Raw genomic sequence first — 71,489 nt, 5'->3', positions numbered from 1 at the left:
TCAGCTCCACTTTCCTTCCTCACACCTGTACCCTTTAACTCCCTTGCCTATCAAAAGTCTCTGGAGGCATTGTGACTGGCATAACAAGTGGACGACATGCCACTGAAGTTGCCTGAGATATTTCCCACAACATTTAAGAAGTATTTAGGTGAACAATTGAAACGCCATAGCATACAAGGTTATGGGCCAAATGCTGGAAAATGGGATTAGAGTAGATGGGTGACCAGCACGGACATGATGGGCAGAAGGGCCTCTTTCCGTGCTGTAAAACTCGATGACTTCTCTGAGACTCAAAGAACAGTGTCTGCAGTGACTGTGATCTGCCAGCACATGGTGGTGTTGTATCATTTTTATCATAGGAGAGTGAAAAAGGTTTGAGGAGATAGGCTTTGACCCTTTTTTAAATCATTAATTGACCCTTTCTTAATTAATTCATTCACCCACCACCCCCCGCCCCAGACATAAAAGATCACCCATTGCAGCAGTCCCTGCTGAGCATTCCTGTACTACAAAGTTCTGTACAATCCAAAGTTATTTCTGTACATTCAAGATGGAAATAGGGAGATACAGGGCCAACATATTCCAGTAAAAATAAAGGGTGGGACCAACAAAGCCAGGAAACCCTGGGTGTCGAATGATATACAGGATTTGATAAAGAGAAAAAGGGAGGCTTATGGCAGATACCGAGGGCTCAAAACAGCAGAAGCCCTAGAGGAGTAAAGAATGTGTAGGGGGGAAATTTAAAAAGGAAATTAGGAGAGCAACAACGGGGCCTGAAAAAACATTGGCAGGTAAAATAAAGGAAAATCCAGTTATTTTACAAGTACATTGAGAGTAAGAGGATAACTAGGGAAACAGTAGGGCCCATTAAGGACCATACTGGTAATTAAAAAAAATACACTTGGAGAGGCAGGGATTAATCAAGGACAGTCAGCATGGTTTTGTTAAGGGGAGGTCATGTCTGACCAATTTGATTGAATTTTTCGAAGAGGTGACCAGGTGTGTAGATGAGGGCAATACATTTGATGTAGTCTATTTGGACTTCAGCAAGGCTTTTGATAAGGTCCTGCATGGGAGGCTGATAATGAAGGTAAGAGCCCATGAATTGGCTGAGTGGCAGGAAGCAGAGGGCGATGGTCGAGGGGTGTTTTTGTGACTGATTGCTTGTGTCCAGTGGGTTCCACAGGGATCAATGTTGGGTCCCTTGCAGTTTGTGGTATATATAAACGATTTAGACTTGAATGTAGGAGGGTTGATCAGTAAGTTCGCGGATGACATGAAAATTGGTGAGGTGGTAAATAGTGAGGAGGATAGCCTTAGATTACAGGAGGATACAGACGGGCTGGTCAGATGGGCTGATCAGTGGCAAATGGAATTTAATCCGGATAAGTGTGAGGTGATGCACTTGGGCAGGACAAACAAGGCACGGGAATACATAATGAATGGTAAGACCCTGGGAAGTACTGAGGATCAGAGGGACCTTAGTGTGCATGTCCACCGGTCCCTTGAGGTAGTGGGACTGGTAGATAAGGTGGTTAAGAAGGCATATGGGATACTTGCCTTTATTAGCTGAGGAATAGAATATAAGAGCAGGGAGGTTATGCTGGAACTGTATAAAATGCTGGTTAGGCCACAGCTAGAGTATTGCGTGCAGTTCTGGAATCTGCATTATAGGAAGGATGTGATTGCACTGGAGAGAGAGCAGAGGAGATTTACCAGGATGTTGCCTGGGCTGGAGAGTTTTAATTATGAGGAGAGATTGGATAGACTGGGGTTATTTTCCTTGGAGCAGAGGAGATTGAGAGAGGACATGATTGAGGTGTATAGAATTATGAGGGGCATAGATAGGGTAGACAGGAAGGAACTTTTCCTCTTGGTGGAGGGATCAATAACCAGGGGGCATAGATTTAAAGTAAGGGGCAGGAGGTTTAGAGGGGATGTGAGGAAGAATTTTTTCACCTAGAGGGTGATGGGAATCTGGAACTCACTGCTTGAAAGGGTGGTAGAGGCAGAAACCCTCATAACACTTAAGAAGTATTTGGATGTGCACCGTGGCATACAAGGCTATGGACCTAGTGCTGGAAAATGGGATTAGAATAGATAGGTTCTTGTTTGACTGGCGGACTCGATGGGCCGAAGGGCCTTTTTCTGTGCTGTGGACCTCTATGACTCACTGTTGTAAAATCTTAACACAGGAGCAGAAAGGGACGGGGTGGGGGGGGGGGGAGGAGGTGGAATCTTCAAACACTTGAAATTAATTAAAATGTTCTTGCTTAGGAGCAGCAGAATTTTGGTCTATAGACAACAATTGTATCTTTTAACTAAAATAAAACCCCGCACAAACGGAACAACAAATACAAGGGCAGTTACAGAAACTGATGGCAGGGAAAACACAATCCCACTTTTTCCAACCCTTGCCTGGCCCAAACCACCTTTAAATATCACATGACAGCCTCCTCGATCATGTGACCCGGCTGGCTGCTCAGACTGTACCACCTTAGGAGGCGAGGAGGGGAGACAAGACTCAATTCAACATGAATTCAGAGAATTAACAAGAGGCTCTCTCTTGGACTGAAGTGAATGGATATTAAAGTGTTGCTGCTCTGTTAGGTTGGAGAGGGCTGTGTTTTTGTCTGGTTGTTTATTTGGGTCTGTGGGTGCTGGATCACCCCACCCCCCCTCTCCTATTTCTCAGTGGTTGGGGCCTGAGGTGGATACATTTCCCAATCAGCTGGAGTTTGTCACAATTCTTTCCAGGAAGAGGAGAGAGGGGCTGGAGTTGGAGCTAATGGCTTCCTTACTCTGTTGTGGACCCAAGCTGGCAGCTTGTGGAATTGTCCTCAGTATCTGGGGAGTGATCATGCTGGTGAGTCCCCTGCATCCCCAGTCTAGGCCCTGCCCTGGCCTCCTACCCTGTTCCCCTACCTCACTATTCCTCCCCTACCCTGTTCCCCTACCCCACTATCCTCCCCTACCCTGTTCCCCTACCCCACTATCCTCCCCTACCCTGTTCCCCTACCTCACTATCCTCCCCTACCCTGTTCCCCTACCCCACTATCCTCCCCTACCCTGTTCCCCTACCCCACTATCCTCCCCTACCTTGTTCTCCTACCTCACTATCCTCCCCTACCCTGTTCCCCTGCCCCACTATCCTCCCCTACCCTGTTCCCCTGCCCCACTATCCTCCCCTACCTTGTTCCCCTACCTCACTATCCTCCCCTACCCTGTTCCTCTACCCCACTATCCTCCCCTACCCTGTTCCCCTGCCTCACTATCCTCCCCTACCCTGTTCCCCTGCCCCACTATCCTCCCCTACCCTGTTCCCCTGCCCCCTTACTCTGCTCTGCCCCACTATCCTACCTTACCTTGCATTGTCTGCCCCCCTTTCTCTACCCTGCCCCCTTACCCTACTCTGCCCTGCCTGCTGCTTGCCTGTCTGCACCACCCCCTCCCCCGCCTGCCTGTTTCCCTACCCTACCCCCTGCCCGCCTGCCCCTCCTGGGCCTGATTCCTTGCTTTCTCCCCCCCACCAGCGGGTGACGAACCGATGATTTGAGCTCAAAATGCTCGACTTGGGCATGGGGCTGGTCATGGGAAAGGCCGCACGGGTTTAAAACAAAAGCCACAGTGGGGGCCCCAGCGAGATCGCCGAGGCCTGGGAGCTGGTGCTCGTTGTGGGGGGGGGGTGGGGATTGGTGGACCGATTTGTTTTTATTTATTTGGAGGCCTGTTTATGACCCTTTGAGTTTACATTCCTGAGCCTGCCCATCGTCAGGGCAGATTGTGCGTCTCACACGGAGCTTTCTGTGCCTACAGCTGGCCGCGTGTGCGATGCTGAAGTGTTGTTCAAGTGACCTGCGGTTCTTTGATGTTAAATAGTTGGACTGATTGAGACACCAAGTGTATGTCAGTGATTGTGAAGCGCTTTGGGAGCCTCTGAACTGGTGAAAGGCGATATATAAATGCAGGATTCCTTTCTTTCGCCCATCCTCTGCTGAAGGAATTCTTTTCTAATCGTGCCCTGTGGTGTTTCTCCCCCCTTCCCACCCCCTGGATGGGCAAAGCTGTTTGACTGTGGGAGGGCATCACTGTTGAGCTCAATCCTGCCCTTGCTTTCTGCCCAGACACGTTTGGGGGTGAGAGGGTGGGGGTGTTGCTGGGTGATGAGCAGGGCTGACTGATCGGCCCCTGTGCCACTTGCTTGCCTTCAACCGTTGCTTACCAGACTTGGCCGGCCAGGACCTGTTTTGGGTGGGTTTTCCGGATGAAGCTGGTGAGCTGTTCTGCAGTGAATCTCGAAGTGCTGATGTGTTCAACTGGCAGTCTCTGTGTATTTCCCCCCTCCACCGCTTTGACCAGTTTGGGGTTACCTATCCGAATGTGTATGGGAGGAGCCCTTTGATGTCAAATTTTTGTCTGATGTATTTTTTTAAATTTGTGATGTGGGCGTCGCTGGCTGGGCCCAGCATTTATTGCCCATCTCTAATTACCCCTTGAGAAGGCGGTGGTGAGCTGTCTTCTTGAGCCGCTGCAGTCCCATGTGGTGTAGGTACACCCACAGCGCTGTTAGGGAGGGAGTTCCAGGATTTTGACCCAGCGACAGTGAAGGAACGGCCGATATATTTCCATGTCAGGATGGTGAGCGGCTTGGATGGGAACTTCCAGGTGGTGGTGTTCCCCATGTGTCTGCTGCCCTTGTCCTTCTAGATGGTAGTGGTCGTGGGTTTGGAAGGTGTGATTTACACTCTTGTCCCTTCCCTGACCCCCACCACCCCCCCTCCAGAGAGAGAGTTTCCCTTCGTAATGTTAGTTTCTGTTCCTCACTCTCGATGTTTCCCGAGCTGTGCTTTCTGCACTGACGGCCGGGAGATGGTCACTTCCGGGCTTGGCGACTGCTTGTAAGGAGGCCGGAGGAGGAGGGGGCAGCAGGAACGGAGAGCTCCGATCGGCCGTGAAGAGGGCCCAGAGGGACGCCGAGGTTGGTGCACCCTCTTGACGCCGTCTGTCCGCTTCCCAGTGCGGAGAGGGCTGTGCCAGAGCGGGGCTCCCGGTGACGCTTAACCCTGGGCTCACCGCCACTGGCCCAAAGCATCGTCTGGCCAGGTGACAGGCGCTGAGTGTCCCCCCCTCCCCTTTCGAAAGGGACTGGGATGGTGTGTGGGATCAAAGTTGAACTCTGTCGGCTCTTCCTGTTTAATCTGGGTGACCCCTCTGCTCTCCTCCCCACCCCTAGACACTAAAAATCCCGCCGTTTGTTTGTAGGGTGGATGTGGAGAGTTTCCTCTTGCGGGAGAACCTAGAACTAGGGGGTCGCTGTTTAAAAATAAGGGAAGACAGAGACGAGGAGACGGTTTTATCTCTTGAGGGCCGTGAGTCTTTGGGACACTCTCTCCCTCAAAAGGCAGTGGATATTTTTAAGGCAGAGCTAGATAGAGTCTGGGCTACCGGGGGAGGGGCGGGTAGGCAGGAATGTGGAGTGGATGTTATACTTGGGTCAGCCATGATCTCATTGGATAGTGGAGCAGGAGCTCGAGGGGCCGAGTGGCCTACTCCCGCTCCTAATTCGCTTACTGTAAATTCGCCGCGTACGCTGATCAGCTTCATTCCGACAGCAGGGTCACCATTGTGGCTCCCAGCCTTCAACTGGTGCTCTCTTCCTGAGGGGCAGCCTCCTCGTCCGCCCACCCATCCTCGAGTTGAATCTTCATCGAGGAAGTTAAAATCAGGGCACCTCGCAAACCCTCCGCTGGCTCTGGGATGTCCTGGGGTCGTGAAAGGCGCTATAGGAATGCACGTTTGCCTGTCCCTCTGATTGGTGATGGATTGCTATGACACGGGGAGGGTTAGCTCCTGGAGTCAAGTGGCTGTGTCGGCTGGGTCCTCGCCCTGCGCCTGTTCCACCAAGTGAGGCATCGCGTCGAGGGGTAGTGTGAACGTGTTGTGTGCTGAAGGCTAAGCCCCCTTTCTTTGTGTCAGTTCTTTAACCGTCTGTGGCTGGGCAGGGTTTGGGGTTGGGGGGTGGGGTGGGTGGTGGGGGGGAGGCGGGGTTGTGAATTGCTGGGGAACGAACCCTTTAAGCCTGACCCTGAGCTGCCAGCGCGACTTGTATGTAGCCAGAGAGTGACGAGCAGGGAGGTTTCTGGCTAAGGTTAATCCCGAGGTGCCCTCCCTTGGTTCGTATCAGGAGCTGAAGGGCAGGGGCAACGGAGGCTTCAGGGGGGCAAGTGACTCCACCCTCTGGTGACTCTTACCCCTCCTCCGAGTGCTGCCAGCCCCCCCTCTTACCTGACCCCAGTGACCCTGACCGTTAGCGTGGACACTTGAGCCACTGGAGTGAGCCATTGCGGCAAGTCCTGGACACGCTTGGCGAATGCAGCCCAGGGTCAGTCACGTCAGAGTTTTCTATTGGCTCCAGGGATGCGGGCGTCGCTGGCTAGGCCAGCGTTTATTGCCCGTCCCTAATTGCCCTTGAACTGAGTGAGCTCGCTCGGCCATTTCAGAGGGGGGCAGTTAAGAGTCAACCACATTTTTGCTGTCTGGGTCTGGAGTCACGCGTAGGCTAGACCGGGTAAAGACGGCAGATTTCCTTCCCTAAAGGGGACATTAGTGAATTAGATGGGGTTTTTTTATGACAATCGTTGATGGTTTCATGGTCACCGTTACTGATTAAAATTAAGATTTTCCAAATTTTAAAAAATTATTATTAATTGAATTCCAAATCCCGCCATTGGCTGTGGTGGGATTTGAACCCAGAGCAGCATCTTGGGCCTTTGGATCACTAACCCAGTGATGTTAACCCTTTGCCACCATCTTTTCCCCCCTCTCCTCAACCCTCGTCATCCCCGTGTCCGCTCCTGTGATGTACCTCTATCCCGCACCAAGTGGACAGCAAGTTGACTCATTTTCCCGACTGGATGACCTTTGACCGACTGTTTACTGTGGCGGGGGGGGGAGATGGGGCCGGTTTTGCGGCGGTGCCCCCAGGGGTTGACCCTGTTAACACGTCTGCTTTCGCCGTCCATATTCCAGGCCCTCCTGGGGATCTTCTTTAACATCCACTCCGCCGTCCTGATTGAAGATGTGCCCTTCACCGAGGCGGACTTTAAAGAGTAAGTTTGTGCCGCGGGAGGGTGGGCGGCCTTGAGGGGGGCAGTTGGAGGGGCTGGAGGGTTGGGGCTTGACTGAGGGGCACGCGTGCTGCCCGCGTGGTCGCATAACCGGCCGGTCTTGGGGGCGCGATTGTGAGTCACGATTAAATAGCAGAGGGAGGCAGGGGGGAGATGGCGGGGGTGGGGGAGATGGCGGGGGTGGGGGAGATGGCGGGGGTGGGGGAGATGGCGGGGGTGGGGGAGATGGCGGGGGTGGGGGAGATGGCGGGGGTGCGTAGTGGTAATATGGCGGGTGTAGTAATCCCGAAACCCAAGCTCATACCATGGGTTCAAACCCCACCGTGGAGTTTGGATTCAGTTCGTGAGAAATGTGGACCTGAAGGTGAGCCTCAGTCATGGTGCCCATCGGTGCCCATCCTAACCCATCTGGTTCACTCGATGCCCCCTTTTAGGGAAGGGAAATCTGCCACCCTTACCCAGTCTGGCCTACGCATGACTCCAGACCCCACAGCCATGTGGTTGACTCTTAACTGCCCCCCAGCTGAAATGGTCCAGCAAGCCCACTCAGTTCCAGGGGTAATTAGGGATGGGCAACAAGTGCTGGCCTTGCCAGTGATGCCCACATCCCATGAAAGAATTTAAAGAAAAAAAGCCAAGGGCGGGAATACACTGTTTGGGGGGAGGGGGGGGAAAACTCGGTGTTCGTTGGATCTACGCGACCAGTAACGTTAAGGCGCTATACAAATGTAACGGCCCAGGGTGCTTCCCGGGAGCGATAACGATCCATCGGGACAGGTGAGCTTGGTCAGAGAGTTAGGTTTTAAGGAAGAGCCTGTAAAAGGAGGAGAGATTTGAGGGTGGAATTCCAGAGCTTAGGCACCTGAAGGCAAGGGGGCGGAATAGTGGAGCGATTGGGATCGACGGAGTGGGTGGGGTAGTGTGGGCTCGGAGGGGGTGGGGGGGTCAGTGCTGAACGGAGAGCAGAGATCTCTGGGATTGCAGGGGCTGGAGCAGGTTTCAGGGATGGGGAGGGAGGTGTGGGTGGGGGGGGTGGGTGCAGTGTGAGGGGCTATGGAGCGATTTGAAAACAAAGGTGTGAATTTTGAGACTGAGGCCTTGCTTAACCGGACGCCAGTGTAGGTCAGAGCGCCCTGGGGCGATGGGCGACGCGGGGCGGGTAGGACACACAAGAGGTTTGGATGACTTTAAGTTTGCGGAGGGTAAAATGCAGGAATGTTGTTGTTGTAAACCTCCAGCTGTCGTCACCATGTCCAATCCTGGGCACCGCAGCTCAGGGTATATTCGTCTTTGGAGGTACAAAGCAAATTCACCCGAGTGATACGAGGGTCTTGATGCTTAAATTATGAGGACAGGTTGTGCAGATTAGGCTTGTTATTCCCTCGAGGGTGGAGGATTTGAGGGGTGGTCTACTCGAGGGGTTTGAGACGGTAAAGGTGTTCAGGTCGAGAGAGAGAGATAGACTTGGGTGGGGGGGTGGTGGTGAAAAAGGCATATCGGACACTTGCCTTTATCAATCGAGGCACCGATTACAAATGTAGGGAGGTCATGTTGGAGTTGTATAGAACCTCGGTGAGGCCACAGCTGGAGTACTGTGTGCAGTTCTGGTCGCCACATTATAGGAAGGATGTGATTGCACTGGAGGGGGTGCAGAGGAGATTCACCAGGATGTTGCCTGGGATGAAACATTTAAGTTGTGAAGAGAGGTTGGATAGACTTGGGTTGTTTTCGTTGGAGCAGAGAAGACTGAGGGGCGACCTGATCGAGGTGTACAAGATTATGAGGGGGATGGACAGGGTGGATAGGGAGCAGCTGTTCCCCTTAGTTGAAGGGTCAGTCACAAGGGGGCATAAGTTCAAGGTGAGGGGCAGGAGGTTTAGGGGGGGATGTGAGGAAAAACTTTTTTACCCAGAGGGTGGTGAGGGTCTGGAATGCGCTGCCTGGGAGGGTGGTGGAGGCGGGTTAGCCTCACATCCTTTTAAAAAGTACCTGGATGAGCACTTGGCACGTCATAACATTCAAGGCTATGGGCCAAGTGCTGGTAAATGGGATTAGGTAGATAGGTCAGGTGTTTCTCACGTGTCGGTACAGACTCGATGGGCCGAAGGGCCTCTTCTGCACTGTGATTCTGAGAGCAGCCAGGAGAATGGAAGCAAACCGGGTAAATGGAGCCGGGGTACAGATTGTCCCCGGTCCGAATGAAAGGGGTGATGAAAGGGCTTGACGGGCAAAATGGCCCCCTCCAGTTCCTGCCGAGGTACCTGCTTCAGGGAAGGAGGCCGTGAGGGAGCCCGGGTGACCTTGCCGAATGGCGGGTGGTGGTCTCGGAAGGGCTGAATGGCCTCCCTCCTGTGCCTTGTGTTCTGGGGAGGGTGGCGAGCGGGAAGGGAAGGGGATCTAGGAAAAAAAAGGGGGAGGGAGCTGGTGCGGGAGGAGATGTTAAAGTGGCAGCTCTATCTGTGCTTAACCAGTTTGCTGTTTGTGCACCTCCCCCCCAACAGTACAAAGCCCCCTGAGAGAATCCACCGGCTCTACGAGCAAGTCAGCTACAACTGCTTCATAGCGGCTGGAATCTACATCGTCCTGGGCGGATTCTCCTTCTGTCAGATCCGTCTTAACAAACGCAAGGAGTACCTGGTGCGCTAGAGCCGCCTGTCTTATTTATTTAACCTCCTGCCGCCCTCCCCTTTTAAACAACTGCTGTCACCTCCCGCTCTTAAACCTTTTTTTATTTCCCCCGCACCCCCCCACCCAGTCTCCCCACCCCACCCCACACCCGGTGAAAATTGTACTTGAAATTTTAAACCACGTGTCGAGACGGTGTCGGGGGAGAGACTTGGACGTTGTTAAATAAATATCACGGTGTGTTTGTTCGTGATCTCTGGTGTGCAGAATGGGGGATTGAATCGGAACGTTGGGAGCCTCTTGTCGAGAGATTTCCCCCCCCCCCCCCCCCCCACCCCCACCTCGAACCCCCCCCACCCCACCCCACCACCCGCCATTTTGATGTCTCCCGGTAACTCCCGCCAAATCCTGTTCGTCCTAAAATGGCCGCTGGTGGGCCTTACCCACCCGGTGGTGTTTCAAAGCCCAAAAAGCCGGCTGCTTTGGGTGGGTGGGTGGGGGGTGATGTGATGTGGGGGTGGGTGAAAGGTGTGGAACGTGACGTTGAAACTCCTAAAAGGAGTAGAACCTTTCCCCTTCCCAAAGGCCTCATTGTGACAGCATTGGCCCAATTTTGCTACAGGAATGTCGCGAAGCTCTTTCACTCTAGAATTGGGGGCGGGGGGGGTGGTGGATGGTGGGGGCAGGTGGGAGTCAGATTCTCTTTTTTTCCCCCCCTCCCAAGAAAGTTGGGGATGGGCACCACCGTCAGACGCATAATCACATCTATGCGGCCTCCTCCAAACGTTATACGCTCGTTGCCGTGGAAGCGGGCCTACTCGGAGTTGGACCAAAGCTGGTAGGCCCAATTGGCCCTGAGTGGGTGCGGAGGAATTCCCTCTTATTTTCCACCCATTCCCACCCCCCCACCCCGCTCCCTGGCCACCCCCCTCCCCCATCTTTTACCCCGAGGACCGAAACTAGCTTTTGTGGGGTGAGGAGGGGCACAGAAAGCAGAGGCGGACTGTGGTTTGAGTTTGTAGTGCAGCCATGTTCTCCCCCTTATCCCCCCGGCCACCCCCCGGCCACCCCCACCCGCCGTTTTGATTTCGGGTGATTCCCATTTCCTTTGCAGCCCAATCCCTTCCCGACCAATTCCTCACAGCCTCAGAATTCCGCCTGTATTGACGCCGGACCCTGAGTCACGAGGGTAGGATCTGTCTTTGAGAAACTGTGTGTAGGTGTCCGTGGTCCTGTCTGGAAGTGTAAATTGATGAGTAAATCCTGTCTTGATGTTAATGGTGTGGAAAAACACTGCCTGTTGCTGTACAACTGTAAATGATCCATCGTATGAAATCCAGGGAAATGCAATAAAATGGATGAAATTCCGAGTTCTCTTTAGCCCAGCGATTTTATTTATTTATTTCTTGCCTGCCCTGACTCTTCAAATTAAATTGGGATGCCCTGTGGATGTGATGTGTTCATTACTTTTCACAGAATAGTACTCGGGGAGTCGTACAGCGCCGAACGAGGCCATTCAGCCCACTGTACCCATGCTGGCCCTTTTGAAAGAGCAATCAAGTCAGTCCGACACCGCCCTCCTCTCCCCCCCCGTTCTTCCCCCGTAAGCCTGCAAATGTTTCCTTTTCCCAACTATATATCCGATTCTAATCTCGAGCTACTGCTAAAGCTGCTCCTGCCACACATTCGGGTGGCGCGTTCCAGACCCTGACAGCTCGCTGGGTTTAAAAAGAATTCCCCCCCTGCTTGCCCCCGTGGTTTATTTTTCACCGTTTATCCTTCTCGCTCGCCCATGGGGGACAAGAGCTCAGCTCTTTTTTTTTTTCTCCATGTTTAAACTTAGACTCTAATGAGCTCTGGAACCGAGTGGCCCTGGAGGAACCCAAACTGAACACGGGTCAGCAGGCTATTGGTGCCTCAGTGCTGCTCGATAGCACCATCGAGGACACCTTCCACTACTTTGCTGGTGCGTCTGTCATTACCTGTAGCAGGGGCCCTGTCACAGTAGCGTTCATGTCACAGGCAATGTCAGACTTTGTGTAATGTGCTAATCCATCTGCAGTGTTACGTTCAACTTGATAACAGCACAGAGAGGGGAAGCTTTACTCTGTATCTAACCCTGTGCTGTACTTGTCCTGGGAGTGTTTGATGGGGACAGTGTAGAGGGAGCTTTACTCTGTATCTAACCCCGTGCTGTACCTGTCCTGGGAGTGTTTGATGGGGACAGTGTAGAGGGAGCTTTACCCTGTATCTAACCCCGTGCTGTACCTGTCCTGGGAGTGTTGGATGGGGACAGTGTAGAGGGAGCTTTACTCTGTATCTAACCCCATGCTGTACCTGTCCTGGGAGAGTTTGATGGGGACAGTGTAGAGGGAGCTTTACTCTGTATCTAACCCTGTTCTGTACCTGTCCTGGGAGTGTTTGAGGGGGACAGTGTAGAGGGAGCTTTACTCTGTATCTAACCCCGTGCTGTATCTGTCCTGGGAGTGTTTGATGGGGACAGTGTAGAGGGAGCTTTACTCTGTATCTAACCCTGTGCTGTCCCTGTCCTGGGAGTGTTTGACAGGGACAGTGTAGAGGGAGAGGAAGCTTTACTCTGTATCTAACCCCGTGCTGTCCCTGTCCTGAGAGTGTTTGACAGGGACAGTGTAGAGGGAGCTTTACTCTGTATCTAACCCCGTGCTGTACCTGCCGTAAGCAAAGCCAAGGTGGTGCACAATGAGCATGTTCCCCAGACTAACACTCTCACCTTCTGGACCATCAAAAACTCAGAAATACACACTCGAACCTCCCACTCCGACAACTCAAAGCTCTGAGGCAAATTGAAGCAGTGAAATGTGTATTTTTTTAAGTGCACCTCATTAGATTTATTTGATACCTGCACATCGCGAAATTGCATTTAGTATTCCATTTTATTTTGGATTATTGCTACTTCACCAATTTATACCGTGTTCGAGGTGTTGCTGTTTGCCAGTCGTCTCAAACAATGTGTTATGAATCCTCTTTAAAATCCTTCTGTCTCTTTGATATGATTGTCAAGAAATTAGCTTCTTTGACCCCCCGTCATAGTGATCACTCTGGTCCCCTCTCTGTACTCCAGCGAAATGGCTTTGTTTGAGTTAAAATGCCTCCGATATTCAGCGTTTAATCGACACCTTTCCCTTTCACATAAATGCTGATTGTCGTCTGGGGAGTTTATTTTCCAAAACAATAGACCTGAATGTTGCCGTTTCCTCGGGTAAGGCTGAATAGGGTTGGCTCACACAGGGGTAAAAATATTGTTCATGTTAGTGCCCCTCGTTCTTAATGATGCACCACAGGCTCTGGGGGGGGGATTAGGGAATGTGCTGAGTCAAGAATCTCAGAAACAGCATCTCGCCCTCGGTTGCTCCATCGTTTTACAAACCTGCCAGACTTTTCGCATTAAGTTGTCCGTCGCCCTCACGATGTTAGGGATCGAACTTCACCGCGCCAGTCCCTTTGTAAAATATCCAAAACAAAAATACCTGGAAAAACTCAGCAGGTCTACAGCATCTGTGGAGAGGAGCACAGTTAACGTTTCAAGTCCGTATGACTCTTCAACAGATCTAAAATATCCAAAACTCTAAAACTCCTCTAGCTCTGGATTCTTGAGCATCCCCAGCTTCCCTCGCTGTGTGATTGGCGATCGTGCCTTCAGCTGCCTGAACTGAGAGTCCTTCCCTTAACCCCCTCCACCTCCAAGACAACCCTTAAAACCTCTCTCTCTTTGACCAACTTTTGCACACACCTCCCCGGTTATTGTCCTATGCGGCGCTGTGTCAAATTTCACTTAATAAGGTACCTATGAGACGCCTCGGGATAGTTTTGTTACATTAAAGGCGCTACAGGAATGCAAATCGTTGTTGTATTTAATTATTTCACGGGACGTGGGCTTCGCTGGCCGGGCCCAGCATTTTTATTGCCCGTCCCTAATTGCCCCTCGAGAAGGTGGGGGTGAGCCGCCTTCTTGAACCACTGCAGTCCCTGTGGTATAGGTACACCCACAGTGCTGTCAGGGAGGGAGTTCCAGGATTTTAACCCAGCGACAGTGAAGGGACGGCCGATATATTTCCAAGTCAGGATGGTGAGTGGCTCGGGTGGGGAATTGGAGGGGATGTTCCCATATGGCTGCTGCCCCTGTCCCTTCTATATGGTGTTGTAAGAGTTTGTTCAGAGTCTGACTAAGAGGTGTGGAGGTTTATATGGCTGAACATTGAGTATTTATTGGTTGCACTTCACTATATACATCTCCAGTGTATAGCCTTAGCTAGGTACTATCTCTAAGCTGGCTTCTGTTAGACTCTACTGTAAGCAGTCCACTATCATGTGACTCTCTACAACATACTGTGGATCATACTGTTCCAGTCCCACATTAAACCTTGCTATGCCAAACCCAGAAGGAAAAAACAGTTCAGACCAGTACTCGTATTTCCCGGTGTTTACTGGTGTTCCATTATAAAGTATACAAGACCAGTTCGGACCAGTACTCGCATTTCCCAGTTGTTAATTTTTCTTTCCTTTCTGGAAAAGGACCCTTATACTACAGGTGGCAGAGGTCGTGGGTTTGGGCGGTGCTGTCGAAGGGGCCTTGGCGAGTTGCTGCAGGGCATTTTGTAGATGGCGCACACACTCACACACACACTGCTGCCGCTGTGCGTCGGTGGTGGGGGGAGTGAATGTCGGAAGCTGGTGGATGGAGCGCCAATCAAGGGGGGGCTGCTTTGTCCTGGATGGTTGTCGAGTGTTGGAACCGCACTCTTCCAGGCTCAGAATGCTACCCACTGAGCCAGGGATGCCCCTAAGTGGGGAGGGAATATAGGAGCACAACAGTGGGTGCAGCGTGGGAAAAGGGAACTAGAGTGGGAAGAGGTCAGTGTGGCGTGTGTAAATCCCAGTAAAAACCAGGTGGGCTGAATGGCCTGTTTCTGTGCTGTAGATTCAGTGTTGTGTTTCTATCTTGGTTTAAAGGTGCCTTGCTCCCTGAACCAAAACCCTTGCTTTGCAAGAAAGAAGGAAGTTGTTTCTCCCTTGTCAAAATTGACCTGAGTTTTGTTTATTCCAGTTCTATAATGGGTGAGCTTATGTATGTCACACAGATCCACCTTTCCTTCTGCTGCCTTCCTTGTTTGAGGTTATGACATCTGACGACAATGGGGTGTAGAGGCAGGGGTGCCATCTTGCGCTAAAATAACATTTTGTGTCATAAAACGTAACCGAGCACAGAGGATGGCTCTCTCCATCAGAGTCGGCACTTCCAGCCCGTTATCTCTCCTGCCTCTGCACCCCATTGCACCCAGAGTAACCCCAACAGCTTTGGCCTTCATTCCTTGGCTTCTCACTGTTGGACAGATATGATATCATGGTTCCACCCCCCCTCCCCCCCACCGATCCCAATACATTAGGCCCTCTAGCCCTCACCTCCCCGATACCCCATCCCGCTGACTCTCCATGCCCATAAATGCCAACTCATGCCAGTCCATGCCCCTCCAATGGACTCTCTTACCCTCCTGGTGACAGACCTATACCAGAGGATGGCGAGGCTGAGCTACACGTCCTCCCACTTGCCCGCCTTGGCCGGCACGTCAACGCTAGTGTCAGCTGCAGCTCACCGTTCATGCCACTCCCACCTCTCAGCCAAGGAGGTCAGGAGGTCAAGTCCCAGCTTCAGTCACTTGAGCATGTACAGCTAGGCCACCTCCATCCCCGGAGCAGCACTGCAGGGGCTCTGCACTGCCAAGAGGCACCAACTTTTCAAATGAGGCATGAAGCAAAGGTGCCCACATTAGATCCAATAGATCCCATGGCATGATTGGAAGAAGGGCAGGGGAGATCACGTTGATGTCCTGGCCATTACTTACCCGGCAAACAACACCTAAAGTGGATGATCTGCTCAACATTGGCACTTGTGGGTCCGAACTTCAGTGCACCATCCAGTCCCCTAGTGCGGTGCTGAGGGAGTGCTGATTTTCTGACGATTTGTTGAATGAGGGCCCTCTTGGGTGGATGCAATTACCATCGCTGAACCCCCACTATCAATATACTGGGGGTTACCATTGACCAGAAACTGAACTGGACCAGCCATATAAATACTGTGGCTACAAGAGCAGATCAGAGGCTGGGAATCCTGCGGAGAGTAACTCACCTCCTGACTCCTCAAAGCCTGTCCACCATCTACAAGGTACAAGTCAGGAGTGTGATGGAACACTCTCCGCTTGCCTGGATGAGTGCAGCTCCCACAACACTCAAGAAGCTCAACACCATCCAGGACAAAGCAGCCCCACTTGATTAGCACCACATCCACAAACATTCACTCCCTCCACCACCGACGCACAGTAGCAGCAGTGTGTGTACCATCTACAAGATGCACTGCAGGAATTCACCAAGGCTCCTTCAACAGCACCTGCCAAATCTGTGACCTCAACCATCTAGAAGGTACTACCTGTTGTACCTATCCTGGGAGTGTTTGTTGGGGACGGTATAGAGAGAGCTTTACTCTGTATCTAACCCCGTGCTGTACCTGTCCTGGGAGTGTTTGATGGGGACGGTGTAGAGGGAGCTTTACTCTGTATCTAACCCCGTGCTGTACCTGCCCTGGGAGTGTTTGATGGGGACAGTGTAGAGGGAGCTTTACTCTGTATCTAACCCCGTGCTGTACCCGTCCTGGGAGTGAATGATGGGGACAGTGTAGAGGGAGCTTTCCTCTTTATTATGCAATGCCAGCTTTGAGCAGTGGTGTAATGTACTTTTATAAATTTTCATGAATAAAATAGATTTAAGAAAGAAGACTCGTCTACAAGTCCCTCAGCTCCTGACAAAGCCTCTCCATCTCCTCCTGTCGGATTGGCTTCCCCTCTGCTGGTGCAGTATCGTCCATTCGCCAGCAGAGGGTGGCAGTGTATCACTTTAATCACAAGAGAGAGCAACAGCTTCGAGGAATAGAGACACTTTGAGCCTTTTTTAATTCATTCAGCCAGGATGGGATTCACTTGAATTTATAAGGTTGAGGGGTGATATAGAGCAAAGATCCCTCCATACAGTCCCCATCCAGGAAAGGTACAGAACAGGGTTTTAGATACAATGTGAAGTTCCCTCTACACTGTCCCCATCAAACACTCCCAGGACAGGCACAGCACAGGGTTAGATACAGAGTAAAGATCCCTCTACACTGTCCCCATCAAACACTCCCAGGACAGGTACAGCACGGGGTTAGATACAGAGTAAACCTCTCTCCACACTGTCCCCATCAAACACTCCCAGGACAGGTACAGCATGGGGTTAGATACAGAGTAAAGCTCCCTCTACACTGTCCCCATCAAACACTTCCTTACTCCTGTTCTCCAATTCTTTTGCAATAAAGACATTCAATCCATTTGCCTCCCTAATGATTGGCTGCACCATCGTGTGAGAGTGAGTATGTGTGTGTGTGTGTTTTGTGTCTGTTTTTATCTGTGTGTGTGTGAGCTCTCACTGTCTGATATAAGCTTCCCTTTTTTGACATCCAAGGGTCTCTAGATTTGGGAGGTTCCCCCCTCATTACTGCTCCCCCTGCCCTCACCTCCATTTAAAACCTTTAATTGTTAAACCTGGAAAATCACTGAGAGACTGAACTCTATTCCCCTGCCTGTCAGTGGAAAAAGAGCAAAATTTGCAGATAATTCACAGCTGGATTCAGACAATACAAACTCCAAGGAGTAGTATATTTTGGAAAGCTGCAAATAAGACCATAAGACATAGGAGCAGAAATTAGGCCATTCGGCCCATCGAGTCTGCTCCGCCATTCAATCATGGCTGATAAGTTTCTCAACCCCATTCTCCCGCCTTCTCCCCGTAACCTTTTATCCCCTTACCAATCAAGAACCTATCTATCTCGGTCTTAAATACACTCAATGACCTGGCCTCCACAGCCTTCTGTGGCAATGAATTCCATAGATTCATCACTCTCTGGCTAAAGAAGTTTCTCCTCATCTCTGTTCTAAAAGGTCTTCCCTTTACTCTGAGGCTGTGCCCTCGGGTCCTAGTCTCTCCTACTAATGGAAACATCTTCCCCACATCCACTCTATCCAGGCCTTTCAGTATTCTGTAAGTTTCAATCAGATCCCCCCTCATCCTTCTAAACTCCATCGAGTATAGACCCAGAGTCCTCAAACGTTCCTCATATGTTAAGCCTTTCATTCCTGGGATCATTCTCGTGAACTTCCTCTGGACCCTCTCCAGGGCCAGCACATCCTTCCTGAGATACGGGGCCTAAAATTGCTCACAATATTCTAAATGTGGTCTGACCAGAGCCTTATAAAGCCTCAGCAGCACATCCCTGCTTTTATATTCTAGCCCTCTCGAAATAAATGCCAACATTCCATTTGCCTTCCTAACTACCGACTCAACCTGCAAGTTAACCTTAAGAGAATCCTGGACTAGGACTCCCAAGTCCCTTTGCAATCCAGATTTCTGAATTCTCTCCCCATTTAGAAAATAGTCTATGCCTCTATTCTTCCTACTAAAATGCATGACCTCACACTTCCCCACGTTGTATTCCATCTGCCTCTTCTTTGCCCATTCTCCTAACCTGTCCAAATCCTTCTGCAGCCTCCCTGCCTCCTCAATACTACCTGTCCCTCCACCTATCTTTGTATCATCTGCTAACTTAGCCAGGATGCCCTCAGTTCCTTCACTGACCAACACTGACCCCTGCGGAACTCCACTAGTCACCAGCCACCATCCTGAGAAGGACCCCCTTACCTCCACTCTCTGCCTCCTGCCAGACAGCCAATCTTCTATCCACGCTAGTACCTTGCCTCTAACACCACGGGCTCTTATGCTGTTGTTACACTCAGTATGCAGGGAACCTTAATGTTACAAGAAGATGTTCTATATTAGGGGCAAAATTTCACTGGGTCAAGATTCCCAACAAATACTAAAGCATTCCACAAAGCAAGGCTCACAAATTCAACATGAGTTTCCTTGTTTGATTCTCCCTGGTCTGTTCTGAATCTCTGATAGATTCCTGGTGCTTATCCTCCACATGAGCAGTTGTGCGAATCCCGTGTGCCTATCCTGCCCCCAAACACGGCATCTGATTACAATAAGGTATGTGATACAGGAGCGTCTGAGTGACTGCGGAAGGTGAGTCTTGATCCTGACCCGGTTGTGTGAGTGACCCGGGCAAATCCAACTCTCCAGGGACAGTTTAGACCGAGTTTTCGTATTTGGAAATCCAAATATTCATCAGTCACTCTCTGTCCCTTGGTCAGTGTGTGTGTGTGTCAGTGTGTCTGTGTGTGTGTGTGTGAGTCTGTGTGTGTGTGTGTGTGTGAGTCTGTGTGTGTCTGTGTGAGTCTGTGTGTGTGTGTCTGTGTGGCTGTGTGTGTGTGTGAGTCTGTGTGAGTGTGTGAGTCTGTGTGAGTCTGTGTGTGTGTGTCTGTGTGTGTGTGTGTGTGTGAGTCTGTGTGTGTCTGTGTGAGTCTGTGTGTGTGTGTCTGTGTGGCTGTGTGTGTGTGTGAGTCTGTGTGAGTCTGTGTGTGTGTGTCTGTGTGTGTGTGTGTGTGTGAGTCTGTGTGTGTCTGTGTGTCTGTGTGTGTGTGAGTCTGTGTGTGTCTGTGTGTGTGTGTCTGTGTGGCTGTGTGAGTGTGTGAGTCTGTGTGAGTCTGTGTGTGTGTGTCTGTGTGTGTGTGTGTGTGTGAGTCTGTGTGTGTCTGTGTGGCTGTGTGTGTGTTCCAGGGCAGCTTACAAATCGAGTTAAGCTCCCTCTACACAGTCATTGTCAAACACTCCCAGGGCTGGTACATTCTCACTCACACACTCTCACACAATCACATACTCACTCAATCTCTCACCATCCAAGTGTTACACACGCTCTATCTCTCTCTCACACACACACACACACACACCCTTACGCACACTCACTCGCACAAACGCGCACACTCACACTTTCACACATACACCCACTTGCTCACGCACATACACTCACACTCAAACACACTTGCACTCACACAAACTCGCTCACACACTCAGACAGCCACACACGCACAAACAAATATATACATACACTACCATAGAACCACAATCTCTCACACAACGACACATTCCCTCACACACCCACACTCACACACCATCACACAAATGCTCTGAGACTCTCACACTCCTGCATGCTTGTACACTTTCACACACACACACAAATTCTCACACTCACTCAAACTCTCACACACAAGCACTCACATGCACTAACGGACACTCACATGCTCGCACACTCTCACACGTACACTCTGAAACACACACACACACTCTCGTGCACACTCACTCTCACATTCTCACTCTCACACACATTCACACATTCTCTCTCACACTCTCCCACACATTCAGACACTCACACATGCTCACAATCTCGCAAAAGACACACTCATACATATACACACACACACACACACACACATTCTCAGACTCACACATGCTCACATGTGTCTCTGTCACATCTGAAGCACTAAGATTGCATTAGTGAACAGTCTGCCTCTGTATCCCTTCTTACCTTTGGAGACCAATTTAAAATGGGGAAATGATGTATGTGGAGGCTTACAGAGGGTCAAAGAGAGCAACAGGGACACACACACTCACAAACAGACGCGCACACACACCCACACACACACAGAACATACACAAACAGATGCACAAACACTGACACACACACAGATGCACACACACTGAGCAAAGGACAGGAGAATATTTGGAACTTCAAAAGGTGTCAGATCAGGTCCATCTTAGCTTTAAAAATAAAAAAATTAACTCAGCATCAATTACAATTTGAGAAGACAATTCCAAACTTCTACCACCCTTCAATCCAGGAGATTTTTTTAAATTGCAGATTCATTTTTTTATTCTCAGAGAAAACAGTATTTTAATTCACAAACAGCGTTTGTTAAATTCCTGCTTTCGGGATCAGCCCAGGTTTCCAGGTTTAAAAATGTGCGACACTTTCCAAACAAGCCCCACACCTTCAATTAAATGATTAGCTGCCATCTCACCTTTTGTATTTTACAATCTCTTTGCTTCCTTCATGTGTCTGAAGAATTGGTGTTTAGCCAGACAGTGTAGAAGGTTTTCATTGTCCTGGAGCACTTACTGTAATCAGCTTATCCGAAAGGGATATCGATGAACTTACAGTTTAATCAACCAAAGACCGGCATGTCCATTCACACCCGCCCATCTCCTCTTTCTACAAAGGTAACTCGCTTTTACACAATGCCAGAATTTCTGAAGGGAAAATGTTTTTGACAAATTCCACCAATGAAATTGCCAACATTTTTCAGGATGAAACTTTCAAGTCTACAGCCCAAGATCGAATCTTGAAGAGATGGAAAACAACACAGAAATGGAACTGCAGCTTTCTCTGTTCTATGCACCCAGTTTAACATTGGACAATTGAATTTATATCACCCCCTCCTCAGTCTGACATTCAAAATGGATCACGACACATATCACAATATTGTATTTATCCTGCTATGAGTCTGTCCATTTCACCAGACTGACTATATTCTCCTGAAATCTGCTCCTATTCTCTTCCCTCTTCACTACATTGTCACACTGAGAGACATTTGCAAACTGTGAAGTGATGCCCTGTGAACACAGCTCCAGTTTATTCTGATATAACAGAAAAAGCAGTGGCCCTGATATGAACCAGTGGGGAAAAGGACTCTGTACTTCCCTCCAGTCTGAAACAACCATTATCGACTACACTGTGTTCTGTCTCTTAGCCAATGTTGTACACATTCTGCCACTGCCCCTTTAGTCACATCAGCATCAATTTTGCTCACTATTCAAATATGGGACATTAACCCCTCCACATGAAGATATTGGTCCCAGACCTCTCAGTTTCCACTCTCACATCAAAATTCCCAGCACAGGTATAGCAGAGATTTGATACAGAGCAAAGCCCTGTCTGTCAAACTATACCATGACACTGTCTCAGCCCATGTACCGCACAGGGTTAGAAATAAGAATAAAGCTCCCTCTAAACTGTCCACATCAAACACTCTCAGGGCAGCTACAGCATGATGTTAGATACAGAGTAAAGCTCCCTGTGTCAAACACTCACAGGGCAGGTGCAACACAGGGTTAAATTCAGAATGAATCTCCCTCTACACCGTCCCTTTAAACACTCCCAGGGCTGATACAGGACGGGATTACACACAGGTAAAGCTGCCACTACCCTGTCCACAGCAAACACTCTCAGTTCAGGTACAGTAATGGTTTTGATGCAGGGTAAGATCCCTCTAAACAGTCCCCATCATCAATTCTCGGACAGGTACAGCAGGGTGTTGGATAAAGGGTAAAGTTCCCTCTGCACTGTCACACCAAACACTCCCAGGTCCGATACAGCACAGGGTGAGATGCAGAGAAAGTGTACCTTTAAACACTCTGAGGGCGTGTACAGCATGGGGTTAGATACAGAGTAAAGCTCCCTCTACACTGTCCCCATCAAACACTCCCAGGGCAGGTACAGCATGGGGTTAGATACAGAGTAAAGCTCCCTTTACACTGTCCCCATCAAACACTCCCAGGGCAGGTACAGCATGGGGTTAGATACAGAGTAAAGCTCCCTCTACACTGTCCCCATCAAACACTCCCAGGACAGGTACAGCACGGGGTTAGATACAGAGTAAAGCTCCCTCTACACTATCCCCATCAAACACTCCCAGGGCAGGTACAGCACGGGGTTAGATACAGAGTAAAGCTCCCTCTACACTATCCCCATCAAACGCTCCCAGGACAGGTACAGCACAGGGTTAGATACAGAGTAAAGCTCCCTCTACACTGTCCCCATCAAACACTCCCAGGACAGGTACAGCACGGGGTTAGATACAGAGTAAAGCTCCCTCTACGTTGTCCCCATCAAACACTCACTGGACAGGTACAGCACGGGGTTAGAAACAGAGTAAAGCTCCCTCTACGCTGTCCCCATCAAACACTCCCAGGACAGGTATAGCATGGGGTTAGATACAGAGTAAAGCTCCCTCTACACCGTCCCCATCAAACACTCACAGGACAGGTACAGCACGGGGTTAGATACAGAGTAAAGCTCCCTCTACGCTGTCCCCATCAAACACTCCCAGGACAGGTACAGCACGGGGTTAGATACAGAGTAAAGCTCCCTCTACACCGTCCCCATCAAACACTCTCAGGACAGGTACAACACGGGGTTAGATACAGAGTAAAGCTCCCTCTACACTGTCCCCATCAAACACTCCCAGGACAGGTACAGCACGGGGTTAGATACAGAGTCAAGCTCCCTCTACACCGTCCCCATCAAACACTCACAGGACAGGTACAGCACAGGGTTAGATACAGAGTAAAGCTCCCTCTACACTGTCCCCATCAAACACTCCCAGGACAGGTACAGCACGGGGTTAGATACAGAGTAAAGCTCCCTCTACACCGTCCCCATCAAACACTCCCAGGACAGGTACAGCACGGGGTTAGATACAGAGTAAAGCTCCCTCTACGCTGTCCCCATCAAACACTCCCAGGACAGGTACAGCACGGGGTTAGATACAGAGTAAAGCTCCCTCTACACCGTCCCCATCAAACACTCCCAGGACAGGTACAGCACGGGGTTAGATACAGAGTAAAGCTCCCTCTACGCTGTCCCCATCAAACACTCTCAGGACAGGTACAACACGGGGTTAGATACAGAGTAAAGCTCCCTCTACGCTGTCCCCATCGAACACTCCCAGGACAGGTACAACAGGTAGCACCTTCTAGATGGTAGTGGTCGTGGGTTTGGAAGGTGCTGTCGAAGGAGCCTTGGTGAGTTGCTGCAATGTATCTTGTACATGGTACACACGCTGCTGCTACTGTGCGTCATTGGTGGGGGGAGTGAACGTTTGTGGATGGGGTCTCAATCAAGCGGGACTGCTTTGTCCTGGATGGTGTTGAGCTTCTTAAGTGTTGTAGGAGCTGCACTCATCCAGGCAAGTGGGGAATATTCCATCACACTCCTGACTTGCGCCTTGTAGATGGTGGACAGGCTTTGGGGAGTCAGGAGGTGAGTTACTCACCGCAGAATTCCTAGCCTCTTGACTTCTACCATCTAGAAGGACAAGGGCAGCAGATAGATGGGAACAGCACCACCTGCAAATTCCCGTCCAAGCCACTCACCCATCCTGACTTGGAAATATATCAGCTGTTCTTTCACTGTCGCTGGGTCAAAATCCTGGAACTCCTTCCCTAACAGCACGGTGGGTGTACCTACACCACAGGGACTGCAGCGGTTCAAGAAGGCAGCTCACCCCCACCTTCTCAAGGGGCAATTAGGGATGGGCAATAAATGCTGGGCCCAGCCAGCGATGCCCACATTCCAAGAATGAAATAAAAATAAATCCCACTGTCGTTACTTCAGTACCTGAGCAACATGGTTGATTTATAACTGTGATCAAGAAGGCAACATATTGAGTAATGTTTGTGGTGTACCTCTGACAGTGTCGCACTCTCTCAGCCCTGCACTCTGCGCGCCAGCCTGGAATTTTGTGCTCAAGTCACAGAAAGGGACTTGAACCTTGAGTTCAAATCCCACTTGGACAGATTTGGGTTCAGTTTAAAATTCATTTTTGATGCCAGTGAAAGTGACCATGAAGCTGTTGGATTTTTAAAGAATTCATTTACAGGATGCGGGAAGCCGACTGCTGCCCGCGATTGAGGCCGGAAGGTGATTTGACTCAAGGGGCAGTTAGGGATGGGCAATAAATGCTGGGCCCAGCCAGCGAAGCCCATGTCCCAGGAAAGAATCTAAAATAAAGTTGAGCTTTCCGTTTCTGTTAGCCTCCGCTCGATGGATTCGCTCCAATTGTTGAGCAGGAATTTTAAGCTTCAAGCAGCTATTGAACCAGTTGGGCCAGCACCGAACTAGTTGGGGGCTGCCTGGCTTGAGGTGGGGCTGGGGGGTGGGTGGGTCGGGTAGATGGCTGAACATTAGGAAGTAATACTCCCACCCACCATCGGAGACAGCTCTTGGCGTCCATTCTGTATGTCAATCGAGCTGGGCTGGGCACTTGGAGCCGTGTTGTGTTAACGCTCTGCAGCGAAACTGGAGTGTCCCTTCCAAGGTGCGAGACTGGGCGAACTTTGTGGAGACCCCGGGGTGCCCAAACATCCCCCCTCTCGACCTCCCAAATCGAGTCCCAAAGAACGGAAAGCACTGCATTTGGCACCCGCTCTTCATTGCAGGAGTTGTCAGGTGGATTATATCTTTAGACATCCAGTCCGCCATTGGGCTCCACTCCAGAATTTTTGTCATGGTTTGCTTCAGAATTGTTACAGCACAGAATGAGGCCATTCAGGCCGTCATGTCTCTCCTGGCTCACTGAATGAGCAATGCGCCTAGTGCTGCTCCCTTCCCCCCCCCACCCCGACTTCTCCCCATAACCCTGCACATTCTTCCTTTTCAGATAATAATCTAACCCCCTCCCGATTGAACCTGCCTCCTCCACACCCTCAGATCCTAACCACTCGCTGCGTGAAAACATTTCTCCTCGTGTCTCCATTGTTTCTTTCTCCAATCAGCTTAAACCTGTGCCCTCTGACCCTCGATCCTTCCACCAACGGGAACAGTTTCTCCCTCTCTACTCTGTCCGGACCCCTCATGATTTTGAACACCTCGATCAAACCTCCTCTCGACCTTCTCCTCCAAGGAAAACACTCCCAACTTCTCCAATCACTGGACTAGTATTCCAGAGACTCAGGGTAATGCTCTGGGGACCGGGGTTCGAATCCCACCACGGCAGCTAATGAAATTCGAATCCAATAAAAAATCTGGAATTTAAAGTCTAATGGTGACCATCAAACCATTGCCGATTGTTGTATAAACCCATCTGGTTCACCAATGCCCTTTAGGGAAGGAAATCTGCTGTCCTTACCTGGTCTGACCTACATGTGACTCCAGACCCACAGCGATGTGGGTGACTCTTAAAAATGCCCCTCTGAACAAGGGCAATTAGGGATGGGCAATAAATGTTGGCCTGGCCCACATCCATGAACGAATATAAAAAAAAATCTATCTACGTAACTGAAGTCCCTCATCCCTGGAACCATTGTTGTCGATCTTTCCTGCACCTTCTCTAAAGCCTTCACATCCTTCCTAAAGTGCGGTGCCCAGAACTGGACACAATGCTCCAGCTGAGGCTGAACCAGTCTTCTACACCACTGCACACTTCATGTCTCGGAGTTTCTCTGAAGCTTTGGCCCGGGCCCCACCAGGATCGCAACGCTCACCTTTCACCGTGAGGGGGCACAGCTGAGGACTTTGCCGACGGAGCGGCCGAATAAAAGGGGGAGAATTAGCCGTTTGGCTCTCATTCTCGCCTTGCTGCTGGCCAGAGGGGTGGGTTGCAAACGAGAAACCAGGCGGGCACACAGAAGCGGGAAGCGTGCCAACTCTCTTCGCCCACACACACTGGATGCACCACATCAGCCTCTTGGGCACAATACATAACAGTCCAAATTTGAAATTACCCAAACAGTTCAAGTTATGTCAGTACAGTACATGGCACTTGGAGGTGCCTTACTACACTTACAGTCGCAGGTTATATTTACAGCGTACATGTCATGTCAAACATTCCCTGGCATGTATGTTTTGCAAAGGTCTCGGCCTCTCCGTGTGCTACAGCAGAAGGGTCTCAGCCTGCGGCCTCTCTCTGTTGAGCTTTAGTCGTCCCCTAGTACTTTGGACTGGGCCAGTCTGCAGCACTCAGTCATGGACAGCTCTTTGCACTGGAAGAGCAGCAAGTATTGGGCAAGCCAAAGTGCGTCTCTTCACCCGGGTGGATGATCCTCCCAGCCGCAGTTGATGTTTATCTCGGTTTGCTCTGTTCCCTGGGCACAGCCCCGTGGAGCGCAGATTCCTGTGTTACGGAATTGCTTGCGATTAGGATGGGGGATACAAGCCGCTGCGTCTCTTTCCGGGCCTCCTCCGCCAAGGGGACACTCCGGAAGGAGGGGTGGAGGGCGGCGTGCGCTGTCACCGGAAACCCCCCGGGCCACGGAGGCGACATCAGGGAGGGTCCCTCTCACACTACCAGCCCAAGCTATGCCTTTGCACCCGTTTGTGAAAGTCCGGGCACTGGCCCTGCACAGATGGAGCTCCGTGCGATTTGCAGACTTACTCAAACCCACAACGAAGAGAGATTTAATGAGGATCTCACCAACGCCACCACAGAGGCATTAACAGAAGGGAACACAGAACAGCATCAGCAGGCAAAGAGACAAGATAAGGGAGGGAGGTTGATGAGTGGGTAAACAGTGCGACTGACGGCACAAGTGTTTGCAAGTGTGACAATAGAATCAATCACTTGCCTCACACTCTTTCCTCACATTCATCTTTTGACAACAACATCAACAGCAGCTTCATGCCCCGAGTGCCTTCAAACCTTTTAATTTCTGTCTTGCACATGCAGTAACCTTGTGTGTACAGCTCCCCTGTGTAGAATCCTACTGTTCACAGTGCAATGCCCCAAGAAGCTAATTTACCCTGGGTGTTGGTTGAGGGTAAATGCTGACCAGGACTCCCCCTGGTCTTTTCTAGAACAGTGTCAGGGGAATTATTTTTTTGCATTCTTTCCTGGGATGTGGGCATCACTGGCTGGGCCCAGCGTTTATTGCCCATCCCTAATTGCCCCCTTGAGAAGGTGGTGCTGAGCTGCCTTCTTGAGCTGCTGCAGTCCCTGTGGTGTAGGTACACCCACTGTGCTGTTAGGGAGGGAGTTCCAGGATTTTGACCCAGCGACAGTGAAGGAACGGCCGATATATTTCCAAGTCAGGATGGTGAGTGGCTTGGAGGGGAACCTCCAGGTGGTGGTGTTCCCATGTGTCTGCCTACCTTGTCCTTATGGGTGGCAGTGGTCACAGGTTTGGAAGGTGCTGTTGAAGGAGTCTTGGTGAATTCCTGCAGTGCATCTTGTAGATGGTACACACTGCTGGCACTGTGCGTCGGTGGTAGAGGGAGTGAATGTTTAAGGTGGTGGATGGGGCGCCAATCAAATGGGATGGTGTTGAGCTTCTTGAGTGTTGTGGGAGCCGCACTCATCCAGTCAAGTGGGGAGTATTCCATCACACTCCTGACTTGTACCTTGTAGATGGTGGACAGGCTTTGGACAGTCAGGAGCTGAGTTACTCCCTAAAGAATTCCACAGCTAAGGATGGGGATGATTGGCCACAACCTCTACAGGACAGAAGGAGGCCATTGGGCCCATCGAGCTCGTGTTGGCTCTTTGAAGGGGCTGTTCCATTACCCTCTCCCCACCCTCCACCTCCCCCCCAACAAAATCAGTTTGTCACCCAGCAATTAAAATTGCTTTTAAAATCTCCACTGACCCGCTGATATGGCTGAGTCAGTTATATTCCTGGTCAACAGTAACCCCCAGGATATTGAGGTTGGGGGATTCAGTAATGGTAATGCCATACTCACACTCTTTGGATCGCATTCCAGTGTACCATCCGATCCTTGCTGTAGAACTGTGCCCAACTGGATACCAGAGCCCAGTCCTCCAGTGCAACCTGCAAGAGGGCAAATGACAGGATGCATCTGGTCTGATACGATGGTGATCTGGCCAAAGACTAACATTTACGCGGCACTGCTTGCAATCTCAGCCACTTCGATATGTTAGAAGTGCAGTCACTGTTGTAATGCAGTAAACATGGCAGCCAATTTGTGCACAGCAAGCTCCCACAAACAACCCTGAGGTAAGTGATCCGATCACCTGTTTTACAGATGTCGTGTGAAGGTTAAATATTGGCTGGGTCACTGAGCAGAATGGAAATAGCGCCACCGAATTTAGTTGCATCCATACAAGAGGGCAGACGGAGGCTTTGTTTAACGTCTCACTGAAAGGATGGCACCTCTGGCACTTTGGTACTTCCTCAGTACTGCATCGGGAGTGTCAGCCTGGATTTTATGCTCCCTGGGAGCGTGCGCATTGACCCACAACCTTCGAACGCGGAGGCAAGGGTGCAGGAGCCACAGCTAAGGCCGGGGAAGATTGGCCACAGCTTCTACAGCACGGAAGGAGGCCATTCTGCCCGTCATGCTTGTGTTGGCCCTTCGAAAGGGCCGGCCCATTCCCCACCTCATCAGTTTGTCGCACCCTGCAATTAAAATCTCTGCTGGCTTATGATGGATTCTGAGACCCACCTTCCTTCTCTTCCCTGCGATGTTGCTTCCCCCACCTCCCTGTAAATTCAAAACGTTCCTCTCTCCGTCTATGAGGAGACAGCCAGCATCGAAGTGGCAGACGCTTAAGGAGATTTTCCATCGCTCTCAACAAAGATATACTCCACTGAGCAAGAAAGATTCTACAACAAAGAGATACCATGCGTGGTGAATACTAAGGATGCCAAGGATGGTATCAAATTGAAAGAGATGATGTCTGGTGCAGTGTGGATTAACGCTAAGCTGCAGGAAGTTTTAGCAACCTGCAAAGGCTGACTAAATAAAAATAAAAAGGGGGAGAAATTGGACAAGAACGATAAAAACAGTCAAAGATTCTACAAGTATATAAAAGAAAGGGAGTAGCTAAAGCGTTGGTCCCTTAGAGGGTGAGAACAACATGGATTTCAAATGTCTCCCTATCTCCCTAATGTCCTCCAGCCCCACAACCCTTGGAGATCTCTGCGTTCCTCCAGTTCTGGCCCCTTGAGCATCCCCGATTTTAATCGCTCCACCATTGGCAGCCGGGCCTTCAGCTGCCTGGGCCCTGGAATTTCCTACCGAAACCTCTCCCTCTCTCTCCTCCTTTAGGACCCACTCTCCTGGAGCAAGCTCTAGGTCACCAGTCCGTACGCGGCTTGAGCTCATATTTTGTCCAATGATGTTCCTGCGAAGCACCTTGGGGGCGATTTACTCCGTTAAGGGCGCCACATAAATGTAAGTTGTTGCGGTTGTTAGTTTTGCTATTGGCACCGAACATCTGTTTGGTCTTGTGTGACTCATCTCTCTCTCTCCACCAACGTTTACCCAGCAGCTTCCATTTACAGTCCTTTGTTAATTAATGCTTTCAAAGAGCTGGTACTAAATGAAGGGAATAATTTTTAGTCATTTCACAGCTCCCCTTCCTGTGGCTGCCTCACTAAGTATTTCAACACGCCCTCTCTGTAGGTGTAACTCCATTTTACCACAAGTGCGCTCTGATTATCAACAACCCTCAGAGCAAACAGGGACAGCACGGGGTTAGATCCAGAGTAAAGCTCCCTCTACACTGTCCCCATCAAACACTCCCAGGGCAGGTACAGCACGGGGTTAGATACAGAGTAAAGCTCCCTCTACACTGTCCCCATCAAACACTCCCAGGACAGGTACAGCACGGGGTTAGATACAGAGTAAAGCTCCCTCCAGACTGTCCCCATCAAACACTCCCAGGACAGGTACAGCACGGGGTTAGATACAGTGTAAAGCTCCCTCTACACTGTCCCCATCAAACACTCCCAGGACAGGTACAGCACGGGGTTAGATACAGAGTAAAGCTCCCTCCAGACTGTCCCCATCAAACACTCCCAGGACAGGTACAGCACGGGGTTAGATACAGAGTAAAGCTGCCTCTACACTGTCCCCATCAAACACTCCCAGGACAGGTACAGCACGGGGTTAGATACAGAGTAAAGCTCCCTCTACACTGTCCCCATCAAACACTCCCAGGACAGGTACAGCACGGGGTTAGATACAGAGTAAAGCTCCCTCCAGACTGTCCCCATCAAACACTCCCAGGACAGGTACAGCACGGGGTTAGATACAGAGTAAAGCTCCCTCTACACTGTCCCCATCAAACACTCCCAGGACAGGTGCATCTTGGCTCAGTTAGTGGAACATAAAAAATGCAAGAATTAGGAGCAGGAGTAGGCCATTCAGCCCCTCCAACCTGCACTGCCATTCAATAAGGCCATGCTTTGACCTGATTGTAGCCTTAACTCCACTTTCCTTCCTGCCCCCCATAACTCCCTTGTCGATCAACTACCCGTCTAACTCAACCTTGAACACAGTCGGTGACCCAGCCTCCACTGGTCCCTGGTGGACAGTCAGGATGGAGGCTCGGACAGTCGGCGGAGGGGGAGGTCGGGTCAGCTCTGGGGGTTAGTCAGGGGTTTGGGGGCTGTCTCGGTGTGGGTGTCGGGGAGGAGGGCCAGGGGAGGGGGAGGTAGTTGGGGTGGAGGGAGTCCTCTGGGATTCAGAGGGAGTCCCGTGATGGAGGAGGGGGGGAGTCCCTTGGCAGGATGACAATTGGGGGACGGTTGGGAAGTCCCCTTGGCGGTTCGGAGGTATGGGTAGAGTCCCATTGAGGGGGCATCGGTGTGGACCTGTGCAGTAGTTACCCAGAAGCTAGAAGCGGTTTTAATTCTTCCAACTTTTTCTGGGTAACTATTCGCGAAAGAGTCAGAATTGTAAAAAGTTTGCGATTTAAATCACATTTTCACACGCTTCCCAGAGCAGGTTAATTGTGGATCGGAAGTTTGAAATTCCCAGGCAACTACCTGGGAACGGGGGTGGGGTCCCAGCGCCGCTTTTGGGGTGACCTCCCACCCGGGATGCGCTGCTCTGGGGGCTTGGAAGTTACAGCCCGTTGTGGTCTGGAAGGCGCTGCCTGAAGGGGGCGGTAGAAGCAGATTCAATAGTAACTTTCAAAAGGGGGTAATTGAACGGGTGGTTGAAGGGGCAGCAAATTGCAGGGCCTTGGGGAAGACTGGGGCTAATTGGAGAGGGCGTTTCCAAGGAGCTGGTAGGGGGGATGATGGGCCGAAGAGCCTCCTTCTGTGCGACCTCATTCAAAGTGGGTGGGTGGGGAAGGGGCTTCTCCTTGTCTCGTACTTGGCGGGAGATTGTCAGATGTCTTGTAGGGATGACCATATCGCACTCGTAGGGCAGAGTTTTGTCCTTGGCGTGCGGAACTGGCGTGGGGGGGCGGTCAGAAATGGACAGCGCACCGCGATTTCACGCGGGCACGGGCAATTAAGGCCCACCCAGCCTGAAACGCGAGTGTCAGTGCTGGGCGCTGCCTGTACGGGCAGTGGGGTGTGGGGTGGGAGGAGGGTGAGCAGGCCTAGCGCCGAATAACCTCCCTGAGGCACGGAGCTGCCTCAGGGAGATATAGAACATATTGAAAAAAAACTGATTAAACATCAGGAAAATTTAATAACGCGTGTCCCCTCTGTCACACGAGCAGGGGACATGTTTTCAATTACAAATGAAAGTTTTTATTTTATTTGTATTTCCTTTCGGAAACCTCATCCCGCCCGTGGATGAGGTTTCCAAAAAAAAAACGCAAAGGCCGCTTGGCCTTTTTGCCTGCCCCGCCCACCGTTAGGTTGGACGGACAGTGAAAAATTCAGGACAGTTGATAACTTAATGCCCTTTAATAGGCCTTTGAATTGTCGGCGGGCGCTGCCGCTGGCTCTGGTGCGCGCCCGCCGACCGAACGATCGCGCGGTTACGCGTTGACGTAGGCACACTCAGCTGGATCGGGCCCACTCTCACCCGCCGAGCTAAAATTCCTGGCCTTAGGGTTGGAGTGTAAATTCTATGCCAAACCTACGGCAGCTCATTCCTGTTTTTGGCTTTTCCAGGCCACAGTGGACTGTAAGGTCAGTGGGATGTTTGGCGATGTGCTATATGGTCAGTCCTGCAATGACCACCTTTTGGGGGCTTGACCGGGGTTGTGGAGGGGGGAGGGGGTGGGCTTCCTGGAGTTCTTATCCACTGAAATGAGCTCTTTCAAATCTTCTGCTGCTCCCCGTGTCCTAACTCGAACTGAACCCCATTCACCCTTCACCCCTTGTGTTCGCCGACCTAACTTGGCCTCTGGTCCGGCAACACCTCGATGATCAAATTCTCACCCTGGTTATCAATTCCCTCTGTGGCCTCTCTCTCTCTCTCTCCCCTTCCTCCAGCCCCACAACCTTCCGAGATCTCTGCGCTCCTCCAATTCTGGCCTCTTGTGCGTGTTGTCGAGTTTTCATTGCTCCTCCAGAGGAGGCTGTGCCTTCAGATCCGGAATTCCTTTCCCGCCTCCCTCTCCTCCTTTAAGACGCTCCTTAAAACCTACCTTGTTGTACCAAGCTTTTGGTCACCCGTCTAATATCTCCTCACAGGAATGTACAGCAAGTAACGAGGGAGGCAAAATGGGATGTTGGCTTTAATTCAAGGGGGATGGAGTATAAAAGTGGGGAAGTCTTGCTACAACTGTACAAGGCCTTGGTGAGACCAACCTGGAGTACGGTTTACAGTTGTGGTCACTTTAAGGAGGGACATACTTGCATTGGAGGCAGTTCAGAGAAGGTTCACTTGGCTGATTCCTGAGATGAAGGGGTTTGTCTTATGAGGAAAGGTTGGGCCTGTACCCATTGGAGTTTAGAAGAATGAGAGGTGATCTCATTGAAACATATAAGATTCTGAGGGGGGCTTGACAAGCGAGATGCTGAGAGGATGTTTCCCCTGGTGGGGGGGAATCTAGAACCAGGGGGCACAATTTCAAAATAAGGGGTCACCCATTTAAGACGGAGATGAGGAGGAATTTCTTCTCTCAGAGGGTTGATAGTCTTTGCAATTCTCTTCCCCCCACCAGAGAGCAGCGGGGTCTGGATCATTGGATATATTCAAGGCTGAGTTAGACAGATTTTTGATCGACAAGTGAGTCGAGGGTTATGTGGGGGTGGGCGGGTAGGAAAGTGGAGTTAAGGTCACAATCAGATCAGCCATGGTCTTATTGAATGGCGGAGCAGGCTCGAGGGGCCGAATGGCCTACTCCTGCTCCTGGATCCTATGTTCTGAGGTGGCTGAATGACACATTTGGTGTGTGACTCTCCCAAGTTGCGGAGATTGACCATCCTAAAGACTCGATCTAAATGTTGGGTTATTTTGCCTCCCCTGATGGGTGGTGGATTGGGTACAGTGTGGTGGGGAACCTGATATTTAACTGCAACGTGGCTGAATGAGAAAAGCAGCTGTTCTCCTGCGTCTGTGATCTACGTTGCTATGATATGTTTTGAGAGATGAGATCAGACACCACATAAGGATAAGTCTTTATCTTCAACTGATGCAAATGGGTGACTGGGTTTGTTTTTCAATGTGGTTTGATTAATCAGACTGATTATAACAACCCGATAGGAAAGACTCATTCTCTATTTATCCTACCTCTCATTCCTTCAGTGTCTTGACGCACAGAACCTGATTCTTATTCTTCTCCCAGAGAAAACACTTGGGCAGATTTTTCCATGTCCCGCTCACTGAAATCACAGTCAAAGAGACTGAAACTGGGAGAGAGGGACAGGGAAAGAGTCACAGACAGACAGAGAGAGAAAGAGAGACAAAGAGGCACAGGGAGAGAGTGAGAGAGAGACAGACAGACAGACAGAGACAGAGCGAGAAGAAGAGACAGAGCGAGAGGGAGACACAGAGAGAGAGAGAGAGAGAGAGAGAGACAGAGAGAGAGGCTGAGAAAGTGTGTATGAGAGAGAGAGAGCAAGAGAGAGACTAAGAAGCACAGGGAGAGAGAGAGAGACAGAGAGAGAGAAACTAAGAAGCACTCAGAGAGAGAGAGACAATGAGGCACAGAGAAAGAGAGGTACACAGAGGCATAGAGAAAGACTAAGAAGCACAGAGAGAGGAAAAGAGAGACAGAGAGAGGGAGGGAGAGAGACAGGGAGAGAGAGAGAGACAGAGGGAGAGAGAGAAAGAGAGAGAGAGACAGAGGGGGGGGGGAGAGAGACAGAGAGAGAGGAAAGACTAAGAGACACAAGGAGAGAGACATAGAAGCATAGAGAGAGAAAGAGGGAGACAAAGAGGCACAGAAAGAGACACACACACAGCCATAGACAGAGGGAGAGAGAGAGAAAAGAGAGACTAAGAGGCACAGGGAGATAGAGAGATACAGAAAGATGGAGAGAGGGAGACAAAGAAACACAGAAATAAATGGAAAGAGGCACAGACAGGGAGAGAGAGAGAAAGAGAGACAAGCTGAGAGAGAGGCAGAGAGAAAGAACAAGCGAGGTGGATGGAGAAAGAGAAACAGATGGTGAGAAAGAAAGAAGAGAGAGGTAGAGAGGGAGATAAAGAAAGCGGTAGAGAGAGAGTGAGAGAGATGGACAAGAAAAGAAAGGCAGCCAGCCAGAAGGAAGCACAGAGAGAGAAAGAGAGAGAGAGAAAGGGAGGCAGGCAAAGAGATTTAAAGAAAGAGAGAGGGGTAAAAGAAGAGAGATAGGTCAAGATGCTGTCTCTGCAAAGGGGAACACGCAAATTCTGGGCTGAGAACACAGTGTACAAAGTGAAAGGTTAACAGTGACACAGATACACTGGCAGGTATAGTATATGTTATATATCCATTCCTGCACACATACAGACATTTACAGGTGTGCGTACATACACAGCCCCGTGTACACAAACACGCTCATTCAGAGACACAGAGCGACGGGCACATGCGGCCACACAAAGACGCATGTGTACATACAGGTGTGCAGTAACTTGTCTGCGCACACCCACACAAATGCAGATGTATATGATCATAGAGAAAGAGGGAGACAAAGGGAGACTCTCACAAAACACGCGCACACACTCACGTGCACACACACACACACACACGCACACTCACTCAGGCAGATGCACAGTCAAATATACACACGCCTACACCAGTATTTCTTCAGCTCTCTGGTGGTGGAGACATCGATCTTCTGTTTCACTTGCCTCCAAGTTGGAACACAACCCCTGCTGCCACAATCAGAGCTGAAACACGGCAATACTAACAGGACCACAACCCACATCGATGGATTCCCAGTGAAAGCTGTGTAGTGGTATATTGATTGTGACTCATGGAGTCAGAGTCTTTACTGCATTAACATTCAAAGTTACAAAACATTCAAAACTCGAATGCAGCTAACACATCACAAAGACAATTGTAAATGGCAAAGGCGCACTAAGCTGCTAAATTAATAAAAGTATTCTCATTCTCCACGAACCTGATTCCGCTCCTGGTGGTGTTAAGGTTCCCTATGTCTCACTTCCGCTCCTCTCCACCTCTCCCCTTGATAGAGGGTACCCCAGCTTTACCTGAGATAAAAGCAAAAAACTGCGGATGCTGGAAATCAAAAACAAAAGCAAAAATACCTGGAAAAACTTAGCAGGTCTGGCAGCATCTGCGGAGAGGAGCACAGTTAATGTTTTGAGTCCGAATGACCCTTCAACAGAACTAAGTAAAAATAGAAGAGAGGTGAAATATAAGCTGGTTTAAGGGGGGAGGGGGTGGGACAAGTAGAGCTGGATAGAGGGCCAGTGATAGGTGGAGATAGCCAAAAGATGTCACAGACAAAAGAACAAAGAGGTGTTGAAGGTGGTGATATTATCTAAGGAATGTGCTAATTAAGGGTAGAAAGCAGGACAAGCAAGGTACAGATAGCCCTAGTGGGGGTGGGGGGGAAGGAATCGAAAAAGGCTAAAAGGTAGAGATTAAACAATGGATGGAAATACATTTAAAAATAATGGAAATAGGTGGGAAAAGAAAAATCTATATAAATTATTGGAAAAAAGGGGGTGGAGATGGAGGAGAGAGTTCATGATCTAAAATTGTTGAACTCAATATTCAGTCCGGAAGGCTGTAAAGTGCCTAGTCGGAAGATGAGGTGCTGTTCCTCCAGTTTGCGTTGAGCTTCGCTGGAACAATGCAGCAGGCCAAGGACAGACATGTGGGCATGAGAGCACAGCTTTACCTTGCTGTATATGTGGAGAAACAAAATTGCGAACACATGACGGTATTCGCATATCCACACTCTCACTCTCTGGTGCACACTCACAATCTCTCACATGCGTACACACTCACAAAAAAACACACACACACACACAGGCACACACACAGAGTCACACGCACAGAGTCACACGCACAAAGTCACACGCACAGACACGTTTCTCAGACACATATCCACCCACACACTCAGAGTTTCAAATATGCACACTCTCACTTTCACACTTTAAGATGCATACACTATGCCATAAACAGACACACACACAGACACACATCTTCCAGGAGTGAAAAGAGGGCTGACTGATCCTCCCCTCCTGAGGGTTGAAATTTATTACTGTACGGCTCCTTACACAAGATTGGCTCCCGTGAAATAAACAGGGCAGACAAGGTTAACCCATCCCTCCCTAAGCCACAGAGCATTGGGGAATTTATTGCAGACAAGGCTCAGTGGGAGGCTGAACCTGGCTGTAGAGTTTAAAGCAGCTCTCAGTGTAACGCCGATCACTGGCTCGATGTTCATCACACACTTTCAGTCTGGGCGTTGCATTCTCCGCAGGTCTCCAGCTCTCAATTCACACTTTGAGACCCGTGCCACTGCTCTCCATGCCGACTGGAGTATTGTGCCCAGTTCTGGGCACCACACTTTAGGAAGGACGTGAGGGCATTAGAGAGGGTGCAGAAAAGATTCACGAGAGCGGCTCCAGGGGTGAGGGACTTCAGTTACATAAATATGTCGGAGAAGTCAGGGCCGTTCTCCTTGGAGAAGAGAAGGTTGAGAGGAGATTTGATGGAGGTATTTAAAATCATGGACAGAGTAGATAGGGAGAAACTGTTCCTATTGGTGGAAGGATCAAGAACCAGAGGGCACAGATTTAACATCATTGGCAAAAGAAGCAATGGAGACATGAGGAGAAACTTTTTTATGCAGCGAGTGGTTAGGATCTGGGATGCGCTGCCCAAGAGTGTGATGGAGGCAGATTCAACCAAGGCCTTTGAGAGGCAATTGGACAGTTATCTGAAAAGGAAGAATGTGCAGGGTTACTGGGAGAAGGTGGGAGTATGGCACTAGGTGTGTCACTCATTCAGAGAGCAGGTACAGACATAATGGGCCGAACGGCCTCCTTCTGTGCTGTAACCATTCTGTGATTCTGCAATCTCCTCATTCCTGGCGCCCGTCAATCCTCAGAGAACCAGAGAATGATGCAGCAAAAGAAGCAGGCCACTCTGCCCATCGTGCCTGTGCTGGCTGCCGGGAGTTAGGGACAGGAGGGAGGAGATTGAGGAGGAAGGATTTGGAAGCAGTGAATGGAAGAGGCAGAGGAAGGGGAGGAGGAACAGATGAGGAGAAGGAGGAGGAAGAGACAGAGGAGGAGCAATGAGGGTTGCTGTTAATTGTACCAATTGAGTTTGAGTGCACATAGGTAGAGGGCATTGATTGGATGGTTACTTGAGCAATGCCTGGATGGTCAAAAACTGTTACCCCTGCCAGCTCCTGTTTTCTCAACTCTCGAATGGCCAACGTTCTGGGGAGGACAAAGGAAACATTTCAAAGAAAACAACAAAGCTCTCCTTGAAGCACAGCAGCGTTGACATTAGTGACCGGGAGGAGCTTGCTACCACTCGTTCAAAAAGGCATCGACTTGTCCATCGAGCTGCCTCACGCTCTGAGTCACAACGTCATAATGATGAGGCAGAGCAGAGGCAGAGAAGGAAGGAAAAGGAAGCAAATCCTGCACTCTGGATCCCGCCACCTCGTGACCCTGTCCCACGTGCTCAAAGATCTACGGGAGGAGAATCAGCCCGTTCAGCCACATGAATGGCCCACAGCAGAAACTCGCAACCCTGAGTAGATGTCATCCTTGAATCGAGAGTGAGCCAACGGCAACTTGAGCACATATAAAGAGAAACTTACGGACACAGGGATAGAGTTGAGGCAGGAGGTTGTTTCTTGTGTTTGTCCTCAAGAGTGGGACACGGGAACATGCCGGAGGGACATAGACGGACTTGTGCACAATGAAAGCTTCAATAGCGATTCATTCACTGGTGTTCATCTCCCTCCCAGAAGGTTGACTGTCGTGGAACTTCACCTCTCTCTGTTCTGTGCCAACCTTACACATTGGGCATAGCTTGACGGCATCCACTCCATGATATCCAGCATCCATTTTCTCCTCTGCTTCCCTCGCCTACATTTTCTGGCAATCTTCCACCCACCACCCCCCCTCCCCCCTTCCCCCCACCACCCCACCACCCAGTCCACTGCCCCTGTCTAACGTCCGCTCGAACGATGTGACTGGAGTAAGTCTTCCTCTCTTTGATGTTCTGCATTAATTTCCTCTTTTCGCCAGCCCTTCCTCGCTAATCTTTGTCGGGAAATAGGGAACATCGTCCTGGGCATCCACATCCCAAATGCATTCGCTCTGCCAATGGTCTCTTTGTTAGTTGTCCTATTTACCAGCTCAGCCTTCGGTCAACTGAGGAGATGAATATTTGTGGACCAGGGCCTCAAACCCAAGACTAAGGTCATGTTTTACCAGGCAGCAGTGATCCCCGCACTCTGATCTGCTTCAGCGACTTGGACAGCTTACAGCAGGCACCTCAAAGCACTGGAGAAGTAGCACCAGTGATGCCTTCGTAAGATCCTCTGAATCCAGCGGCAGGAAAGGAGCTTTTATTTTCAATGCTTCATTCACGGGATGTGGGCGTCGCTGGCTGGGCCAGCGTTTATTGCCCATCCCTAATTGCCCCTTGAGAAGGTGGCGGAGAGCCGCCTCCTTGAACCGCTGCGGTCCATGTGTCGTAGTGCCGTTAGGGAGGGAGTTCCAGGATTTTAACCCCAGCCCCAACAGCCTCTCCTGGGCCAAACTTGCCCCAGAATCGAGGCACTAGTCACTCAAAGCCAGCTCCGCTGGGTGGGGCATGTCATTCGTATGCCTGACACCAGACTCGCAAAGGGACTGGTCAACCCGGTCGCTGCAGGAGACCCCCTGGGGGCGACAGCAGAAACACCATAGGGACATCATCAAATCATCCCCGAAGAAGTCAAACATCCCCTGGGAGGCCCTGGCTTGTGACTGACCCAATTGGAGAAGGCTCACTCACGAAGGCACCGAGCATAGCGAGGGACTTCGCCAAGAGCATACGGAGATGAAATCGAGGTGCCAGGGAGAGAGCAGGCAATCCCCCAAAACAGGCCATCTCCCTGACCCTCCAACATGTGGCAGAGTCTGCAGGTCGCGCGTTGGACTTATCAGCCATCTCCGAGCCCATCGAATGGGAGTGGAAGCAAGTCATCCTCGATCCCGGGGGACTGCCCAAGGGAAAACAAAAAGAGTCTCTTTGTTCATTGTTCGTTTCTCCGAGGCATATAACATGGATGACAAAATGGAGCAACTCGTCAACTTTTCCCCAAGATTCCGGCTCCTTCTCTCTGTTGTTGACTTGCCCTTCATTCTGACGATAGCAGATGGTGTAATTATAAAATTGTACTCAATATTCTGGCAGCCCTTTGTGCAGAGTGGATCTTGATAGTGATGCTCCATCTTTCAAAATGACATCTGACAGTCAGGGTCTTAGAGAAAGCCAGGAAGGGAAGGAAGGAGAGGGCGGGAATCTTTGAAAAACGCGACTGAAGTAGAAACAGGTGAAACGGTGGTAGTGTCACCGGACGAGTAATCCAGACTCCAGGCTGATGCTCTGGAACACAGGTTCAAATCCCACCACAGCAGCTCTGGAATATAATGCTGAGCCTTGGGAATTAATAATGGAAAAATAAGGAGATGGCAGATTAAATGATATTTAAATAAGATATTTGATAGTTAAAGATGTTGGACTGATATTTAATATACTTAATTGATATTTAAATAAGAAAAGAGTTAACAAAGTGAGCGTTGGTACTATAGAAAGTGTGTCTGGGGACTTAATAATGGAAAGTAAGGAGATGGCAGATTAATTGAACAGGTATTTTGCATCGGTCTTCACTATAGAGGATGGAAGTAACATCCCAGAAATAGCTGCAAATCAGGACATGGAAGGGAGGGAGGAACTCAGGAAAATTATAACCACCAGGGAAGTGGTACTGAGCAAATTGTTGGAGCTGTGGGCTGACAAGTCTCTGAGTCCTGACAGATGTCACCCTAGGGTCTTAAAAGAAGTGGCTAGAAGTCCCTAGACTTGGGGAAGCTTCCATTTGATTGCAAAATAGTGAATGTAACTCTATTCAAAAAGGGGGAAAGACAGAAAGCAGGAAACTACGGACCAGTTAACTTAACATCTGTCATAGGGAAAATGTTAGAAGCTATTATTAAAAGCATTACAGCAGGGCACTTAGGTAAAATCAAGGTAATCAGGCAGAGTCAACATGATTTTGTGAAAGAGAAATCATATTGAACTAATTTATTAGTGTTCTGTGAAGCAACATGTGCTGTGGATAAAGGGGAACTGGTGGATGTACTGTACTCAGATTTCCAGAAGGCATTTGATAATGTGTCGCATCAAAGGTTATTGCAGAATATAAAAGCTCATGGTGTAGGGGGTAACATATTGGCATGGATAGAAAGTTGGCTGGATAACAGGAAACAGAGCAGGCTTAAATAGGTCATCTTCTGGTACGCAAGGCGTAATGAGTGGTGTGCCACTGGGATCAGTGCTGGGGACTCAACTTTTTACAATTTAGAGAAATGACTTGGAAGAAGGGACTGAAGGAATGGCTGTTAAATTTGCTGATGACACAAAGGTAGGTCAGAAAGTAAGATGGGAAGATGACATAAGAAAGCTAGAAAAGGATATAGGAGGTTAAGGTTAGTGGGAAAAGATCTGGCAAATGGAGTATAATGTGGGCAAATGTGAAGTTGCCCATTTTGGCAGGAAGAATAAAAATAAGCCTATTATCTAAATGGTGAGAGATTGCAGAGCTCTGAGATTCAGAGGGATCTGGGTATCCTAATGTATGAATCACAAAAGGCTAGTATGGAGGTACAGCAAGTAATTCAGAAAGCTAATAGGATGTTATCATTTATTGTGAGGGGAATTGAATACAGAAGTAGGGAGGTTATGCTTCAGTTGTACAGGGCATTGGTGAGACCATGTTTGGAGTACTGTGTACAGTATTGGTCACCTTATTTAACGAGGGATGTAAGTGTGTTGGAAGTAGTTCAGAGAAGGTTTACTGGACTAATACCTGGAATGGGCGGGTTGTCTTATGAGGAAAGGTTGGACAGACTAGGCTTATTTCCGCTGGAGTTTAGAAGAATAAGAGGTGACTTGATTGAAACCTTTAAGATCCTGAGGGGTCTTGACAGGGTGGATGTGGAGAGGATGTTTCCCCTTGTGGGAGAATCTAGAACTAGGGGCCACTCAGTTCAAGGGCAATTAGGGATGGGCAACAAATGCTGGCCTTGCCAGCGATGCCCACATCCCATGAAAGAACAATTACAAGAAAAGGAGCCATAATGGGAAGGAGAAATAGGATGATGACGACAAATCATTTATTTTATAAATGACATTTAACTGTACTAAAATGACCCAAAGTCGACAGCAAAACCAATAGGGTGATATTAGGTCAGGTGACCAAAAGTTTGGTCAGAGGTAGGCTTTAAGGAACATCTTAAAGGAAAGATTTAGGGAGGGAATTCCGGAGCTTGACAGCAAAAATGAGGTCAGCGTGACAGGAAAACATGAGATGAAATGGTGACAGTGACAGAGGGAGAGAGAGAGAGAAAGTTGGGGAAAGGGAGAGGAGAGAGGTAGAAACAGAGAGACAGAATCAGAAAGGTAGAGACAGCCAGGAAGAGAGATAGTCAAAGCAGACAGCCAGAGATAAACCAGGATAGACAGGGGGAAAAGAAGAGAGAGAGAGAGATATTGGAGGAGGAGGAGAGAAAAAAACGGGACGGAGTTAAGGAGAAAATAAAGAGAGAAAAGGCGAACATGGTCGAGAAACAGGAACAAAGGTAATACAAAGGTATAAAGTGAATATTTATACATCTTTCACTGACTGCTCAGTGAGATGCTCGCAGATGGAGGTTATTGTCCGCTTACTGGTCCAGCCTGCAAACCAGCACCGATTACGCCACCTTTGTCCCAGTCCAAGTACCAGCCCTTCACCCCCCTCTCCTCTCCTCTCCTCCATCCAGCCTCTCAGCTTCATCTGAGCCGCAGCTCCTCACTCAGCACCGTCTCCAGCAGCAGAGAGGGGAACTAGCACTGACCAATACAGATTGTTAACCTCACTCAAGCTGACCACACCCTTCAGTTTCACCCTGCAACTGACCGGACCCTTCAGTTTCACCCTGCAACTGATCGGACCTTCAATTTTAACTCAAGCTGACCAGTCGATGTTTCATCTTGCAACTGACCGGACCTTCAGTTTCAACTCAGGCTGACCAGTCGATGTTTCATCTTGCAACTGACCGGACCTTCAGTTTCAACTCAGGCTGACCAGTCGATGTTTCATCTTGCAACTGACCGGACCTTCAGTTTCAACTCAAGCTGACCAGTCGATGTTTCATCTTGCAACTGACCACACCCTTGGATTTCACCCTGCAACTGACAGGACCTTCAGCTTCAACTCAAGCTGACCAGTCGATGTTTCATATTGCAACTGACCGGACCTTCCGTTTCATCCTGCCACTGACCAGACTTTCAATTTCAACTCAAGCTGACCAGTCGATGTTTCACCCTGCAACTGACCGGACCTTCAATTTCATCCTGCAACTGACCGCACCCATCAGTTTCAACTCAACCTAACCGGTCGATGTTTCAACCTGCAACTGACCGAAACTTAAATTCCAGCCTGCAACTGACCGAACATACAATTTCGTCTTGCAACTGACCGGAACTTCAGTTTCAACTCAAGCTGACCAGTCGATGTTCCATCTTGCAACTGACCACATCTTCAATTTCACTCCGAAACTGACCCATTTCACTCTGAAACTGACCACACCTTCCATTTCACTGAAACTGACCAGATCCTGCATTTCACCTTGAAACTGACCACACCTTCCATTTCATCCTGAAACTGACCACGGCTTCCATTCCCCTCTGAAACTGACCACACCTCCCATTTCACCCTGAAACTGACCATCAACCCCGTCCCCCGGTCCCCTAACAGATTGGTTCAACCCCAATGAAGAATAGAGTTGTTTCCCAGGACAGTGTTGGGTGAACGGTGGGGAGCGGGATCCTGATTGGCATTGGGGTTGACGAGGCCCATGACCAGGCTGCTTAAGCCGCTGGCTATGCCCAACCAATCTGCCTTCTCCCGGGGGGACCTCTACCAGACCTACGGGGGCTACAATGAGTCAACCTTCAGCAACCTCTCCCTCGACCTCCTCAGGAACTTGATCAACTCGGTCCGCAACGACACTGACTTGCAGAACCTCACTGGCCAAGCGCTGCTGATCGTGGCTTACTCGGTAACCATCACCATTTCCCTCTTTGGCAACCTCCTGGTGTGCCAAGTTGTGGTGAAAAGCAAGAGGGTCAACACCGCCACCAGCCTCTTCATTGCCAACTTAGCAATTGCGGACCTCATGATTACCCTCCTCAACAGCCCCTTCACCCTGGTAGGTCTTCATTCATTCATTCATTATTTTACTGGGTTAGAGTAGAACAGAGCCTTCTCGGTCAGGCAATAACGAAAGAAGCTTCCAGCCCTGGTCCAGTCGCGGCCAAGGTTAGTCACCTGTAAGAGAGGCACGGAGGTAAAGACTTGCATTTATATAGCGCCTTTCAGAACTTCAGGATGTCCCGAAGGCGCTTGTAAATGAAGGGAATGAGGGGCTGCACAGTAAGATCCCACAAGCAGCGTTGAGATGAATGAACCGTTGGTTGAACAATAAATGCTGACCAGGGCGATCTCCCCTGCTGTAATCTTCAGCAAGGCCAAGGCATTATAGGCCCCCTGAGAGGGCAGGTGGCATTCACGTGAGAGATGTTGAGGTGCTCCACCCAGTGTGGCACCAGGTTATGTGCTCTAGGTCAACAAAAACAAAAATAGCTGGAAAAACTCAGCAGGTCTGGCAGCATCTGCAGAGAGGAACACAGTTAACGTTTCGAGTCCGTATGACTCTTCAACAGAATGGGTTAGGGTCATACAGACTCGAAACATTAACTGTGTTCCTCTCCGCAGATGCTGTCAGACCTGCAGAGTTTTTCCAGCTATTTTTGTTTTTGTTTCAGATTTCCAGCATCCGCAGTATTTTGCTTTTATCTATGTTCTCTAGGGGTTGGAGTGCGACTTGTCCTCACCTCTCGGTGATGGGTTCAATGCCCACTGAGCCAAGATTATCCCATGGGTCAAGTGTCTGTTTTGTACTGTCCTGTATCCAGTAACCATCCCACACAACATGACCGGTTGCACACTTGGGGAATGGCCCCTGAGGTACTCAAATGTTGTCACTACCTCAGCATGAGTGAGGGCAGGAGGTGCAAGCGGGCAATCAGACTGATGGTGGGAGAAGCTGGGAGATTCTGTATACTGCCGCACCCCAGCACCCTTTCAGTTTTGGGGAGAATGATGTATGATTTAAACTTGGAACCTGAAGAGATTTGAAACTGCATCTAACCCCGTGTTGTACCTGTCCTAGGAGTGTTTGTTGGGGACAGTGTAGAGGGAGCTTTACTCTGTATCTAACCCCGTGCTGTACCTGTCCTGGGAATGTTTGTTGGGGACAGTGTAAAGGGAGCTTTACTCTGTATCTAACCCCGTGCTGTACCTGTCCTGGGAGTGTTTGTTGGGGATAGTGTAGAGGGAGTTTTACTCTGTATCTAATCCCGTGCTGTACCTGTCCTGGGAGTGTTTGTTGGGGACAGTGTTGAGGGAGCTTTACTCTGTATCTAACCCCGTGCTGTACCTGTCCTGGGAGTGTTTGTTGGGGACAGTGTTGAGGGAGCTTTACTCTATATCTAACCCCGTGCTGTACCTGTCCTGGGAGTGTTTGATGGGGACAGTGTAGGGGGAGCTTTACTCTGTATCTAACCCCCGTGCTGTACCTGCCCTGGGAGTGGTTGATATGGACAGTGTAGAGGGAGATTTACTCTGTATCTAACCCCGTGCTGTACCTGTCCTGGGAGTGTTTAATGGGGACAGTGTAGAGGGAGCTTTACTCTATATCTAACCCCCGTGCTGTACCAGTTTTGATTATTCCTTTCATCCATTTAGCCAGCCAGCAGAGAGCCAGTTTTGGAACAGATTCAGCTATCTGGTCACCTTTCAAGATCAGCTATATCTCCATGGTAACCCTGTCACATCATAGGTTGAAGTCCCAGTCCAGAGACTGAAGTATGTAATCCAACCTGGCAGTCCCAGTGACTTACTGAGGGAGGTGCTGCCCTTCAAATGCAGTGAAACCTGTCTGCCTGTTAAAGCGGAGGTAAAAGACCCCATGGCATTATTTCGTAGAGAGGCAGTAGTCCCTTCCTCTGTGACCAAACAGATTTTCGGGTCATTATCAGATTGCTGTTTGTGGGATCTTGCTGTAAACAAATTTAGTTCCATGTTACTCACGCTTACAGCTGCGACTACACTTCAGAAGCACCTCATTGGCTGTGGAAAACCTTGGGATGCCCTGAGGTCTCGAAAGGCACTAAATAAACGCAACTCTTTCTTTCTTTTTTGCTTTTTCTTCCGTCATTGAACTTAAAAGCCCCACACCTCACCCACCCTGGAGTGTCGGCATGAGCACAATCTCCGCTCACCCCGAGGGACACTGAGTTGCTTGGACTGAGGGGGGCAAAGGGGGCCATGGGATGAGGTCGAGGGAACCTGGCTTGTGGTGGGAGGGTTGCAGCCCCAGCACTCACCTTGACGTTGTTCGCTAGGTTCGCTTTGTGAACAGCACCTGGATTTTCGGAAGGACCATGTGTCACGTCAGCCGCTTCGCCCAGTACTGCTCACTACATGTCTCCGCACTCACCCTGACAGCCATCGCCCTCGACAGGTACCAGGTAAGTTCAGGCGGCTTCTTGTATCATGTCCTGTTTGTTCGGCGCTCGAGTCTAAGGCCATTCAGCCCCTCGCGCCTGCTCCGCCATTCAACTAGATCATGACTGATTGCCTACCTCAACACTGCACTGTCCCCGTATTCCTTGATGTTCTAAATGTGTAGAAATCTATTGTCTTCTATCTTTAACATACTCAATGATTCAGACTCCACAGCCATCCCAGGGCAGAGAATTCCAAAGTTTCACTACCCTCAGAGTGAAGAAATTCCTCCTCATCTCAGTCTTAAATGGCCTACCCCTTATTCTGCAACTGTATCCCCTGGTTCGAAAACACCTCCCAGCGGGGGCAAATATCCTTCCTGTCTAAAACAAAAACAGAATTACCTGGAAAAACTCAGCAGGTCTGGCAGCATCGGTGGAGAAGAAAAGAGGTGACGTTTCGAGTCCACATGACCCTTCAACAGAACTGAGTGTAGTTAGGAGAGGGGTGAAATATAAGCTGGTTTAAGGTGGGGGGGCGGGGGGAGAGAGAAGTTGAGGGTGGGGTGGTTGTAGGGACAAGCAAGCAGTGATAGGAGCAGATAATCAAAAGATGTCACAGACAAAACTCTTTTCTTCTCCACCGATGCTGCCAGACCTGCTGAGTTTTTCCAGGTAATTCTGTTTTTGTTTTGGATTTCCAGCATCCGCAGTAGTTTTTTGCTTTTATCCTTCCTGTCTAGCCCCTTAAGAAGTTTATACGTTTCAATGAGATCACCTCTCACTCTTCTAACCTCCAGTGAATACAGGCCTAGTCGGCCCAGTCGCTCCTCATGTGACAATCCCGCCATCCCAGGAATCAAGGCTGGTGAAATAAAAACAGGAAGTGTTGGGAAAAACTCAGCAGGTCCGGCAGCATCTGTGGAGAGAGAGAGAAACAGAGTTAACGTTTCGAGTCCGTATGACTCTTCTTCAGAGCTAGAGAGAGGTAGAAATGTGACGAAATTTATACGTGGGACAGGTGAAGCTGGACAGAAGGCCAGCGATAGGTGGGGGCCAAGTAGGATAGACAAAGATGTCATGGGCCTGCTGAGTTTTTCTAGCATTTTCTGTTTTTATTTCAGATTTCTAGCATCTGCGGTATTTTGCTTATACATTAGTCTGGTGAACCCCTGCTGCACTCCTGCTATGGCAGGTATATCCTTCCTTAGGTAAGGAGACCAAAACTGTACACAATACTTCAGGTGCAGTCTAACCAAGGCGCTATACAACTGCAGCAAGACATCTTTAACTCAAATCCTCTTGCAGTAAAGGCCAACGTACCAGTTGCCTTCTTAATTGTTTGCTGCCCCTGCCTGTTAGCTTTCAGTGAATTATGATCAAGAACACCTAGGTCCCTTTGGACATCAAGACCTCCCGGACTCTCAGCATTTAAAAAAAATACTCTGCCCCTCCGTCCTTCACCTTGTCCAGCCTCTTTCTCAAGGTCAGACCTTTACCACATGATCTTGTTACTCAAATCATGTGACTGAGAAAGGACTGTGCTGTGGTCATGACGATAAGATGAAAGGTTCTGAGTTCCGCTCTGAACATGGGTCAAATATAAAATTAATTGTCCCAGATCCAACAATTTGTGGGCTGGAAGTGAGAAAAACAAATGGCCACCATATCGGATATTTTGCCATAAAAGCCCAACAAAATCGCTTAATGTCCCAGAGAAGGGGATATGCCACCCTTATCTGGCCTGGGCTAACATGGGACTCCTGCCTCCATTCCTACCTGGCCTGTCTCACGTGTAACTCCATCCCCTGTCCTACCCAGTCTGACCTTTCCCACACTGTGTGGCTTACATAGATTACACAGGGTGTACGACACAGAAGCAACTTCGGCCCAACTTGTCCATGCTGGTGTTTATTCTCCACTCGGGCCTCCTCCCATCTTTCACAAGGTGGGTGTGGGAAGGATGTTTCCTCTTGTGGGCAAGTCCAGAACATAGGGGGCACCCACCGTTTTAAAATTAGGGGTCACCCTTTTAGGACGCGGATGAGGAGAAATTTTTTTCTCTCTGAGGGTTGTGCGACTTTGGAACTCTCTGCCTCAGAAGGTGGTGGGGGCGGGGGTCAGTGAATATTTTTAAGGTGGAGGTAGATAGATTCTTGTTAGGCAAGGGAATCGAAGGATATCGGGGGTAGATGGGAATGCAGGAATTGAAACCCAAACACGTGAGCCACAATCTTATTGAATTGCCGGAGCAGGCTCGAGGGGCCGAATGGCCTACTCCTGCTCCTATTTCGTGTCTTTGTCTGTTTCCTCATCTAAATCTGTCACCGTAAGCTCCGATTCTCTTCCCCCTTCTCGTCTAGCACCCCCCTTAGATGTATCGAGGCTATTCACTTCAACCACCCCCTGTGGTCCCAAGTTCCACATTCTCACCACTCTTTGGATGAAGACGTTGCTCCTGAATTCCCGATTGGATTTATAAGTGACTGCCTTATGACTCCTAATTTTGCTTTTTCCCCAACAAGAGGAATCACGCTCTCCGTATCCACTCCATCAAAACATTGCAGTAACATACATATTAGGAGCAGGAGTAGGCCATTCGGCCCCTCGAGCCTGCTCTGCCATTCAATAAAATCATGACTGACCTGATTGTGGCCTCAACTCCATATTCCGCCTACCCCCAATAATCTTTGACTCCCTTGTTAGTCAAGAATCTATCTACCTCTGCCTTAAAAATATTCATTGACCCCGCCTCCACTGGTCTCCGGGAGAGCTCCAAAGTTTCATGACCCTCTGAGGGGACAAAAATTCTCATCTCAATGGGAGACTCTTTCTTTTTAAGCTGTGTTCCCTAGGTCTAATCTCTCCCACCCCTCAGCATCCACCCTGTCAAGTCCCCTCAGGATCTTACATGTTTCAATAAGACCGCCTCCCATTCTTCGAAACCCCAGTGGATATAGGCCCAGCCTGTTCAACCTTTCCTCATAAGAAAGACCCCCCCCTCTCAAAACCCTTCCCCGTGACCCTCTCTGCCTCCACTTTCCTCATCTGTGTACCCACACATTTCTGGTATCATCCTTGTAACTGTTCTCTGCACCTTCTCTATCTAACTCTTTATAACTAACCATCCTCTGAAGTGGCCCTAACAAGTCCTCAACTTGTCCTGGAAATACCCCCTCTGGCACAATTGTTAGAGCACCATCACCACAAGGTTCAAGGGGATGGGCCAACATCGCCTTCTCGGGACAATTAGAACCCAATTTGCGAAATGGAACCATTCAGTCACAGTCGGGACAAGGGACATCACCAATCTCACCCTCCATCCCCAACCCAGGGTCATTGAAGTTATAGAGTAGCTTACAGGACAGAAGGAGGTCCTCTGGTCCATTAACCTTCCTCCCCGCTCCCTGCTGAGCTGTTCAATCAGTTCCACCCCCCTTATTCGGTCCCCGTAGCCCTGCAAGTTCATTTCCTTCAAGTGCCTATCCAATTATCTTTCAATATCGTTCATTGCTTCCACATCCACCACCCTCATGGGCAGTGAGTACAGGTAATTGCCGCTCACTGCATGAATTTTTTTTCTTCAGCCCCCCACTACCCCCACACCTCCCACCCCACCACCCCAACCCCTACCCCCCACACCTCCCACCCCATCCCCCACCCTCCACAACCCCCACTCCCCTACCACCCTGCACTCCCCCCACCTCCCCCACCATCCTCACTCCCCCAACTGCCCCCAACTCCCCACCACCTCCCCCGCCTCCCCACCACCTCCCCCCCTCCCCTCCACTCCTGCATCTTTTGCATTAAAGCATAAAATCTGTGCCCCTACCCCCGGTCCTTGTGCCACCAGCTAATTTATTTATTTGTTCATGGGATGTGGGAATCACTGGCCAGGATAGCATTTATTGCCCATCCCTAAATGCCCTTGCTCAGAGGGTATTTAAAAGTCAACCACATTGTTGTGGGTCTGGAGTCACGTGTAGGCCAGATTTCCTTCCCTGGAGGACATGAGTGACAAATTGTTTCATAATCATCAGAATTTTAATTCCTGATTAAAACAAAAATTGAACTCAAATTTCACTATCTGCTATGGTGGGATTTGAACCCAGTTACCCCAGTGCATTACCCTGGGTCGATGGGATATTAGTAGAGTGGTAATACCACTATGCCACACATCCCCTGGGTTAATGGGAAGGACTTTTCTTTATCCACCTTATCTAAACCTGTCATCATCTTGAACCCCTCGATCATATCCCCCCTCCACCTCCTTCACTCCAAGGAGAACAACCCCAGCCTCTCCAACCCTAAACATGTGGCTAAAATCCCTCACCCCCAGGACTATTCTGGTAAATCTCCCCCCCCGACTGCACCCTCTCTGAAATAGCACCTTAATCACTGAGCTGAGATCCACAAACTCAGGCCAGATGACTTGCAAAAGACCCGGGGGTGACATAAGGGAAAATTTTCTCTCTCAACCCCGCCCCAAGTTGTTTTGAACTGTAAGATGTCATCAACACGCACAGAGTGCGGATTATGTGTCACAGACTGAGCTGGAAGTGAATCATCCATTAGGTTCAGTGAAAGCCACAGCGGGCTAAGATAATTACATAGCTGTTGGTATTTATTTTCAGGCCATCATGTATCCGCTAAGACCTCGGATGTCAGTGCCCAGAGGAATCGTCTGCATCACGAGCATTTGGATCCTGGCTTCCTGCTTCTCTCTGCCGCACGCCATCTATCAAAAATTATTCCGCTTTGTGTACGGGTAGGTGTGACCTCAAATTAATTTTCCTCTTGAGTTCTCTGCCTGCGGTACCTCAACCCCCACTGCAGGTAGGGAAAGGGAGACAGGTCTCAAATCCACCCCAGCCGGAACGGGGATTGAACCCTGTGCCGTTGGCACGAATCTGGTGCACGCTGGCCATCCAGCCACTGTTTCCCTTCCCCCCCTACCGCCACCACCACCCCCCCCCACAACAACACTCCAAGGAGACCCAGTTGCTGTGGCAACACATACTTTTAACACGCATGTTGTAGTTTTGGATACCGATGGTAGAGGCTCCAATTCCTTTCTATCGCTTGGTGACCTGGATCGCTCCGGTCTGCCATTGGTGAGTGTTGAGAGGACTTACAAGTTGACACTCAGCCTGCTTGACCGCGTTATGAACCATGAATGTTCCTTGGCCATCAAAAGTCCTGGAGTGGGACTTGAACCCAAAGTGGGACTCAGAGGCAGGGGGGGGCGTTATCCACTGCACCACAAAGACCCCCCTCTCTAAAATTGGTCATGCTCAAAATAAAAGTGGAAACTTTTATTCACATGTGGCTTCCGTCTGGCTCAGGAGATGCCAGGAGCCTGGGCCTGTCCAGGAGCCTGGGCCTGTCCAGGAGCCTGGGCCTGTCCAGGAGCCTGGGCCTGTCCAGGAGCACAGCTTGGAGAATGAGCAGGGTTCTGAGAAGGAAGCCCACACCTCTACTTTCTAGCAGTGAGCCAGGTTGGGTGGTCAGGCATCACAATCACCCTGGACGACCGAGGATCTGACAGTTCTGCGATTCCCCCATTGCCAAACCTGCCAGAGGTGGGCTCCAAACCTCCAGTCATTGGAATGTGCCATCTTGAAGCCTGAGGGGCCTTGACAGGGTGGACATGGAGAGGATGTTTCCTCTTGTGGCAGAACCTAGTACTAGGGGCCACTGTTTAAAAATAAGGGGTTAGGGTTAGGGTTAGGCCAGTGAGGACAGAGATGAGGAGAAATTTTTATCTCTCAGAGGGCTGTGAGTCTTTGAAACGCTCTTCCTCAAAAGGCGGTGGAAGCAGGGTCTTTGAATATTTTTAAGGCAGAGATAGATAGATTCTTGATAAGCAAGGGGGTGAAAGGTTACCAGGGGTAGACGGGAATATGGAGTTGAGGCCACAGTCAGATCAGCCATGATCTCATTGAATGGCGGAGCAGGCTCGAGGGGCCGAGTGTATGTTTGTAAGTCAACAGAGAGATCCTTTCTTAAATCTAAGAAGATCTTTTCCACAATGTAAGATAACTGGCCAGTAAAAGGCTAAGTAGGAGATGTAAAGTTTTCTTTTTAAGCAGCAAGGCCTTGTGTTCTGGAATGCCCTGTCTGAAAGGGCAGTGGAAGCAGATTCAATGGTAGCTTTCAAAAGGGGAATTGGATATATGCTTGAAGCAGAAAGAATTGCAGGGCTATAGGGAAAGAGCAGGAGAGTGGGATGAATTGGACATCTCCTTCAGGGAACCAGAACAGGCACGATGGGCTGAATGGCCCCCTGCTGTGTTTTACCATACTACTCTCGCCCTCCCCAAGGCTGAGTCCCTTGCAGTTTCCCCATGCGTACTTGAGATGTGTGCAAGGGGGATGGGAGTTAAATTCTCGCCCCCTGGAGGAGATGAAATACCTGAAAGGGTGGTTGAGTCAGAAACTCTCGTAATATTTAAGAAGTATTTAGATATTCACTTGTGTAGCCATAGCCTCCGGGGTTATGGGACGAGCGCTGGAAAATGGGATTAGTGTAGTCAGATCTTTGTTGACCGGCGTGGACGTGATGGGCCGAATGGCCTCCTTCCGTGCTGTAAACGTCTATGAGTATTGAGAAATGGATTGGGATGGTAAGGATTGGTATATTGCTAGATGAAATGAAATCAATTAGGACGAGACAGGGTTTAATTGGAATGGGATAGAATAGAATGGGATGGGGTGGGATTGAATTGGGGTGAGGTTCAATGAAGGGGGTGAGGGATCATGGAGTGGGATGGAAAGGGATAAGATGGAATGGATTGAGTCAGAATGGGATGTGGTGTGATGAGATGCAATGGGATGAGTTGTCATAGAATGGAATGGAATGGGAGAGGTTGAATTTAGGGGAATATTAGAAGCTTTTCACTGGCACAAAAGACTATAAACCCCTCATTGTTAAACCGTTCAGTCTGGTGAGCATGGGGAACTGTTTCAGCTCATGAGCTGAGGCACTTAAATAAACATTAATATCATAACAAATTTATCATTTATCGTGGCGAAATTAAATATGTGAAGCTCCACATCAAGTGAATATGTTAGAACATTTAACATTTTACTTGCACTTTTCCCAAACTACTCTGTTCTGTCTACATTGTTATGGATAGGAGGGGATTTAATTTAAACAGACCTGATTTCTCCTCTCACTACCCACCCGTAAACAGAAAGGTGTTTTTGATTCTTGATTTCCCCCTTTATAAGTGGTGGTGTAGCCTCCCCAACCCTTCAGTTTGGAGTGATCCAATACCCTATTAATAACCCCACAGCAAACTTGAGATAAAGTCAAATAAAAGGGTTGGTTTACTTTACACACACTCAAAACGTGGGAAAGAGGTTTCGCAACGTCTGCCCCTTTTTGTGCTCATACAGTAAAAGAGGGATAAGGGAAAGAAAGGGGCAATGGCAAGACCACGATAAAAATAAGTTATAGTTTCATGTGAGTCCAGGGTCCAGAATCTAAAGGTCCAGTGCTGTATTCCTTCAGAGATTAGCAGGCTGGAGCTGTTGCAAGATAATCTGTCTTCCCAGAAGTGAGGGCTTCCCCGATGGGAGAAGGCACGTAGAGATGAATGAGTCTTATAGGCACAGATACAGGAGTTCCGATGTTCCAGTAGTTCACAGTGTAGGTGAGGGCCAGGCAATATACCCGGACAGAGCTCTTTCTGCTGCTGCCTGTTGGATGGTAAAATGGTAGCCTGCCTGGGTTCAGTTCCACATGGCAATATTACAGGTTCTAGCAGCTTGGGGGAGGTCATGTGATATACTCCCCACTACTTCTCCTTGGTTTTGGACAAAGGATGTATTTTCCCAGGTCTTGTACCCTGAGAGGTTTAATAGAGGAGTCAGGGTCCCTTTTGACAAACCGTCTCCGTTGGCCACAGCTCTGCCTTAGAAATGTAAAGGAGGGTTGGTGCATTGCTTTGGAACTTGATTTTCATAGGGTCATAGAGGTCTACAGCACAGAAAAAGTCCCTTCGGCCCATTGAGGTCTGTGCCAGTCAAACAGGTACCAAACTATTCTAATTCTATTTTCCAGCACTAGGCCCATAGCCTTGTATGTCATGGCATCACAAGTGCACATCCAAATACTTCTTAAGTGTTATGAGGGTTTCTGCCTCTACCACCCTTTCAGGCAGTGAGTTCCAGATTCCCACCACCCTCTGGGTGAAAACATTTTTCCTCACATCCCCTCTAAACCTCCTGCCCCTTACCTTAAATCTATGCGCCCGGTTATTGATCCCTCCACCAAGGGGAAAAGAACTGCATGCGATACTCTAGCTATGGCCTAACAAACATTTTATACAGTTCCAGCATAACCTCCCTGCTCTTATATTCTGCGCCTTGGCTAATAAAGGTAAGTATCCCATATGCCTTCTTAACCACCTTATCTACCTGTCCCGCTACCTTAATGGACCGGTGGACATGCACACCAAGGTCCCTCTGATCCTCAGTACTTCCCAGGGTCCTACCATGCATTGTGTATTCCCGTGCCTTGTTTGTCCTGCCCAAGTGCATCACCTCACACTTATCCGGATTAAATTCCATTTGCCACTGATCAGCCCATCTGACCAGCCCGTCTATATCCTCCTGTAATCTAAGGCTATCCTCCTCACTATTTACTCTATTTTCTTCAGTCACAGGGGCATTAGTGCCTCTTTAAAGGTAACAAGGTCCCTGCTGGCTTCTGAAGGTGAGAAATTCCTCTGGTATGAGTCATGGCTAGTCAGACATGTCAGGGTAAAGCCTTTGTCCATAAAATAAAATAATAAATTGATTCCAGATTTATTTAATTAACTGATTTTAAACTTCCCATCTGCCTTGGTGATATTTGTACTCTTGTCTCCAGAATGTTAGTCCCATAACACACCTGTCCTGGCTTGTCTCTATGATCAAGCCGACCTCTGACTTGAAGGTTGCCTCCAAAGCAGTGACTGGTGCCGTCAACATGTAACCTTGTCTGTGGCACTTAAAAATCCTCTCCACGTTTGTTCAAGTTTGTTATAATTGATGGTGTGGGAGAGTGGGCACTTTAAATCCTGCAATTTGAAGCAACCTCTGTGGTACTTTTTCTCTATATATTCGACAAAAAGAAAGGAATCTAGGCTCAGGTGTGCCACTCGGAGGCAAGTGGAGTTCAAGTGGGATCATTCTGTGCAATTTAATTGCAGCGGACTTTATGAATAGGACAGTGGAGTTGATTGGAAGGGGGGAGGGGGTGTTGGTTCAAAATTATAGCTCCCCATTTATTCCTGGTGCACCACCGGCCTGTGGCATGAAGCCAGATCCCCTGGTGGTGCACATAAACACGGGACTCTGTACTCTACCCTCAGTGGCCGGGACACCGTGTCATCCAGGAGGAGTAAGGTCACCCGTGGGTTAAGTTAGCGTTAAGTCTGTTTCCCAGACCCAAAGTTACTGGCGAGGTGACGGTGAATGTTCCCATTGGGAATGTTCCCATCATCTTCTGAAAATGGCTGTCCCTCTCGGCAGGCACTTGGAACTGATGGCAGACTTTTCTGAAGTATCTGGCACCATTTCGGTAGTACCGAACTTGAACTGAACATAAGTACCGCTGGTTGAGGATGGTCTGTACTCTGCCCGCCACGAACAGCTGGATGAATAAATGGGATGTGGGCATTGCTGGCTAGGTCAGCATTTATTGCCCATCCCTGATTGTCCTCATCCAGGGGACATTTAAGCGTCAACTACACTGCTGTGGGTCTGGAGTCACACGTAGGCCAGACCGGGTAAGGACAACAGATTTCCTTCCCTAAAGAACATTAGTGAACCGGCTGTATTTTTACAGCAGTTGGGAATGGTTTCATGGTCCTCATCAGACTTTTAATTCCAGATCTTTATTGAATTCGAATTTCGCCATCTGCCGTGGTGGGATTTGAGCCTCAGTCCCCAGAGCGTTACCCCTGGGTCTCTGGAATATTAGTCCACCGGTCCCGCCACCTCCTCCTGTTTGATTCAATCAGCCAATCACTGGGAAGTATGGTCTATGTACCTGGTGTTACAACAGCACTGAAATTCATACACAATGTTGCTCAAAAGGTTGGTAGGAGCACAGACTGTCCTAAACCAGCAAATACAAATGTCTTCTGTTAGATGTGATGTTGCAATTGGACAGCATACAAACATATGAATTAGGAGCAGGAGTAGGCCACTTGGCCGCTCGAGTCTGCTCCACCATTCAATATGATCATGGCTGATCTTGTAGTCTCAGCTCCACACTCCTGCCTACCCCCGATAACCTTTCACCCCCTTGCTTATCAAGAATCCATCTACCTCTGCTGTAAAGGCATTCAAAGGCTCTGCCTCAACCACCTTTTGAGAAAGAGAGTTCCAAAGCCTCTCAACCCTCTGCGAGAAAAGATTTTTTCTCATCTCGGCCTTAAATTATCTTTAAACAGTGACCCCTAGTTCCAGATTCTCCCACAAGAGGAAACATCCTCTCCACATCCACCCTGTCAAGACCTCTCAGGATCTTATGAAGTCACCTCTTACTTTTCTAAACCCCAGCGGGGGTACAAGCCTAGCTTGTCCAGCCTTTCCTCATAATACAACCTGCCCATTCCAGGTATTAAACTAGTAAACCTTCTCTGAATTGCTCCCAACGCATTTACATCCTTCCTTAAATAAGGAGACCAATACTGTACATAGTACTCCAGATGTGGTCTCACTAATGCCCTGTATAACTGAAGTATAACCTTCCAACTCCTGTATTCAATTCCCCTTGCAATAAATGAAAACATTCAACTAGCCTTGCTAATTACTTGCTGTACCTGTATAGTAACCTTTCACGCTTCATGCACTAGGACACCCAGATCCCTCTGCATCTCAGCGCTCATAGCTCTTCACCATTTAGATAATATGCTTGCTTTTTTATTCATCCTGCCAAAATGGGCAACCTCACATTTGCTGACATCATACTCCATTTGTCAGATCTTTGCCAACTCACCTAACTTATATATAGCCCTTGTAACCTCCTTATGTCCTCTTCACAACTTACTCTCCTACCTACTTTCAGCACTTGCTGAACAATCCTGAATGTGCTATTAGTTACATTAAGAACAGGTTTAAGATAATCAGTCAAGCTCGTGACATGGCTCATTTAAGCTTGCTAGAAATGACATATATTCACACGCTGGGACACATCCTCTGCAAGCAAAAGGAATATGTTCAAGCCTTGCACCTTTTTTGAAGTTACCTGGAAGCTTGGGGAGCCTATAGTTCCCTGTTGCTTTCTCCAAAGAAACGCCTCGGCCAATCAGGTTCAACTTCCCAGCCAACCAGCACCCCTTTTCGCTTGTGGTATAAATTGTTGTGACTGTTTGAAATTTGGCATCCTTGCATTTGTCCTGATGAGTCCCGGATGAAAAGATTCAGCAATATGTCTCCCTCTCAGCAAAGGACCATCTGCGTTTGTCAAGAGCTGTGCTGGAACAAGATTGCTCTCCCACAACGTACTAGATGTTGCTGGAGAAGGGCCCGACTAGTTAAACATTTATCCTGCACCTCTTGCGCTGTTACTTGCTTGACAAGGGGAGGGAAACATCCCAAGGTGCTTCGCAGAAGTGTTATCAAAATAAGTTTGACACAGAGCGGCATAAGATGATATTAGGATGTATGACTAAGCTTGGTTTATGGACCGTCTTCAAGGAGGAGGCAGAAGCCCAGAGGTTTAGGGAAGGAATTCCAGAGCTTAGAGCCCAGGTAGCTGAAGGCACGGCCGCCAATGGTGGAACAATTAAAACCAGGGATACATAAGAGGCCAGGATTGGAGGGGAGAAGAGATCTCGAAGGGATGTAGGGCTAGAGGAGATTACAGAGGTGGGGAGAGGCGAGGCCATGTGGGGATTGGAATGAGAGGAAGACAGTTATAAAATCCAGGTAGCATTGGACTGGGAGCCCATGTAGGTCAGTGAGTACAGTGGGGGTAAAGGGTGAGTGGCACTTTGTCTGAGATAGGACAGAGTTTTCGATGAGCTGAAGTTTACAGTAGCTGAAAGGTGGGAGTTTGGCCAGGCAACTCCTCACCTGGGACAACACAACACAGGAGCATAAGAAATAGGAGCAGGAGTGAGTCATTTGGTCCCTCAAGCCTGCTCCGCCATTCAATAAGATCATGGCTGACCCGATTGTGACCTTAACTCCACTTTCCTGCCTGCCCCCTCCACCATAACCCTTGACTCCCTTGTTGGTCAAAAGCCTGTCTCACTCAGCCTTGAATATACTCAATGACCCGGCCTCCACAGCTCTCTGGGGAAGAGAATTCCAAACACTAATGACCCTCTGAGAGGAAATATTCCTTCTCATCTCCCCTTATTTTTGAAACTGTGATCCCTTGATTCCTCCACAAGGGGAAACATTCCCCTCAGCATCTAACCTGTCAAGTCCCCTCAGAATCTTAATGTTTCAATCAGATCACCTCTCATTCTTCTAAACTCCAATGAGTACAGGCCCAACCTGCTCCATCTTTCCTCATAAGACAAGCCCCCTTCATCCCAGGAATCAGCTGAGTGAACGTTCTCTGAACTGCTTCCAATGCAAGTATATCCCTCCTTAAGTAAGGTGACCAAAACTGTCCACAGTGCTCCAGGTCTGGTCTCACCAACGCCCTGTACAGCTGTAGCCAGACTTCCCTACTTTTATACTCCATCCCCCTTCCATAAAGGCCAACATTCTCTTTTTCTTCTTAATTACTATTTGACTGACTTTTTTTTGTAATTCATGTACCAGGACACCCAAATCCCTCTGTACCGCAGCATTCTGCAGTGTCTCTCTATTTGAATAATAATAATGTATAAAATATGTAACCGATGATGAGGGTGCCTATGGCAACTGTTGCTGACCCTTCCCCAAAAAAATAATTCTGACCGTTTGATTTCTTAGTTACAGATCTCTCAAAGTAAATGAACAAAACATTTCTAATGTCGCCAACGGATTGCCCTTAAAAGCTTTTTAATTTGTTCCTGTTTTGAAGGCGGTCTTGTAAAAGCTCTATTATCTGTCAGTTCAAGTGTATTTTCTCCTCATTGACTTGTAAATTGCGTTTTGTAAATTAAACACGCCATGCGTAGAGGGCAAGTGTTCCATTAGATTTGAAGGGTGAATGGATAAAGCTGGGCTCCACATGCATACACAACAAGCGGATTGTCACTCGAAATGCTCAACCATTTTGCTGAGAGGGTGGACATAGTGCCCAGAGCAAACTCGTTCAGCGTCTTCAGCTGTTTGAAGTGTCTCATGCATCGTGTCCAGGGTCAGTGCGCAACATCAGTGCTTGCTGTTCTCTTTTTATTTACAAAAGTATACTTTATTCGTAAAACTTGTAATAAAGTACATTCTCGAGCGTTTCAAATTTAATATTGCAGGAAGTGCAGTAGAATTCAACTTTTTTCCCTGCAGTGTGTTCCACTCTGAGGTGCCTCCAGACAATTTTCAGTACTCTTCATGTTCACAATGTACATCCATGTCAGGCATACAGCCCAAGGATTCCTACACGGGTTACCAGCTCCCCGCAGCATCTCAATGTCTCGATAAGATCGCCTCTCATTCTTCTAAAGTCCAATGGGTATAGGCCCAACCTGCTCAACCTTTCCTCATAAGACCATAAGACCATAAGACATAGGAGCAGAAATTAGGCCATTCAGCCCATCGAGTCTGCTCTGCCATTCAATCATGGCTGATAAGTTTCTCAACCCCATTCTCCCGCCTTCTCCCTGTAACCTTTGATCCCCTTACCAATCAAGAACCTATCTATCTCGGTCTTAAATACACTCAATGACCTGGCCTCCACAACCTTCTGTGGCAATGAATTCCATAGATTCATCACTCTCTGGCTAAAGAAGTTCCTCCTCATCTCTGTTCTAAAAGGTCTTCCATTTACTCTGAGGTTATGCCCTCGGGTCCTAGTCTCTCCTACTAATGGAAACATCTTCCCCACATCCACTCTATCCAGGCCTTTCAGTATTCTGTAAGTTTCAATCAGATACCCCCTCATCCTTCTAAACTCCATCGAGTATAGACCCAGAGTCCTCAAATGTTCCTCATATGTTAAGCCTTTCATTCCTGGGATCGTTCTCGTGAACCTCCTCTGGACCCTCTCCAGGGCCATCACATCCTTCCTGAGATACGGGGCCCAAAATTGCTCACAATATTCTAAATGTGGTCTGACCAGAGCCTTATTAAAGCCTCAGCAGCACATCCCTGCTTTTATATTCTAGTCCTCTCGAAATAAATGCCAACATTGCATTTGCCTTCCTAACTACCGACTCAACCTGCAAGTTAACCTTAAGAGAATCCTGGACTAGGACTCCCAAGTCCCTTTGCACTCCAGATTTCTGAATTCTCTCCCCATTTAGAAAATAGTCTATACCTCTATTCTTCCTGCCAAAGTGTATGACAAACCCCTTCACCCCAGGAATCAGCCTAGTGAACATTCTCTGAACTGCTTCCAATGCAAGTATATTCCTCCTTAAGTAAGGTGACCAAAACTCTCCAGGTATGGTATCACCAATGCCCTGCACTGTGGCTGAAAAGCCTTTGACAGTGTCCTTTCCCCATTGCGCCTCTACAGCGGCTTTCCCAAGCATTAGAGTGTCCCTCAGCACCCCTTTCTCCCAGCTAGATGGGAGCCCCCTTTTTGCTGAATCACAAGATTGTGGCTTCAAGCACCACACCATTTCATGACCTTCTCCCACGCAGTCACTGGGGGAGTGCTGCATTGTCAGCAGGGTACGGCCTTCCGAGCCAAGTGTTAAACCCATGCTCTGCCTTCCCTTTCAGGTGGGTCATTCCCAAGTCAGGGAGTCTGCAGTCTGTTATGATCCCAATAGTGACTGATAATTTTAAAAAATAAATTCAAATTTCCAGTGACTGACTGAGATGATCACACGACAGAAGTTCAAGTTTTAAGACTTCTACTGTAACAAGCAAACTAAAAGCAACTTTGACCAAACACTATTTCAGGAGGCAACTTATACTCTAAACCGCAGAAAATTTTCCCATGTAACTATTAAAATGTCCAGAAAACCCCTTCCATGGTTATAATTTACTCTGCCCCTTAAGTGGACACTTCATTCTCCAGGCACCAGTCCAAAGCTATTGATAGCTTGCTTTGCTTTTCCTTTTCCAGCTGGATAACTAATCCCTGAACTGACTTTCATGGTGAGGGTTACACTCAAAATTCTCCCCTCTGGCCAAAGGTAGGCGAATCTTCCAGCCCTGTTTAAATCCTCACAAACTTAATCTCTTTAATCCACTTATGAGCTTTCACTGCATTCTGTGTGGTGAACAATAGAGACTGGCTGCCTCTATCTCTATTTCTCTCTCTCTCTCTCTTTCAGATTCTTGCAGACTGACCCCTCCATGAGGTTCAGGTATATCTTAAGTAAAACCCTGTAACCCGATACTACAGTGACTTGCTATGGACTCTTTCCCTCTCAAAGTCCATCTCCATGGCAATGTGAATCATATGGGCCTTGTATCTGGGTAGAAATGCTGATTAGCTATCCTCTAGACCCCCAGCTCTATTCTATCTTGGAATTAAATAGACAGTTTAAAGTATAACTCTTTACAAAACCTGGCATTCCCAATACCTCCCTATGAGCCTTGTAGACTAATTGTCTACACATAGTTAGCACGGATGCCCTTGCCATAGTCTATAGATGTGAACATTTTGTTTCTTCTTCCCAGCAAAACAACATACCCCCCCCCTTTAACCTTTAGCCTTTAGCAACCAAGCCAGCCAAGCTCATTGTCAGACAGAAATCAGAACAAGCCCATATGATCCCCTTCATTCCTCCATTTTACCCTAAATTAAAGAGACAGCCCCCAAACATAACAATCTGATAAACTTTGTACTTGTAACAAATCACATACAGAAATCGTAGAAAGATTATGACATAGGGGAGGCCATTTGGCCCAACATGTCTGTGCTGGTTGATGAAGAACTACCCAGTCCCCTCCCACTTCCCTCAATAGCCTTGCAGTTCATGGCTTTTGAACAGACATCCAAGTATTTTTTTGAATGTGGTGAGGGTTTCTCTCTCTAGCACTCTCTGCAATGAGTCCCAGGGAAATAAAATGTTTCTTCCTCTCACCTGTAATTCTTCTACCAATGGCTTGAAATATATGCCCCCTGGTTTTAGAAGCACCCCCCAACCCTCCCAAACCCAACCCAACCCAGCCGCCCAACCGTGCTCAGGTAAATCGGCCATTTGCTGTTTACTCCACCTAGACTCCTCAGAATTTTATGCACCTCGGTAAGTCAGCCCTCTAATGCTATGAAAACAACCCCAGCCTATCCAATCTTTCCTTGCTGCTAAAATTCTCCAGCCCAGGAAACATCCTTGTGAACCTCCTCTGGGCCCTCTGCAGTGCGGTCACACCTTTCCTGCAATGTGGTCACCAGAACGGAACCCAGTACTCAAGCCGTGGTCTAACTTGTGTAATACACAGCTTTTCTCCCCCCATTTCTTCTTTCATGGGATGTGGGTGTTGCTGGCAAGGCCATTATTCGTGCCCACCCCAAATTGCCCTTGAAACGAGAGGGCAGTTAAGAGTCAGCCACATTGCTGTGGAACTGGAGTCACATATAGGCCAGACCCGGTAAGGATGGCAGATTTCCTTTCCTAAAGGGATGTTGATCACCAACGTGGCCGTCAGGTCCTGAAGTGAAGGTGAACTCGAACCCAGAGTTTCTGGCCCACAGGTAGGGATGCTACCCTTAGATGGATTTTTATGTTGAAGGTTTCATGCTCACCATTTCAATTTCAGTTTATTCATTGGATTTTTAGTTCCACCAGCTGCCGTGGTGGGATTTGAACCCATGACCCCAGTGACATTACCATTACGCCTCTGCTTCCCGTAGCCATTATTGAACAGGAAGGCAGGGAAGTTCGCCCGGTGTCCTGGTCAACATTTATCCCTCCAGCCGCAATGCCAAGGTTGTTCGCCTGGTCATTTGTATCATTGCTGTTTGTGGGATCTTGCTGTGCGTGTTTCCCTACCTTGCAACAGTGGCTGCATTTCAAAAGTTGTTGCATCATCTGTAAAGTGCTTTGGGATGTACTGGGGTTATGGACAGTGGTGGATAAATACAAGTCTTTCTTTAGTGCCATCTGTATTACCTTATTCGGAGTGAATTCATTCCATTGATCCCTGTACATCATTATAACATCCTCGCCACAATTAGCGTTATAAGATCTAAGAACGTTAGAGGGAGGTCTTGTGGTGCAGTGGGTAGCACCCCTTCCTCTGAGTTCGAGTTCCACCTCAGGACTTGATGGCCATGGAAGATGCTTTGTGACACGGCCAATAAATTGATTTATGATTCCCTCAATCAGGTCAATTATCTGCCTGTAAACCCTTCCAATGAGTAAGAGTTGTCTGGCATACTGCAGAAGGTAATGGCAAACCACTGCACTATTTGCCAAGTATAATCATATCATTCTGATCCATAATCATGGACCAATCTAATGGAGGTCCATGGCTGCCAATACCTTCTTAGGGCATGGCAACTGAAGGAGGAGGAATAACATTGGGAGTAAGTGGGCCATTCGGCCCCTTGAGCCTGCTCCATTACTCAGTAAGATCATAGGCCGTCTTCTAGTTCAACTCCATTGTCCTTCCCTACCCTTTAATTACCTTAGTACCCAAAAATCTATCAATTTCAGCCTTGAATATACTCAACAATTGAGCATTCACAGCTCTTTGGGTTAGAGAATTCCAAAGATTCACAGCCCTCTGAGTGAAGAAATTTCTCTTCAGTGCGAAGTAGCCTTATTCTGAGACTGTGACCTCCTAGTTCTCTGCTGTCCAGCCAGGGGGAACATCCTCCTCGTATCTAGCCTGTCAAATCCTTTAAGAATTTTATGTTTTAATGAGATCGCCTCTCATTCTTCTAAGTTCTCTAGGCTCAGTCTCTCGTAATAGGACAATCCCTTTATCTCAGAAATCAGTCTACTGAACCTTTGTTGTGCTCCCGCCAGGGCAGGTATATCGTTCCTTAAGTAAGGAAGTGAAAATTGTGCACAATATTCCGGATGTGGTCTCACCAGGGCCTTATAAAGTTCTAGTAAGACTTCTTTACTCTTATAGTCCAATCCCTTTGTATAAAGGCTAATATCCCTTGATAATCTATTGATCTCTGTCCTGAATATACTCAACGACTAAACTATTTGGAGCATAGAATTGCAAAATTTAGAACTCTCTGTCCTGATAAACATATATGGGACACTAAATTGGCCTCAACTGGAGTATTGCGTCCAGTTCTAGGAAGGGTGTGAAGCAATTAGAGAAGGTGCAGAAAAGTCTCATGAGAATGGTTCCAGGGATAAGGAACTTCAGATTGGAGAAGTTGGGACTGTTTTCCTTGGAGAAGAGAAGGTTGAGAGGAGATTTGATAGAGGTGTTCAAAATCATGAGGGGTCTAGACAGAGTAGAGAGGGAGAAACTGTTCCCATTGGTGGAAGGATTGAGAACCAGATGGCACAGATTTAAGGTCATTGGCAAAAGAAACAATGGTGACATGAAGAAAATGTTGTTTGCACAGCGAGTGGTTGGGATCCAGAATGCGCTGTCTGATAGTGTGGTGGAGTCAGATTCAGTCGAGGCTTTCAGGAGAGAATTGGATTGTTATCTGAAAAGGAAGAATGTGCAGGGTTACTGGGCGAAGGTGGGGAATGGCCCCAGGTGAATTGTGCCTTCACAGAGCCAGCACAGACATGACAGGCCAAATGGCCTCTTTCCGTGCTGTGACCATTCTCTGAATGAAGAAATTTCTTCTCCCGTTAGTCCTTATCATCTTACCCATTATGCAACCTCCTTTTACAATTCTAGGGAAACAACAGTCCGAAGCCTTTGTGTCCCTGCCTTTCCACAGCCATCTGATGTGTTCTGGAAGTACTTAGATCTGGCCACTTTTAGTCTCCTTTATGCTTTGCCGTTGCTGGCGATCACCATTGTCTACACCGCGGTGGCCAAGAAGCTCTGGCTGAGGAACGCCATTGGGGACATCACCATGGAGCAGTACATCGCCCAGCGCCACAAGAGGAAGAGGACAATCAAGATGATGTTGCTGGTGGTGGTGGTCTTTGCCGTTTGCTGGTCTCCCCTCAACTGCTACGTGGTCCTCATCTCTAGCCAGCTGATTGAGAGCAGCAATGCCCTCTATTTCACCTTACATTGGCTGGCCACAAGCAGCACCTGCTACAACCCCTTCATCTACTGCTGGTTGAACGACAAGTTTCGCACTGAGCTGAAGACCCTCCTCGGCAGATGCTGGAGACCGAAGAGCTCAGAGGGCAAGATGGTGCCCCCTGTCTCCAACAGGGCCATTAGGAGGGCCTGGCTGGAGGACCAGAGCAGTTACAACCCTTGCCTACCTATGGCAGCTAAGAAATCTAAATTGCCTGGTCTGGAAGGCGTAGTTGTAAGTATATGTTCAACCGACTGGTACATTTTCTGTGTTGCTCGGTCAGTTTGATGAATAGCCTTTTTTTTTTGTGTAGAAGAGTTGGAAGTCACTCCACATCACCAGCTACTGGCCAGAGCCTGTAACTACACTGGTAAGAATTTTCTGGTCGACGAGTGGGGGCGGGATGAGGTTTCATGAAGGGTTTATTAATTAAATAAAAAGTTTTAAAATAAAAAATTAATGGACATGTCCCAGCTCATGTGACAGTTTCACATGAGGGGACATGTCCTTAAAAGTTTTTTTTTCTTTAATTAAATTTTTCATAACTTAAACTAAACTCCCTGAGGTGCGAGAAAGAGCGCAGGCCCCGACTCAGGGAATCCCCAACCCCCCGCCCGCACAGGGAGCTTCTTGGTGTGCCCGCCCACTTAAAATGGAGGCGCCGATCTGGTTCACGATTACTCCCACCCGCCCCCACCCCCCCCCCAAATGAGGGGAGAATTCAGCCCACTGTTACAGGCAACTGTTTATGTACAAAGATTTTCATTCTAACCGTTTAGACACACAGCGCTGAATGAATGGCATATAAGAATGATTGACAGTCACAGCAACAAAAGTGGGACCGGAAGTAAGCACTACCCAAGGATAAATATAGATAGGTATATGATTAAGCAAGGTTTTACAGCACAGAAAGAGACCGTTCAATCCTGACATGACCATGCTCCACACAAGCCTCCTCCTACCCGTCTTCATCTAACTCAGTCACAGCCATCTACTCCTTTCTTCCTCATGTGTTTATCCAAGTCCCCTTTAGCTGTATCTATGGGGGTAGATGGTGGCCTTGTGGTAATGTAACTGGGCCAGTAACCTAGAAACCCAGATTAAGGCTCTGGGGGGTATGGGCTCAAACCCCAGCAGAATTTAAGTTCGATTAATTAAAAATACCTGGAATTGAAAGCTAGCCTTAGTAAGGGTGACCATGAAACTATTGTTGAAAAAACCCCTCTGGTTCACTAATGTCCTTCAAGGAAGGAAATCCGCTGTCCTTACCTGGCCTGGCCTACATGTGACTCCAGGCCCACAGCAAAGTGGTTGATTCTTAACTGCCCTCTGAAATCACCTAGCAAGCCCATTCAGTTCCAGGGCAATTGGGGTTGGGCACCACCTCCCATCAAAGAATAAAAGGTCGATACTATTTGCTTCAACCAATCCCCGCGATAGTGAGGTTCACATTCTCACCACTACCTGGATAAAGAAGTTGCTTTTGAATTCCTGCTTGGGTTGGTTCGTGCTTATCTTATATTTATGACCCCTTACTCTCCTCCAACAAGTGGAAACATCATCTCCAAGTCAACCCTGTCAAACCCCTTCATAATCTTGGAGAAAAGAGGTCCAGCCTGTTCAATCTTTCCTGATAGGTGTCTCCTCTCAGTTAAGGAGCCTCCTATTTAAGACTGAGATGAGGAGAACATTTTTTTTCTCTCAGGTGGGTATTAGTCTGTGGACTTCTCTTCCTCAACGAGCAGTGGTGGCTGGGTCATTGAATATATTCGAGATAGATTCTTGATTGATAAGGGAGTCAAGGGTTATGGGAGATGGACAGGTAAGTGGAGTTGAGGCCAGATCAGCCAAGATCTTATTGGATGGCAGAGCAGGGTTGAGGAGCCAAATGGCCTACTCCTGATTCTAAGTCTTGTGTTCTGGTGACACCCTTGCAGATCTTGTTTGCACCTTCTCAGTGTCCCGATATCCATTTTTAAAAAGGGGCAGAACTGTGTGCAGTACTTTAGGTGTGGCCTAAGCACGGTTCATTACAATAGGATACAATGCAGAATAATGGGAGCTCAATAGGGGGTTGGTAAATGTGGATTAGTTGGGCTAATTTCCCTCGGGACATCTCCAGTTCTGCTAGCCACACTTTGGGGAGGATGTGAGGGTCCTTGAGAGGGCGCGGAGGAGATTTACCAGAATGGTTCCAGGGATGAGGGATTTTGGCTACAAGGTTGGGTTGGAGAGGCTGGGATTGTTCTCCTTGGAGCAAAGGAGATTGAGGGGGGATCTGATAGAGGGACACAAGATCATGACAGGATTAGATAAGGTAGACAAAGAAAAGCTGTTCCCATTGGCTAATGGTACAAGGACTGGTGGCGGGAGGGGGTGCGGCGGGGTACATAGATTTAAGATTTTGGGCAAGAGATGATGTGGGTGTGGGGGAGGGGAATGTGAGGAAGACCTCTTTTACGTAGCGAGCGGTAATGACCTGGAACTCGCTGTCCACGAGTAGGGGTGGGAGCGGAGACACTGAATGATTTCGAAAGGAAAATAGATGGGCACTCGGGGAAAATAAGTTTGCAGGGATGCAGGGCTGGAGCAGGGGTGGTGGGGGGAATGGATTGGCTGGCTGGATTGATCTCATTTCCATCCACGTACCCAAGTGACCCTTGTGTCAGTGTCACCTGGGCCTCCGTCATGCAAAGCGACACTGCAATACCCAGCAGGAGCACTACTGATTTGGCCCCTTCCCAGGCCAAAAAGATACTGAGGCCAATTTGGATACCAGCTGAAAGGATCCAACTCAATACAGACCAGGAAGGGAGTCAGGGACTATCGAATATGATATCTATCTCTGTGCTTATGGAATCAATGGAAATCAGCTTGGTCACAGGATCATATGAAATAGGAGCAGGAGTAGGCCATTTGGCCCATCGAGCCTGCTTCCCCCTAGTCAATACCATCATGGCTGATCTGATTGTGGCCTTAACTCCACTTTCCTGCCTGCCCCCCATAACCCTTGACTCCCTTGTCGATCTGTCAAAAAAAATCTGTCAAACTCAGCCTTGAATATATTCAGTGACCCGGCCTCCACTGCTCACTGGGGGAGAGAATACCAAACACGAATGACCCTCTGAGAGAAGAAATTCCTCCTTATCTCCTTCTTAAATGGGAGACACCTTATTTTAAAACTGTGACTCCAAGTTCTAGATTCCCCCCCACCTCAAGGGGAAACATCCTCTCAGCAGCTACCCTGTCAAGAACCCCCCTCAGAATCTTACATATTTCAATAAGATCACCTCTCATTCTTCTAAACTCCAATGAGTACAGGCCCAACCTGCTCAACCTTTCCTCATAAGATAAGCCCCTTCATCCCATGAATCAATCAAGTGAACCTTCTCTAAATTGCTTCCGATGCAAGTTATATCCCTCATTAAATAAAGTGGCCAAAACTGTACATGGTACTCCAGGTGTCGTCTTGCCAATGCTCTGTAGAGTGGGCCGTACAATAAAGTGAATGACTTGCATTTATATGCGCCTTTCATGACTGCCAGATGTCCCAAAGCACTTTACATAGCCAGTGAACCACTTTCGAAGTGTAGATATTGTTGCAACGTAGGAAACATAGCAACCAATTGGTTGTACAGCAAGCTCCCACAAACAGCAATGTGATAAATGACCGGATAATCTGTTTTTAGTGATGTTGGTTGAGGGATAAATCTTGTCCCAGAACACTGGGGAGGGCCCTGCTGCTATTCTTCGAAACAGTGTTGTGGGATCTTTCGTGCCCGCCTAAGATGGCAGTGCAGCACCAGTGCCAAGGGAGTGTTACAGTGCCGAGGGGGCATCACAGTGCTGAGAGAGTGGTGCAGTCCTGAGGGAACCCTGCAGTACCAAGGGAGCGCTGCAGTGCTAAGGGAGTGCTGGACTGCCGAGGGAGCACGGCAATGCAGTGCCGAGCGAGTGCAGCGGCACAAAGAGAGTGCCACATTGTCAGAGGTGCCATAATTCAGCTGAGACGTTAAACCAAGCTTTTTGGTTGGATGTTTCAGAAGCTATAAAGTGTAGACCACAGGACTGGTAATCTGCTGCGACGAAATCAGATGGGCTGAAGGGTCTCAGATGGGCCGAAGGGTCACCTTCTTCCAAACTCACCTGATTATTTTTCCCTCACAGGCAAATACATCGAATCCTCGCAACCCCTGATGACCACAGGCAAATTCCAAACTAACACATACATCGGTGACTCTCAGGAATAAGAGCCCGAACTCTGGTTCATCCACCTCAAACCACCAGATGATTTATAAAACAAACATCCATACAAAATTTGAATGCCACGCTCTTATCCGTGGCTTAGTCCAAGACCAGATCTGAAGCAGAACCTTGATGTTTGACCAATGCACTTTCTTTCAACTCTGGCCACCAACCTCACTCCGTCAGAATCTTTGTTGTACTTATTGATACTTTGTTCATCGTAATTTGAGAGTTCCTCCCATGTTTATCCTAAGATGCAACTAAGCCCAACCTACACGATCTACTCCTGCACCATTGCTGTGCTGAAATCGAGACTCCTATAGATAGGTCACATGGGCTGAATCATACTTTAGACCATGGATTGCATCATTTGGAATGAACAGCAGAGGAGTGAGAATAATTATATATGAATATATGAATTTGGAGCAGGAGTAGGCCACTCGGCCCCTCGAGCCTGCTCTGCCATTCAATAAGATCATGGCTGACCTGATCTATAACCTCAAACTCACATCCCTGCCTACCCCCGATAACCTTTCAACCCCTTGTTAATCAAGAATCTATCTAGCTCTGCCTTAAAAATATCCAAAGACTCTGCTTCCACCACCTTTTCAAGAAGAGAGTTCCAAGTGCTCACGACCCTCTGGGAGAAACAATTTCTCCTCATCTCTGTCTTAAATGGGCGACCCCTTATTTTTCAGCAGTGACCCCTAGTTCTAGATTCACCCACAAGAGGAAACACCCTCTCCACATCCACCCTGTCAAGACCCCTCAGGATCTTAAAGGTTTCAATTGAGTCGCCTCTTACTCTTCTAAACTCCAGCCTAACCTGTCCAACCTTTCCTCTCAAGACAACCCACCCATTCCTGGTATGAACCTAGTAAACCATCTTGGAACTGCTTCTAATGCATTTACATCCTTCCTTAAATAAGGAAACCAATACTATACACAGTACTCCAGGTGTGGTCTCACCAGTGCCCTGTGCAACTGAAGCATAACCTCCCTCCTTTTGCAATTGATTCTCTTGCAATAAATGATAACATTCTATCATCTTTCCTAATGACTTCACCGTAACACCGAAAATGTGCTGGAAATCTGAAATATTAGCAGAAAATGCTGGGAGCACTCAGCAGGTCTGTCAGCATCAGTGGAGAGGGAAACAGAGCTAACATTTCAAGGTTGACGATCCCGTGTCAGAACTTGGAAAACGTTTGAGATGTAACAGGTTTTAAGCGGCGAAAGGCAGGGAGGGGAGGGAAGAGCAAAAGGGAAGGCAGGAGGAGGAGAGAGTAAATGGAGACCAAGACAAGGAGGCGAGGCAAAAGGGGATGGTAATGGGGGCAAGTAAGGAAGCAAATTCTATGGGGAGGCAATGGCGTAGTGGTATTGTCACTGGACTAATGATCCAGGGTAATACTCTGGGGACCTGGGTTTGAATCCTGCATGACAGATGGTGGAGTTTGAATTCAATAAAATTCAAAGTCTAGATGATGACCATGAAACCATTGTTGTAAAAACCCATCTGGTTCACTAATGCCCTTTAGGGAAGGAAATCTGCCATCC

At 48.7% G+C, this 71,489-nt stretch overlaps 2 protein-coding genes across 2 annotated transcripts; both read left to right on the top strand.

Annotated features, from left to right (window-relative positions):
- Positions 1–2,702: 2,702 nt before the first annotated feature.
- Positions 2,703–11,132, top strand: rnaseka (ribonuclease, RNase K a). The gene is made up of 3 exons (XM_078533888.1): positions 2,703–2,866; positions 7,030–7,109; positions 9,629–11,132. The coding sequence occupies exons 1-3, from the start codon at positions 2,789–2,791 to the stop codon at positions 9,771–9,773; spliced, it is 303 nt and encodes a 100-aa protein (XP_078390014.1). The 5' UTR covers positions 2,703–2,788; the 3' UTR covers positions 9,774–11,132.
- Positions 11,133–43,757: 32,625 nt separating this feature from the next.
- Positions 43,758–70,961, top strand: LOC144671816 (G-protein coupled receptor 83-like). Its single transcript, XM_078533865.1, has 5 exons — positions 43,758–44,085; positions 46,343–46,468; positions 51,079–51,212; positions 65,327–65,918; positions 69,852–70,961. Exons 1-5 carry the CDS (start codon positions 43,759–43,761, stop codon positions 69,879–69,881), a joined length of 1,209 nt encoding a protein of 402 aa, XP_078389991.1. The 5' UTR covers position 43,758; the 3' UTR covers positions 69,882–70,961.
- The last annotated feature ends 528 nt before the right edge of the window (positions 70,962–71,489 follow it).

Source organism: Cetorhinus maximus, chromosome 34 (assembly GCF_964194155.1).
Source record: "Cetorhinus maximus chromosome 34, sCetMax3.hap1.1, whole genome shotgun sequence".
Lineage (NCBI taxonomy): Eukaryota > Metazoa > Chordata > Chondrichthyes > Lamniformes > Cetorhinidae > Cetorhinus > Cetorhinus maximus.
The sequence above is the reverse complement of the archived record's forward strand: the minus strand, read 5'-3'. Positions and strand labels throughout refer to the sequence as shown.

Coding starts and splice junctions, on each gene's coding strand:
- rnaseka (XM_078533888.1), top strand. CDS start 2,789: ATGGCTTCCTTACTCTGTTGTGGACCCAAGCTGGCAGCTTGTGGAATT. Junction 2,867..7,029: donor TCTGGGGAGTGATCATGCTG/GTGAGTCCCCTG, acceptor TCCATATTCCAG/GCCCTCCTGGGGATCTTCTT. Junction 7,110..9,628: donor ACCGAGGCGGACTTTAAAGA/GTAAGTTTGTGC, acceptor CCCCCCCAACAG/TACAAAGCCCCCTGAGAGAA.
- LOC144671816 (XM_078533865.1), top strand. CDS start 43,759: ATGCCCAACCAATCTGCCTTCTCCCGGGGGGACCTCTACCAGACCTAC. Junction 44,086..46,342: donor TCAACAGCCCCTTCACCCTG/GTAGGTCTTCAT, acceptor GTTGTTCGCTAG/GTTCGCTTTGTGAACAGCAC. Junction 51,213..65,326: donor TTATTCCGCTTTGTGTACGG/GTAGGTGTGACC, acceptor TTACAATTCTAG/GGAAACAACAGTCCGAAGCC.